The sequence below is a fragment of the Mus musculus genome, chromosome 7 (genome assembly GCF_000001635.26).
Source record: "Mus musculus strain C57BL/6J chromosome 7, GRCm38.p6 C57BL/6J".
NCBI lineage: Eukaryota > Metazoa > Chordata > Mammalia > Rodentia > Muridae > Mus > Mus musculus.
Genome location: NC_000073.6, coordinates 16,842,199 through 16,910,222, shown reverse-complemented (window position 1 = coordinate 16,910,222; position 68,024 = coordinate 16,842,199). Strand labels below are relative to the sequence as shown.

The window sequence follows — 68,024 nt, the reverse complement described above, 5'->3', positions numbered from 1 at the left end:
GCCCTGGTTCCACTTTCTCTGGAGAGGCTTTGCTAATATGCTGCCGAGCAGATGGAGTGGGAGGACGAATGACCGGAGTGGCTGAGAAACAGGAACCAGGAGAAACATCAGCAGGAGCACTGGCTTGCCCTCCCGCATGCAGCCCGGCCCTCCAGCTGACTCACTTCCCCTCATGCCAGGCAGCTCATTTCCACGCACCCAGGATTCTTTGCTTGGAGGCCTGGGACTTTTCTGCGACCCTGATCCGAGGGAGGAAGAGTGAGTGCCTGCTGACTTCAGGGTCCCCCGGGAGTTTGTTGAATGAATGAGGGAAACTTTTGTGGAGATTCCAAAGATGGTGAGTTGTGGTCCAGTTCTGAAAGGTGGCAGTAAGTTGTTCCAGGATGGGGGCACAGGCTTGGGACATGCATCCTAGGAAGCATGCCTGTGAAGTCCTTTGGAGCCTCTGCATGCTACATCACCACCATCTCCGCCTTGTCCCTGTGCCCTCCTCCAAAGTTCACACAGCGCAGTTCCCCAAGATAGCTGTGGCATTTCTCAGACCATTTCTGTGCCAGGCATGTGTCCAGCAATGTCACCTGCAGTGCAGTGGCCCTCCTTTCTTCTCACTTCCTCTTAGGGGTTCAAGATTTCCAAGTCAGATAGGGGATGGGAAATGGGGGAGGCAGACACATTTCTGCAGAAGTTGCTGGAATGCCTTGTGTCCCCTGGGGACCTGGGGTGGGCAGCCAGGGGCCCCCTCAGTGGAAGAGGAGAGCAGACACTCTAACCCCAGTAGACTCGAGTCCACAGAAGCCTCTGGGAATTTTTCTGCTCCCTAAATATTTAGACAGAGAGATGGATGGAGGAGCCCAGGGGCCAGAGCAGCCTGCCCAGGCCCTGGTTATTTTGAGAGAATCCTTCTTGAGAGCCATAGAACCTTCGGCATCCCTCACCCTCTTTCCAAGGCCTCTAGCCACCATACCGAAGGAGGAGAAGCAGCAGCAGACACCCCCAGACTCTGGGGATCAAATATGTGGTTTCTGCTACCGTCAGTTGAGTCCCTGATCTTCTGGCTTCTGGTCCTGTGACAGCGGGCTTAGGATGACATGCAGGACCAGCTCAGATATCAGCAGAGGGAGCAGGCAGCGATGGCCTCTGACTTGGATGGCATTCCCACAGAGCAGCCGTCACCACCAGTCAGAGGCACAGCAGTCAATGGTGCCACCTGTCCCGTGCCCCAGGACGACAGGGGCACCCAGCTCCCTTCCTTAGCCTGGAGAGAAGTAGGAGCCGGTGGGTCTCTTCTCCCCGATGCAGGTCTGGAAAGGGGCGCCTGCAAATCCCCATGGACAGAACGGGCACACAGGCAACACAACCAGAACTTGAGGCGTTGGAAGACAGCCTTTCGGAAAAGGATGAAGACCCAGGGGTCCAGGATGGGGTTGAAGGCGTTGAAGCGGAAGGCGAGGAGGTCCCCCATCTCTCTGCTGTCTGGGGCGATGGCCTGAGTGAAGCCTCGGATCTGAGGGGCAGAACAGGTGACAGATGCATCATGGGTGGTCCTCCCCCATCCTTTCACCCCACCTCCCACTTATTACCCACAGGGATGGGGACTTATGCAGCCGGAGGGGAAGGAAATGAGATAAGATGAAGAAAGATGCAGGCTGAGTTGCTAACGTGTGCAGGCATCCGGGGAGCAGAAGACAGGAAAGCCCCAGGACATAGCAAACACCGGGCAGAGGAAAGACAGGGTGGGGCAGTGGGTACTGACCTACCAGACCCACCGTTTGCGCTGAGGCGACTCCCCACCCCACCCCACCCCCAGCCCACAGAGAAGCCTGAGCCCGCTGAGGCTCCCAAAGCCTCGTGTGGAGCCACCCTTGGAGATGAGTTTGTCAGACATTGTTAATCCTCAAAGGGCTCCAGCACCCCAAATACACTCCAAACCGTGTTCCAACCCCCAGCATAAAAACGTGGCTAGCCCCACTGGCTGCTATAGTGGGAGGGGACAGCACAAGGTCCCTGTGAGGCTGAAAGAAGGGTGTGGGGGACAAGGGCAGGGCCCAGGCTCAGGGAGTGTGTGGGGTGCTCATGGTTATATGGCCAGGCTCCGGGAGGAGAGAGCCAGGATGGAGGAGACTCAGCCAGCCTGTGTGATCTCGGGCAGCAAGCACTATCATCTTTCTATAAAGAGGTTGACAGGATGGGACTTCAGTGTCATTTCCTGCCCAGTGCTTCTGAAATGATTGTGTAAGGTCAATTTGAAATTCATCTGAAGAGGCATTTGGAATGCCATTAAGCGTTGTGTCGGCAGAAAGCAAGTGCCCGTGAGTTGTGGATCCTGTTATCACAACGGTGTGTTGGATAGGGGAGCCGGCTGAGAGGTGTTGACAGGACAGCTAAGGGCTAGAGATTGTCTAGTGGAGGAAAAGAAAGCAGAGAGACTTCTTGGAGTACTCAGGAGTACATGGAACACAAAGTCACCATCTGACCCTTTCTGAGCCTCGGTTTTCACATCTGTCAAATAGACACGACAAGTGGAGAGCACAGATGGATGCTGCCCTCCACTCCTCCCCCTGCACCCCAGCTCCGAGGGACACTCACCATGAGAGGCAGGGAGCACACGGCCATGATGACGGTCATGAGGGCCAGCAGAATCAGGTGGTAAACTTCATCCTCTCGTGCCCGAGAGGTCGGTACAAACGAGCCATGGTGGCGTCTCTGTTGGCGGTACATGTGATAGAGGCTGAGAGTGACGGAGCCGTTGCAGAAGAAGATGGAGGTCACCAACAGGGCCATGAGACTGGCGTAGGCCAGGGAGAAGGCACAGCCGCCAGGCTGGGCGGAACGCATGCGGATGAAGCACCAGCTCCCTGGGCAATACTGCTGATGCTCGCCCAGGCCCAGCAGGGGCAGTGAGCAGAAGAGGCAGCAGAAAGCGTAGATGGAAGGCAAGGCAAAGCGGGCGCAGCGCGGCCCGTCCAGCTGGGCGTACAGGTAGGGGTGACTGAGTGCCAGGCACCGCTCCACAGCCATGGCAAAGAGGATGAGCGTGGAGGCCAGGCCGAAGAACGTCATGGCGAAGGCGAAAGTGTCACACAGCATCGTCCCACCGTGGGCCAGGCCCAGCAGAGAGCTGTTTCGAGCATAGGCCACAAACACTGCAGGGCTCAAGAAGCACGTGCCCAGCAGATCCGTCACCGCCAGCCCAGTGACCAACACCGCAAAGGCCGATGGGTGTGACCTCCGTCGGGCACCCAGGATGCCCAATGCCAGCCCGTTGCCCACTACACCAGCCACGAACATCAGCGTGCTGGTGGCAGGTCCTACCGAGTCTTGAACGTAGGTGATATTCCAGCAGGAGCCTGCCATGCCCTGCCACTCTCTGCCACCTGCACTGAGAGGGCTCCCAGGAGTGACAGAAGGGGGTCCAGGATGTCCATCGCTGGCCATCATCTTCATAGGATCTGGGATCTGCCAGTCAATTCCCAGTTGCCCGTGTGTTTCTGTCTTTTGTTTCTGTCTTCTCCTGTGTCTGTCCCTCTCCTGTTTCTTTCCTTCTCTGTCAGGTCCTTGTCCCTTTGTGCCTCAGTGTTCCCTGTCCCCTACCCCCTGTTCTTTCCTCTACACTTCTCTGTCACCTCCTTGACATTTCTGCTTTCTAGACCCTCCAGCACCTCTGCCTTCTGAAGTCCCTCAGTCTCTCCTGTCTGTGTGCGAGTCTGTGTAGATCTCTGTCAGCTTCTCCCTCCTAGGGCCCGCCCTCCCCCTCCCTCCTCATCTTGCCTCCTCGCCCCAGCTTTTTTCATTTCCTCTCTGCCCCGCCCTCCTCCCCCTGTGCTGGTCTCCAGAGGCCCCCTCGGGCTCCCTGCCTGCTTTCCCTGGCTTGTACCCCATCTCCTGCTCTGAGTATCCGTCTCTTGCCTCTGCCTCTCCTCCTGCCTCTTCCTCATACAGTCCACAGCACAGTCACCTGCTGCCACCTCCACCCCCACTCAACCTTTTCTGTTTTTCATACGTGCCCCCTCCCCAGCATCTCATCTCTATGTCTGTCTGTCTGTCTCTACCTCTGTGTCTGTCTGCCCCACCCCTCTCCAAATGCATTCATATCTAAGTCCCTCTTCGTGTTACCTAGTATCAGAACCTCACCACCACCACCACCACCACCACCAACCCAAGGAAGCCAGACAGGTCCTAGTGCTGAGTGGTTCTCCAGCTTAGCCATGGCCTGAACTGTGTGTGAACAGCCTCTGAGAGCTATTCTGGGCTTCAGGCCCTGGGGTTAGGCCCTGGCCCTGGGATTGAGAAATGACCAGGAAATTCCCCCATGATGTAGTGTTTTCCAGACACCATGGAGAGTCCTGGTCCCTGGACACAATTCACTCCTTCCAGGAGTTGAAGAAGGAGGCCGCCTGACCAGACCTCATCCATGGGCTCCTAGCTCAGGACGCACAGTCCATGCATGGTCTGCAGTTCACAGGGCTTTGGTGACCCACCATTAAAGGTTGACCTTTACTTCGCACCATAGCACTTCCAGGCCCCAGTCACCGCTCACGACACTGACTTCCGATACTAACACTTTGGCGATGGATAGCCATCTCAGGCTCCAGCTCTGCTCCCACACACAAGGCTCCACCCATCCTCCCTCAGCAACACCCTCCCCCGACCATGCCGCCTCCCTCAGATCAGTGTCAGCCCAGCTGTCAGTACAGAGGTGATGGGACCTTCACTGACTCCACAGTTCCTGCTGGAGGGTCAGAGGGGACCTTAGAGACCCCAGTCACCTTGTGTGGCTTCCTTTCCTTTCTTTTCTTTTCCTTTCTTTTCTTTTCTTTTCTTTTTTTAAAAAATCTGTTCTTGCTGCTGCTGCTGCTGCTCTGCTGTTTTTTTAAACAGATTTCACGTGGCCAAGGCTGGCCTCAAACTTTCTATGTAACCAAAAAATGACCTTAACCTTAAAAAAGCAAAAAGATTGTGTGTGTGTGTGTGTGTGTGTGTGTGTGTGTGTGTGTGCTTGTGCGTGTGTGTATGGGTGCACCCATTTCATGGTGTAGAGGACAACTTGCAGGAGTCTCAGTTCTCTCTCTCTTCCCCCACCCCGAGTCTGTCTGTCTGTCTGTCTGTCTCTCTCTGTCTCTGTCTCTCCACCCTGTGGGTTCCTGGGATAAACTCAAGTGTCTGCTTGGCATCAAGGCCTGCAAGCTTTGTTTTCTTTTTTCTTTTTTTTTTTTTCCTCCTCTTTTCTTTTTTTGAGACAGGGGTTCTCTGTGTAGCCCTGGCTGTCCTGGAACTCACTCTGTAGACCAGGCTGGTCTCGAACTCAGAAATCCACCTGCCTCTGCCTCCCAAGTGCTGGGATTAAAGGCATGTGCTACCACTGCCTGGCAACACCCTTGTTTTTCAGGGAAACTGTTTTAGTAAAAAGGTTACACATCCATTTGACTTTCATTTCTGTAGCAATGTGACCCATCACCTTCTGATGCATTATGGCCCTGGGCAAGGGGTGGCTCACCCTAGTCTCCTCCTCCATGATATGGGTCCCAGGCATGTGACTGAGTGTATCCAGCATCCCACCTGCCGAGGAGCAGGGAAAAGGCCAGTACAGAGATGTTCCAAGGGCAGGGGAGTTCCTGATGCAGGGCTGGACTGCAGGCAGCTGCTGCCTTTCCCTCTCTGTGTCCACCCGCCCCCCCCCCCCCCCGTGGTGACCACATCTTCCTATCACCCATGCCCAGCTGCCACCCAGCTGGCGTTCCTGGTTTCCGACAGGATGGATCCCCAGTACCAGCTGCCCTGGGGATCCCCAAAGGACCATCCAGGCCTGCCCTGGGAAGTGAGGAACCTCGTGGGGTGAGGGGTCTGGGGTGGGAGACTGTGAGGGGCAGGCCTGCAGGCCATGTGGTCCCTGTCACGGGCTCTGATTCCCAGGCAGAGCAGAGGGACTCAGGAAGTCATATCATATTAATGAAGGATGATGCCTGGCAGGCTTGGCGTCCTGTCTCAGTATCAGGGGAGTTTGGAGGAGGTGGGACCTCTGCTCCCGGAGCTTTCTCCTGCTGACTTCCTGTCCCTATCACCATCACTTACTATTTGGGAAGTCCCCTGGCTCTTATGCCCGGGGACCTTGGACAAGCCCTCACATTCTCCTAGGCCTCAGTTTCCCCTCTTAGACCTCTAGGAGCCATTACCCTGTGGGTGCCAGCCTCTGTTCCAGGTGCCTCTCCCTGCTCCTAGGTCAGAAGTGGATAGCTTGGGGTGTGGAGCTGTGCGCTCCAGAAGTGTAGTTAAGAGGATCAGAAGTTCAAGGTCTTCCTCAACTACACAGTGAGTCCCAGGTCAGCCTGGGCTGTACAAGACTTTCCCCCTCAAAGGGCAGAGTCCAAACAGAAGCAGGTAGAGAAGCCATAGCTCTCTCCTGAGGAGGGGGCAAAGGGACCCTGGGATCTATGCCAGGGTTACCCATGGCTCTATGTGTCCCCTTGTCTGGTGCCAGGTGCCTTCGTGTGAGGGGTGTGCCATCTGCACCCCTCACCATGGTTTCTGGGAGCGGAGCACTGCCCTGTAAGGGTGACTCAGCAAGTTGCCTTCTACCCACCACAGACAGCAGGACTCAGCCTCCCCAAGGGACCCTAGGGCTCTTCAGAAGAGGAAGGACAGGCCAGACACTACAGAGAGTAGATGGGGACTTACTCAGAGACACAGCTCTGAGAGGTGTGGGGGGGACAGGGAACAGAGAAAGGATGATGGGAACTGGGAACTTAGCATGTGAGACTACAAGTTAAAGTGTGAGTCTGTGTGTGTGTGTGTGTGTGTGTGTGAGAGAGAGAGAGAGAGAGAGAGAGAGACTACACAGCTTCTGTGGGTATCTTCATTAGCTCTTCATTGGCTAGGTCTTTAGCTGGCTGCTTTCTGTGAGGTGAGGATAGAGTATACACACAGGAGTCACAGGTAGGGGTGTGCACAGATAGTGGCCAGATGGGTGTGCAAAGGTATGACCAGGTATACAGATATGTAATTGCAAAAAACAAACAAACAACACCAAACTATTCATTTTATATGTATAAGTATTTTTGTTTCCATGTATGTGTGCGCAACCACATGCATGCCTGATGCCCACGGAGGTCAGAGGCAGATGCCGGATCACCTAGAAGTGGAGTTATAGACAGCTTTGAGGCACCATGTGAGTGCCTGCAAACAAGCCCAGGTCCTCTGCAGCAGCAAGTGCCCTTGTCCACTGAGCCATCCCTCCTCCACGGATACATTTTTGCTGCTGTGTGTTACACACAGATAGGCACATGTCTGTGAAGTGTGTGAGGACATGTGTACTGCCAGCTCACAGGTATCTTTGCAGACATGCTCACAATAATTTTATATCTTATTCATTGAGTTTATGTATGTTTTGCTCACGTGCCAAGGCATACCGAGGTCAGAGGACAGCTTGTGGGTATCAGTTCTTTTCTTCCACCATGTGAGTGAGTCCTGGGGGTTGAACTCAGGCCCTCAGACTTGGTGGCAGGTGCCTTTACAAGAAGAGCCATCTTCCCAGCCCCATCTCTACCGCTCACTGTGAAGTATTGGTGTGTTCTTTAACAAATGTCCACGCGTGGGGTACTGTGTAAAAATAAGAGGCTCTTCTTCCTCTCTCGGATGGGTGTTGAAGCTATCATTCTAACAATCACTGTGTAGTAAGGCTGGAGGGACAGAGAGGGGCTCAGAACACAAGACACCATGCAATGAGGATGTGTACTGCTGAGCCTGGGTAAGAGGCCCAGTGCAGTCAGTTCCTGCTGCAGACCTCACTTGCCCTGACACCATGGTCCCTTCCTTCCTGGGACCATGTCTGTGCCTCACTCCACCCATGTGTTCCATACGTGTGCTACCCACTGCCCACACCTGCTGTCAGACCTGTCATGTCCCACTTTGCCCTCACATTGCTTCAAGAAGTTTCTAGACCCTTCCAGGCTGTTCTGCTCTTTAGGGCTTTGGGCTTTCTCTTTTCTCCCAGGTCTCCAGAGCCAGGCAAACGCTGCTCCAGAGCTCCTGGAGTGAAGAGCAGGCAATAGGGAACTTATTCATGAGAATGGACAACCCAGTGCGGGTGGGGTGGGGGTTGGGGGCCTGGGAGGGGCACTTCCTTAGGCGTGCACACACTCTGCCTCCACCTCTCAGCCTGTGTCTGACTCCTGCTAAATCCTAGTCCCTGAAGCTGACATCAGAGCTGGGGGGTGACAGGAAATAGCTGGGGTGACCAGAGACAGCGCTATTAGGAGTTGTGAAGTTAATGAGATTAATTAATCAAGTGCTTCTGGCGTCTGGTGACGCTAGGACTAGCCTTGTCTCACTGCCCCCACTTTAGGTTTAGCTTCCTCCCAATTTTTGTCATTCCCCCCCCGCCCCCGCCCCATCTCCTGACTTCCCTGCTGCCAACTAGCCCCCAGAGCTTTCCCAACAGCCTCCCCCAAACCCTCAAGGTGCAGGAGGAAGCCAAGACCACACAGAGTCCAGTCTGGAAGGGCACTAAATTTCAACAGTCTAGGCCAATGGTTCTCAGCCTTCCTAATGCTACAACCGTTTAATACGGTTCCCAAGGTTGTGGTGAGCCCAACCATAAAGTTATTCTCATTACTACTTCATACGTGTAATTTTGCTTCTGTTATGAACAGTAATTTAAGTAGCTTCTGTGTTTCCCAGTGGTCCCAAGGGGGTCAGGTGAGAACCACTGTTCTAGGCTCTCCGGGTTCCTTCCTCACAAGGCTGTAAGACTCTGGGAAGGGAGAGCCTGGTGGAGTTTATATGGCTAACCCCAGCACCCCTGAGGCTGAGGAGGCAGAAAGATTGCTCTGAATTCAAGGCCAGCTTAGGCTAGAGAGTGACAGACAGACAGATAGACTGACAGACAGACAGACAAACAAAACAGGTATAACAGTTTGTCTGTAATCACAGCACCAGAGAAGCTAAGGAGGCAGGAGGATTGCTAGGAGCTTGAGGCAAACCAAAGCTACAAAGCTAGATCCCAATTTAGGAAAAAAAAAAAAAAAAAAAAAAAATCCCAAGGTGTAATCCCAGCATTCAGGAACAGAAACAAAAGGATCATCATTTGTCCTATATTAGCCAGGGCTACATTGTAAACGTAAGACCTTGGAGAGACAGAGAGAGACAGAGACAGAAACAGGGAGAGATGGAGAGAGAGAAGAAATTGGAGGGCTAGTGAAATGGTTCAGCAGAGAAAGGCACCTGCCACCAACAGTTTCATCCTCAGGCCCCATGTGGCAGAAGGGGCTCAGCAATTCTGGGAGTCCAGATTCCCTCAGGTTCTGAGCTGTGAGGGGCTGGGTTTATGGCAACCCAGCAGCCTTGGAACCTGCGCCCACCAGGTGTCCTCCCCGACTCCTTCCTCCCCCGCCAACCCCCAGCTCATCCTTGGCTCTCTCTGTCCCCCTTTTCCCTTGGGGCTCCCACAGACATGATGCAACCAGACTGGAGAGGGCTGAGAGGTGGGAGCAGGACCAAGATGTAATTACAGCTGCTCCTGCCTCCGTTCTACAGGAAGCTCAGAGTTGGGGCCCAGGGGACCCTAATCCAATGCAAATGTAGAGCACTTAGCAGGCTCGTGCAAGGCCTCCTGGGGAGGAAAGCCCAGTGAGCCACTTCAGGAGACAGAGAGTCCAGTCTCCATCAGCAAAAATAACAGACTCTGAAGTGGGGTAGTGTCTAAGGAAGACCAAGGAGGGAATGGGTAGTTTTGAATTCAGTGAATGTACAGATAACTAGATAAATCTGACCCCCGCCCCCGGGTTTTGTTTGTTTGTTTGAGATGGTGTCCTTTCCTGGGACCTAGGGTTTACAGATTTAGCTAGATTGCCTAACCAGTGAGTGTCAGCCGCCTGATCTCTGCCTCCCCAGCAGTGAGATTACAACTGAGTTTCACCATTCCCAGCTTGTTACATTGTTGCTAGGGTTTTAACTGAGGCTCCTATGACAAGCACCTGACTGCCAGAGCCACCACACTAGCCCCTCCCTAGTTTCAATGGAAACAACATTTCCCTTTTCATTCCACTGTCAGAAGTCCCTAAGCAGCCCCCAGGGTGAATGGCAACTCTGATTCCTTAGCCTACTGTTTTGTAGCTGTTCCTCCAACCAAAAATTTTCTCCTCTGGAGGGAAAAGGGAGGCACCTAAGACAGAAAAAACAAAGGAACTGTCAAGGCCTAGGAAGCTTAGAAAGTCAGAGTCCATATGCACACACACATGTGTATATGTGCACTGGCACTGACACAAGCATTGTGTACACAAGGACATGCAAAAACATCTTTGCATACCTGTACTCATACATGCACGTACAATGTGCAAACAAGTAACTATGTGCACATGATCATTCATACACACTCAACCCAGGCACAACACACAGAACCCAGACACCACACACACGTGTGCAGGCACACACACACACACAAACTAGGGGAAAATAATTTATCTATTTGGCCATACGCTCACTGAATTTAAAACCACCCATTCTGTCCTCAGACTCCCGTAGCCCCTTTCGAAGCAGTAAACAGTAGCTGTGGAAGAAGACACTCTTCTGTAGATCTAGAAGCTCCAGGGATACTGTTTTCCTGCAGCATTAACTATGCCATGGTGGGCTTTGCAGTGACGTGGCTGCCTTTGAGTCACCAATGTTCCTGTAAGTGACCTCAGTAAACTAATTGGGTCCCGAGCTAGATCCGGGTAGAATCATTTCTTATGTCTGTCACCTGATAAACAAATAATTGCTCATGTGTGCCTCCTAAGAAAGTTACACAACAGGGATGTAACAGGGCACGGTGGGGACATTGCCCATCTGGAAAGCCCAGAAGCCTTATAAAATCGCAGGGAAGGCCAGGCGTGTTGGCATATCCCAGCATTCAGAGGGCTGAAGCAAGAAGACAGTGGGTCTGAAGCCAGCCTGGCTGCAGAGCAAAACCCGACATTAAAAATAAATCCATTCGGGTCGGTGAGATGGCTCAGGGGTTAGCGGCAGTCCTAAATCCAGCCCCCAGCAACCACATGGTGGCACACAACCATCTTTATGGCTCCCGTGCCCTCTTCTGGAATGTCTGATGACAGCTACAGTGTATTCATATACACAAATAAATCTTTTTAAAAATTGCCTCTATAAATAAATAAATAAATAAATATGAAATAAAATTTACCCTCAGGGAAGCCGGAAGTAAGGACTTTGATGAGAAATCCTCTCTGCGTCACGACCAAATTAAGAACATGTTTAAGCATCATCTAGGCCAAAAATAGCCTCCAAACCACAATTGCAAGCTACATATACACTGTTCTAGAGTGTGTACAGGAAATAGAACAGGGTCCTCTGTCCTCACAGTTAAGAAAAGCATGGCTGATTTGGAGCCCACAGAACCCCAAATTAAGAAAGTAGCAGGAGGGATGCAGAGGGAGGGATGCAGAGGGAGGGATGCAGAGGGAGGGATGCAGAGGGGGAAATGCAGAGGGAGGGATGGAGAGGGGGAAATGCAGAGGGAGGGATGCAGAGGGGGAAATGCAGAGGGAGGGATGGAGAGGGGGAAATGCAGAGGGAGGGATGCAGAGGGGGAAATGCAGAGGGAGGGATGCAGAGGGAGGGATGCAGAGGGGGGGATGCAGAGGGAGGGATGCAGAGGGAGGGATGCAGAGGGGGGGATGCAGAGGGAGGGATGCAGAGGGAGGGATGCAGAGGGGGAAATGCAGAGGGAGGGATGGAGAGGGGGAAATGCAGAGGGGGGGATGCAGAGGGAGGGATGCAGAGGGAGGGATGCAGAGGGGGAAATGCAGAGGGGGGGGATGCAGAGGGGGAAATGCAGTGGGGGGGATGCAGAGGGGGCTCCCACGTGGTTAACTCCTTAATTCATTTCTTCTTGTGTCAGCTGATGACAGGACTTTCTCTTTTGTGTGTGTGTTTGTTTGTTTGTTTGTTGTTTGTTTTTTAAAGACAAGGTTTTTCTTTCTGTGTAGCCCTGGATGCCCTGGAACTCACTCAGTAGACCAGGCCGAACTTGAACTCAGAGATCTGCCTGCCTCTGCCTCCCATCGGATTAAAGTCAGGAGCACTGCCTCCACTAATCACATGATTTTCTTTTCTTTTCCTTTTTAAATTTTTTTATTAGATATTTTCTTCATTTACATTTCAAATGCTATCCTGAAAGTCCCCTATACCCTCCCCCCAAATGATTTTCTTAATCAGGTCCCCAAGTCTTTTTTTTTTTTAAGATTTATTTATTTATAATATGTAAGAACACTGTGGCTGTCTTCAGACACTGCAGAAGAGAGTGTCAGATTTTGTTACGGATGGTTGTGAGCCACCATGTGGTTGCTGGGATTTGAACTCAGGACCTTTGGAAGAGCAGTCAATGTTCTTAACTGCTGAGCCATCTCTTCAGCCCTCAGGTCCCCAAATCTTATCAACCCTCCATATTAGCCCGGATGTCCTTTCTGCAAGGAACCCCTCTTTGACCTCTCAGCTGGGCCAGAAGTCAGTCTCTCTCTCTCTCTCTCTCTCTCTCTCTCTCTCTCTCTCTCTCTCTCTCCCTCCCTCCCTCCCTCCCTCCCTCCCTCCCTCCCTCCCTCCCTCTCTGAACTGTCTAATCTCAGCTCTGCCCAGTGGAGGCAGCACCAAGGCTGTCTCTGCCACGGTCATATCCCCAGCATTGCCTAAGTCAGGACTGTTCCGGGAATGGTTTGGAAGATAAATGGATGGATGGATGAAGAACAAGGTTAGTGTTTGAAGACAGAAGTAAGTAGGAGAGGACCAGACCTGGTGGCACAGGCCTGAAACCCCAGAAACTCAGTGAAACCCTGTCTTTAAACAGCAACTTAAGAGGGGAGCCAGATGTGGTGACACACGCCTTTAATTCCAGCACTTAGGAAGCAGAGGCAGGCAGATCTCTGAGTTTGAGGACAGCATGGTTTACAGAGCAAGTTTTAGGATAGCCAAGGTTATCAGAGAAACCCTGTCTTGAAAAAACAAAAAGAAAAAAAATTAAAGAAAGAAAAAGAAAAACGTACAGTAAAATGAGGACTGGTGAAATGGTTTAACAGGAAGCATCTGCCTAGCATCCTCCAGTGAGGGGCTGGGGGCGTGGCTCAGTGGTAGAGCCCCTGCCTAGAATCTCCCAGTGAGGGGCTGAGGGCGTGGCTCAGTGGTAGAGCCCCTGCCTAGAATCCCCCAGTGAGGGGCTGGGGGCGTGGCTCAGTGGTAGAGCCCCTGCCTAGAATCCCCCAGTGAGGGGTTGGGGGTGTGGTTCTGTAGTAAATTGCTTGTTTGTCCTGGGTTCTAATCCCCAGTACCTAAAGGGGGGCCGGGAAGCCAGGCATGTTTATGTATTCCTTTCATCGCAGCTCTCAGGAAGCAGAGACAGCAGATTTCTGTGAGTTTGAGGCCAGCCTGGATTACAAAGCAATCCAGGGACAGCTCGGGCTAGGAAATGAGAGCCTGTCAGGGAGGAACATGAGGGCTTCGTGTGGGTGTGGGTGTTTCTGGAGAGTTTGCTCAGTAGTTAAGAACCCACACTGCCCTTCCAGAGGACCAGAGTCTGGTTGCTAGTACCCACGTAAGAGGTCGGAGTCTCTCTAACAATGGCTCCAGGGGAATCTGACACCCCTCCTCTGCCCACGCCAAACATCTGCACTCATGTGCACACATGCACAAACATATACATATTCATAATTTAAAGTAAAATGAATCAGGGGGCTGACAAGATGGCTCAGCAGTTAAGAGCACTGACTACTCTTCCAAAGGTCCTGAGTTCAAATCCCAGCTACCACATGGTGGCTCACAACCGGCCGTCACGAAATCTGACACCTTCTTCTGGAGTGTCTGAAGACAGCCACAATGTACTTACATATTATAAATAAATAAATAAATCTTTAAAAACAAAAACAAATAAATCAGGGCTGGAGAGATGGCTCAGAGGTTAAGAGCACTGGCTGTTCTCCCAGAGGACCCTAGTTCAATTCCTAGCACTCCAGTTCTGGGGATCTGACACCCTCACATAGACATACATGCAAGCAAAACACCAATACAGTGGAACAACATTATGAGCTAACCAGTACCCCGGAGCTCTTGACTCTAGCTGCATATATATCAAAAGATGGCCTAGTCGGCCATCACTGGAAAGAGAGGCCCATTGGACTTGCAAACTTTATATGCCCCAGTACAGGGGAATTCCAGGGCCAAAAAGGGGGAGTGGGTGGGCAGGGGAGTGGGGGTGGGTGGATATGGGGGACTTTTGGTATAGCATTGGAAATGTAAATGAGTTAAATACCTAATAAAAAATGGAAAAAAAAAAACAAAAAAAAAAAAACACCAATACACATAAAAAAATAAAAAGAAATCATCAAAAAATTTTGTTTTCAAAATAAGCTAGTGGTATGGGCAACACCATGTGAAACCTGGATGCGTTCTTCGGGGGATGAGCAGAGAGGCCCATAAGTCCCGCCCAGGAGGGAATAGAGGACATGAGGCAGCTGGGGCAGGGAGCTAGTACTTGGCGCCTCAGTCAGGACCTCTCGGTTGTATAACTGAGAAGGAGGCCTTCAATTCCAACAGATGTGAAATAGTTATCCTGCAACTAGTGTCTCGAGTTCATGGGGAAAATGAAAAAAATAGAAACATACTCATCTCGTGCCGGGCTGCAGTGCTTCACCATCCACAAAGCTCTCCACACACGCTCAGAAAGAAAGAGAAGAGACGGACGCAGACCCCCCCACCCCCAGCACCAAAAGTGGCCCCCACGTTCTGCCCTTGACTCGTTTTTTCCCCTAAAGTGCAGGCACCACCAGGTCACCAAGTTTATTGGATTCATACTTCTGCGGGGGAGGATAAAGCTGTCTTGAGGGCTCAGAGCAGGGTGCAAAAGAGTCGCTTGTCGCGGAAGGGATTCTCGGCGGCAGGGACAGGAGTCACCAGTGGGTCATCCTTAGCGTGCGTTTCGCAGAAAGCCAAAAGCTCGGCTGCTGCCTGCGACACCTGCAGGTGAGGGATAGAGATGCAGTTGACCCGCCCTAGCTTGGTTCCCGGGGAGTGTCCAAATTCCCGCCCTGTTTCCTGACCACGCCTCGACTGGCCACGCCCCCGGCCCACGCCCCACCTTCCCATCCCACCTCAGCTCTAGGCTCCGCCCTCAACGGAGCCTAATGCAGACCCTCAACCTATTTCCCCATCGGTTTAATGCACCTTCATGCGATCGATGTTCACTTCCAGCTTCAGCTGCTCCACGGTCTTGCGGGCCTCAGCAATCTTGGCCATGTTGTTGGACATGGCTGCAGCAGGAAAGGGGTTAAATGTCTGGCAGGAGTGTGGACTGGGGGCTGGAACACTCTTGGATCCCCCGGGGAGTAGCGAGAAGAGGTGGCGTGACCCAGTCAGTAACAGGAGACGTGGTTGGGACTATGAGTGAATGGGATCCCAGAGACAGGTAGAGGAAAGGATGACGACTCAAGAAGACAGGATGGAGGGGTGCACGGATGGAGGTATCAAGAGGCTGCTGGAGGAAGAGCAGAGGGGCTGGGAAAGGAAGGAGGGATGGATACACAGGATGGGAGGCTGAGAGGCAGGTGGAGGAGGGAGGGCCAGAAGGACAGGGCCACAGGTGCTTGATCAGAATCTTCTCATCCAGGTGCCCTCACCCCCTGGGGGATAGAGCCTGAGCCAGGAAGGGGGGCCCCTCCCCAGGCCAATTAGCAGCGACTCCAGGGAGAACTGAGAATTAAGATCTCGGCGGGAGGGGCACAGAGGAGGCCTCATTAGGGCCTCAGCAGCAGCTGCCCCCTCTGCCACCCTCAGGGACCCACCCCCTCTCCAGCCCTGACTGCCTCAAAGGCTCCTCTGCTCATTAGCAGGCAGGGGAGAGGGTTGGGGCAAGCCAACCCAGCCAGCCATTCGGAGTGGTAGAGAGGGTGACAAGTGAAAAAGCCAAGGGAGGGACAGAGTGACAGAAATGACAGGCATGAAGAAGGAAAATAGACTGAGGATGGAGATAGAGGTACTGGGGGAGAGATGATGAGGAAGAGGACGGGGGGGGAGGGGGGAGGAACAAAAGGAGGAGTAGAAGCAGCTACAGACGGACCAGAAACGGAGGAGATAGGAAGACGGAGACAGGAGAGGAGAAACCCAGACAGAGAGGGACATGGCAGGGTTAGAAGAGAAATGAAGCAAGGAAAAAGGAGAGAGATTGGGAGGCACAGGCAGAAGGAGAGGACAGAGGAGAAGACGGAGACACACGGAAGTATAAAGTCATTGATTCTCTCAGTCACCCATTCACTCATTCAGTCCCACAGGGACAGATAGTGGCCATCTAAGCAGCTACCAGGACCCGGACAGGAGCTTCCTACCTACCTGTTGCAGCTCAGGGCTGGGATGGCTGATGGGTGACAGAGGCTGACAGAGGCAGTGGCTGGTCCTCTTCCCAGCCCCGCCCCCTCCCCCGGGGTGCAGCCCCTCAGGACCGCCTTCTCCTCCTAAGCACCACCTGTCTCCATGCCCTGGGTCTGTCTCTGAGTCCTCTCCTTGCACTGATGAATCTTCCTCCTCCTCCTCCTCCTCCCCCTCCTCCTCCTCCTCCTTCTCTCTCTCTCTCTTTCAGCCATTCCTGTTTAGAGCCTGTCTTTCTCTGGAGTCCCTCTGTCACACTTGCACTAAAAGACGGGCCCTCCAGGTGTATACGCTCATGCACACAAGCCTCTCCTCTTCCCACTCAGCCTCCCACTCTTTCACAGGCCATCAGAGTAGCAGCCTCACCCCATCACAGCACATCACAGCACACAGACTCAAAAGTCGCTCACACAGGGATGCATCCTATTTTGCTGGGTCACTGAGTAACCCAGTCCCGCCCCACCCCCCACCCCCCCACTTAACCCAACACACAATGACAAAGGTCCTTAATATACCTGCCCACTGCTGACACTCATGATTTCTCACAGCAGAGGTCACTGCACAGTCAGGCACAGTATCTTAGAGAGTCAAATGTATACATTGTTACCTACCAGTGCAGCTTTAACTTCTCCTGAAGTTCGCATTCACACTGTCTTGGAGTCTCACACAACCACATACTGGTTCAGCCTCACTGCCAAGCGCTCCATTGCCTAGTGTGACAGAGAACCACGTGCTTTTCTTTCCAGGAGCGCCTTTGTGTGGTCACATTTACTCCTGGTCAATTTCCTGATACACAGTGGCCCACATTCTCCCTCCCCATACTGTGTCACATGTTATTACTATCATAGCGGCACAGTGTCTTTTGGTATCATACATTGTTGACATTTGATAACATGGTCTTTTACACACACACACACACACACACACACCATTGTGGGCACAGCCTTTGCTGGGCCTTGAAGTCTATACTACAAACACTTGTCACACTCACTCACTCACTGTTTCTCTCTTCTACATTCAACATTCCCTGTCTCGCAGACCCTGTAAACTCACCTCTGCCACCCAGAACAATCACACACCTTTGCACAGGCAGTCACAAACACAAGCCAACCTCTCAGCGTCACACGTGGTCACCCAGTTTCTCAGGACTCACCAGTGTGGCAGACATACTGTCTCACATCCACACAGTTGGCCACACTAGGTCCCTCTCCCGAGCCTCCCTCTTGCATTCGATCATTTGATCACTTGGGCATTCCAGCTCCCCTGACTCTCTACGCTCTGTAACACGCGTGGTCACCCTTACATGTGGTCAGACTTACGAACAGTCTCCAGGCAGGTCCTCTCTCAGGTCCAATGCCATACACAGTGGCCCACAGTCTCGCTGATAAAGTGTAACAAGTATAACATGGTCAGCCACACATCACACCTACTCTAACAGTCCCACTGAACCCCTTCTTGTCATTCCTAATCTCACCTTGTCACACAGTCACACATCATCTGCTGGCGTCCCACACCACCTCTGAGGCGTGCCCTTACACTGGCGTGGGTCGCACCACCTCTGGACGTCGCATCCAGACCACAGCATCGCTTGCTTGCCTCGCCGCCATCAAGGACTCCCTATTGGCCACACGGTGGCGCCCGCGAACCAAAGTCGCTGCAGGAGCTCAAGCAGAAGAAGAGGCGAAGACTAGGCGTCCCCGTCCGCCCAGCAGAAGATAGAAACGGGAGATCTGGGGGACCCAAGAAGGATAAGAGAGGGAGATGGCTCCCTAGGAAGGTGAAAGTAGTGAGGGATCAGAGTGAGAGGACGGAAAATGGGACAGAGAACTTCAGAGGGCGGTGAGAACTGCAAAGAGAAACAGAACTAAGTTCACAGAGAGACAGACGAAGGATAGATGATGGATGCACAGGGAGAGGCCACAGGAGACAGATACACAGACTGAGCCTTGGAGACAGACACTCAGAGACCGAGTCAAGCCTGCCAAGAGACAAGAGAGACAGAGGGAGCCTTCCCCGCTGGACCACACGGCGGAGGCCGTGCCTATAGGGAGAGAGCATGCTGTGGGTGTGATCAAGGGAGGGGCTTTGTGGGGTGTGTTGAATGGGGCGTGGCCTGGAGGGATGTGAGGGCGGGGTTTAACGTTCCTTTTCATTCTGGCTCTCTGGGATGCTGGAACCCTGGGCAGGGGTGGAGTAAGGAGAAGCGTTTCTTTTGCAGACAGCTCAACCCTATTTTCACAGCCTGCCCTGGGAAGCCAAACTGGTGGGGAAAGATACCAGCCTCTGATAGTTCCCACCTGGCAGTACCGGAGATAGACTCCAAAATCTCGTATGTGCTAAGCAACCACTGAGCTGTATCCCATGGCCCTTTTTAACTTTTTCATTTTGAGACAGTCTCCTATAGTTGCGCTAGACTGGCCTTGAACTTTCTCTGTGGCCAAGGCAGGCTTTGAACTTGCGACCTTCCTGCATTGGCCATTCCAAGGGAGCTGGGATGACAAGTCAGAGCCACCCTGATAGCTTTTTGGAGTTGGGAGTATGGAACCCTGGCTCCCTGCCCCCCCTCCCTCGTGGGTTCACAGGGCCAGGTTGGAAGGAGAACACGGCCCACATCTGGAAAGTATCAGGCGCGCCGGACGTGCCAGGGCCCGGGGCCGGGACTGCGGAAGGGGGAGGGGAGCCAAAGATTGGTGTCTGCCGGCGCCTAGGAGGGGCCTGGGCGCGCGCCGAGCCCGGCGCCTCCCGCAGCTGGTTTTCATCCCCAGATCTGGCCTCGGCCGCCACTGGGGAAGAAACCCAGCTTACTTAAAGCTGGAAAGGCAGGGTGACAGCCCCGTCTCCGGACCAAAGGCTAGAGGAAGGAGGATGGAGGACAAACAGACACGGTCTGGATAACCTCCAGCTCCCTCCTAATCTGCAGATTTACATTTTACGTATTTATTTTTTGTGTGTATGGGGAGGTGTGTGCCAGTGCCACAGCCTTGGTGTGGAACTGAGACCACCTTGGGAGCCTCGGTTTTCTCCTTCCATCATGCGGGTGCCAGGGTGGAACTCGGGCCCACAGGCTTGGTGCCAAAGGCCATCTTCCAGCTGAACCATCTCGAAGTCCTTAATCATTAAGCATCTTAAAGTAAGTCCAGAATCCAGTTTCTTCCCACAAACTCAATTCAGCTTCGCTATTTTCTTGGCTTCCTCAGCTGGCTTCTGCCTTCTGCCTCTGACCCTGTCAACATGTTCCTTGTAGAGAAGTTTTGAGGTGTTTGTCTAGAATCAAGTCCCAGGGTACCTGTAATCCAGGCACTGGGGATGATGAGCCTGGAGGACCAGAACTTCTGGAATAGCCTGGACTACACAGTAAGTTTCCATCTCAACTGGTGCTAGAAAGTGGACCAGCCTAAAAGGGGGGGTGGGGGAGGGGACTGGGGGTTGTATTTTAGCTGGTAAAGGGATTCCATTGTGCAGGAAACCACAGGTAAAACAGATACCAGTAATTCAAGGATTCAGCATGTGGCCAGCCTTGGCTACATAGCAAAATTTTTTTTCATTTTTTTCAAAGATGTGTTTTATGTGTACGAGTGTCTTGCTTCTATGTATGTATTATGTATGTGCACCATACAGGTACCTATGACTAGTTATGGACCACCATGTGGGTGCTGGGAACTGAACCCACGCCTTCTGCAAGAACAAAGTATTCTTAACCACTGAGCCATTTATCCTGCCCCCAAAACTTTTTATTATTTTTTTTAAAAAATAGTTATTTTATGAGTGTTTTGCTTGCATTGCATGTATGTCTGTGTACCACTTGTGTGTCCGGTGCCTGAAGAGGTCAGAAGAGGGTGTTGGGTCCCCTGAAAGTGGAGCTGCAAATGGTTGTGAGTCACCATGTGGTGCTGAGAATCAAATCCCAGTCCTCTGCAAGAACAGATACGCTTAACGGCTTAGCCACATTCCCAGCGACCACAGCAAGCTTAGAAGACGATCAGAAGAAGAGGTACCATGGGGCTAGTGAGGGGCAGGCCAGGAACTCACCATGTAGTCTAGCCTGGTGGAATTTAAAACAGTTCTTCTGCTTGTCTTTTGAGCACTGGCACTACAGGTATGTTAACCATGCCTAGCTGCTGTCCCCAAGTTCCCTCTCAAATTTTAAGTCACTCCCATCCATGCCCAAAGATCTCTTCCTGGGACCAAGGAAGAGATGAGTATAGCAGATATGTTGAGAAAGGCAGCATTAAGGATACAGCCAGAGACTGGAGAGATGGCTAAGTGGTTAAGAGCACTGACTGCTCTTCCAGAGGACCTGAGTTCAAATCCCAGCAAATTTCTTCATAACCATTTAACAACCATCTGTAATGGGATCCAATGCCCTCTTCTGGTGTGTCTGAAGACATTGACAGTGTACTCATATACATAAAATAAATAATAAATCTTAAAAGAATATGGCCATCAGTGTGAAATGGGCACATAGCTGTGATACCTCAAAAGGTTTAAATCAATACATATAAAGAGAGAGGTGGGAAGATATGCTTCGGGGTGCACACCCTCAATCCCAGATCCCATCACCTGGGAGACGGAGGTCAAGGGGACCAGGAGTTTGAGGTCATCCTCAATTACACAGAGTCCAGAGGGGCTGGGAAGGAGAAAAATAACCATTCCTATCTGTGTGGACCATCTCTAAGGGCCTGTGCAGCCCTAGCCAAATCCCTTCCCCCTTCTGACCGCAGCCGCCTCTGGGGAAGAACTTTTGAGAATAACATCATATCCACTCCCTAGTGCTGAGGATCAAACTCTTGGCCCGTGCCTCCTAAGCAGGAGTGTTCTACTTCAGAGCCGCACCTCCAGCTCCCAGCCTCTAAACACCCATCCATCCATCCATCCACTTTCCTAGTTACCTATGAGTTTCATGTAGCTCAGGCTAGCTTCAAACTCACTACGTTGTAACTGAGGGTGTCCCTCAATGTCAGCTCCCCTTGCCTCTACCTCATTACAGATGTGCACAGCCATGCCTGGCTTCTGGGCGCTGAGCTGGAGCTTAGGGCTTCATTTATGCTAGGCACATGCTCTACCCATTGGGCCCCACCCCACCCCATCATTTCCTGTTACTTGTCTCCTTTGTCCCCACTACAGTGGGGCAGGGCCTCTCTTTTGTTCCCTGCTGTGTCCCCCTGGAACATGGCTGTGTGAGAGATGAACACAGACCTGGACTCTTTCCTCTCAGTGTTGTAAGGGACATACCAGGACAGACACACACCCCATTCTTCTCACTGTGGAAGCAGGTAGAGGTTGGAACCAAGCTCTGACTGTCCTAACACCTTGTGACCAGGGCTAGTAATAGCCTCTCCAGGAGTCTCTTTACCCACCTATGAAATGGGCATAAACCAATAGCAAAAACTGTGGAAAGGCTACAAACAGGTAATTCACATTAAGAGGAAATGCAAGGATCAAATCCATACAGAAGGATGTGCCAAGGCAGAGAAATAGGGACTAGAGAGATGGCTTAGTGGTTAAGAGCACTGGCTGCTCTTTCAAAGGAAGACAACTTCTAGCCTTTGAGGGCAACAGGCATACATGCAGGCAAAACACCAGTATACATAATAAAAAGTAAAAATAAAAGCATACGGACAAACATGGTAACTAACACAGCCATCACCCCCCATCTCCTGCCATGAACATGACTGGAAGATATAGCGAGGCAGGCCTGTGTTTCCAAACCCCAGAGGCTGAGGCAGGAAGACGTCCAGCTTCAGGCCAATGTGGGCAATATAACAAGTTCATGGCCAGCTCAGGCTGCTCAGGGACACCCATCTCAATAAAACAGGGTGGTTGTTTATTCCTAGTAAGTGTTATTTTGAGACAGGATTATGTAGTCCAGGCTGGCCTGGAACTCACTATGTAGACCAGGCTGGAGATGTGCTCACCTCTACCTCCCTGGCTTTTCCCACCACCCAGGCTTCTACATGAGTATAAGTGATTCAAGTTCAGGTCTTCATGCTTGCACGTGATTTCTTCATAACCATTTAATGTGTGTGTGTGTGATGTATGAGGTACACACAAACAGTGCTTCATGTGTGGAGACCTGAGGACAAGCCAGGGTGCCGGCCCTTGCCTTCTACCTCGCCATAGTCTGCAGTTTAGCACTTCATATACCAGGGTGGCTGGCCCTTGAGCTCCCAGGAAGTCTCCTGTCTCCACAGGAGCACTGGGGTCGCATATGAACACTAGTGAGTCAGGCTTTCCAAGGCGTCTGAGGACCAGCACTCACATCCTCACGCCGGTACGGCAAGGGCTTGACCCACTGAGCCAACGCCCCAGCCCTGGTCTTCACTTGCCCTTCTTAGGAATACATAACAATGTCCAGATATAACTAGAAAGTCAGAGTCACTGGGAAAGAAAAATGGCCGTGAAGCGACATTCAAATTCAGCCTGGTGCCCACCACCTGGCTGGGCTCACTGCCGCTCCACAGCAAACTGAAGGCGCTCCATACATGCAGGTTGAAAGGGACGCAGCTCTCATTCAGTGCAGAACAAGAATCCAGGGGTATGTAACACTGTGCATTTATTTACAAAGAGGTTAGAGAAACACACAGAATCTGGCCCCCCATGCACCGGGGAGTCACCATTGTCATAATAAATACAGTAATTTCTTTAATAAAAAAAAAAAAACAAAAACAAACAAATCAAAAAAACCCACTGGATTGGAACAGCTGAGGGTCATTCAGCGTCCCCCACCCCCCGTGGGGAGAGGCACGAGATTGAAACCATCTTCCTTCCTCTCTCTAACCTCCCAATTCCCCATGACTGTCCAAGGATGGAGCAGAAAGAGTCCTTTCCAGGTGTTGGCAACTCCTACTTGACCCTCAAAGCCCCTAAGACAGTGCCACTTCCTCTTCCAGGGCATGGCACTCTGTAGGCATAACCTGAGTCAGACAGTCTCTGACTTGGGGGCCCCAGGGGGTATCCTAAGGGTCCAGGGACATGGAGGGGGCACTTTGTGAATGAGAAGGGGACCCTATCTGGGCAAGGAAAAGAGGAATGAGAAGGCTATGTCAGAGAAGTGGAGAACAGACTAAGCTTCTAAAATTAAAACGGGGGTGAAGGAGGAGAGACCCGAACAGAATTACTGCATTTGCGTACACCCATTGTACAGATGGGGAGAGTGTGGCCCACGGAGGGGTGCCTTCTGGTTCAAGGCTTTGAAAACCAGCTGTCGTGGGACAATCTGGGCGCCTCCCCGTGGGGGGAGAGGGGCGGCCTCTCCAGGACGGCTATGGACGGCGGGCAGTGAGTGAGGAGGGTCTTTGGAAGCAGAGAAAACTGGTGGTCTTTGGAAGGTGGGTGTGGAGAGGGTTGGAGGATGAGAAGTGTGGGGGTGCGGAGGCCATGGAGGTGAAGTGAAGTTCAAGCCCATCCCGCCCCAACTCACACAGTCGTCATGACCTTCAGAGAACCCGACCGAAAACGAAGGATCTTTTTCTTCAGCGCGTGCGATGCCTTGATCTTCACGAAGACCTTGGCGGGGCCCGCAGGCGTCCCTCCACCAGCAGCACCCCCGGGCCCCGACGGCGAGGCCCCGGCGGCCGCCACCAGTTGCTGCGGCCACACGAGGCCTCCGCTGCCGTCGGAGTCGCTAGAGGCAGAGCTGAAGGCGGGCGACTCGCCCTCGCTGGCGCTCGACTCGCTTTCGCCATAGCCTCCTGGAGCGCATCCAGACGGCATCCGACGGCCGAGCGGCACCGGCCGCCCTACCGCTGAGCACTCGGAGTCGCTGCCTGCGCAACCGTACAACAGCCGGCGCGGGGGCGCAGATGGCGAGGGTGCGGGGCCTCGTGGCGCGGGCACGCGGGCTCGGGGGCGGCGGCCATCCGGTGCGTCGATCTCAGCGGTGGAACGCCACCGACGGCAGGCCTGGACCGTCGGCGTGGGCGCTGGGCCACGACGGGGCCGGGGCGGTCGGGGTTCGTCTCGCTCGGCCGTGGGGTACTTGGGTGGCGGAGCGGCGTGCGCGCGGCCCAGTAGACTGGTCTCAGACTGCGAGCGCGCCGCTTTGCGCGCCCTCGGCGATCCCCGACGCCCCGACGGCTCTGCCAGGCGGCCCCGACGGCCCGCAGCGCGCGGCCGTTCCCTTGGCGGGGACTGCTCCACACTGCGACCTCGCGTAAGCGGCGGAGCCCGGCGGCGCGCGGCGCGGCCCGGGAGGCCCCTGGAGGCCGCGGGCGCGCCCGGGATGTACTGTGCCTTCACGAGGCGGCCCTCTGCCGGACTGGAGGGCGGCGACGCGGCGGCCGGAGGCGCGGGTTCGGGTGGAACCTCCGCCTCCCACGCCGCAGCCCAGGCGCGCTCTGTCGACGGTTCCCGCGCGGGTCGCGCGCCTCCGGGGGGCGGGGACGCTTCAGGCGGCCGCGGGCGCGCGCCGTTCTGGCGCCGCGCGCCCCCGTCCGCGCCCCCGGGACTTGTGCGCGGTTGGCCCGCCCCCCGGCGGCGGCGCCTGCGCAGGAGCGCCGAGATGTAGCCGTCAAGGGGCCGGCTGGCCGCCCCGTCCGGCGAGCCGCACGGTACGCGTCCACTTGGCCTTGGGCTGCGCAGAGCCACCGCGTGCAGTGGGCTAGGTGTCAGGAAGGGCCCGGCACGAGCCCGCCGTTCCGCGGATGAGCAGGTCTCAGCTCCGGCTGCTGCCGTCGGATAGGGAGCTGAGAAGGATCGAGGCACTGCAACCCGGGCACCCACCGACTCTGGGGCGCTGGGACTGGCGTCGCCTGCAGGAGAGAGGCAGAAGCAAAAAAGGAGGGATTCTCAAAGGCCTTTTTAAGCCTGGAATTGAAGCAGCTGAGGCAAGAGGATCACCTCCAGTCCTGGGCCAACCTGAGCTATGTAGCAAGTTAATAGTGTAAAATAAATACGTAACCGACTTCGTGGTGAACGTGATCTGTCACAAAACTGAGGAAGTGGAGGCCATGCTCAGTTACTGAGCATGTTGGGAGAACCCACCCCAGCCCCCACTTCTGTAAAAAATTAAAAATAAGTTGGGCATACTGGTGCAGTCTCAGCACAGGATAGATGGAGGTAGGAGGATCAGGAATTTAAGGTCGCCCTCAGCTACATAGCAAGTCTGTGGCCAGCCTGGGCTGTGTGAGAGCCTGCCTCAACCAACAATTAAGTTGGATGTGGTGGCCCACACCTGCCAACACTCCCAACACTGGAGAGGCTGAAACAGGAGAACTGCTGCAAGTCTGGGAGGGGAAGGGGCGGGTCAGCCTGATCTACATAAGGAGTTTCAGGTCAGCCAGGGTTACATAGAAACCAGAGTAAAATCAAGGCTTCTCTCCCAGGTCTGGATAGGGCAAGCCACGCCTCCCCCCCCAAGACCACGCCTCACTCATCCCCTCCTATATGGTTGATGGCAAGATCCCTTCAAGTCTCCATTTCTTGTCTTGCTCTGACCCTCACCCACTGCTTACACTGCCCATTCATATCCTTATATCTGCAGCCACGTTGACCTCCTAAATGCCCCAAATTGGCGGCCTCTGGCCTTTGAGCTTGTGGTTTCTGCTTCCTGGCCTGTTCTCCAGTGTCAGTTTGGCCTATTCCTCTCATTTCTCCCAAATGCCAGGGGTCAGGGGCTCAGTGAGGCTTTCTAAAGCTCCCTCCTGAGGCCAGGCTTGGTGGCAGGAACCTTTAATGCCAGCACTTGGAAGGCAGAGACAGCTGATCTCTGTGAATCTGAGGCCAGTGTGGTCTATATAGTGAGTTCCAAGATAGCAGGGCTATATAATAGAGACCCCTGTCAAGGAGGAGAGAGAGAGATGGAGAGAAGGGGCAAGTGTGTATTAGGGACAGTGACCTGGAACTTTAAATGTACTCTAGGCTGACCTCAAACTCAGAGATCTGCCTGCCTCTGCCTCCTGAGTGCTAGGAGTAAAGGTGCACCCCAGGGGCTGAAGAGATGGCTCAGCGGTTAAGAACACTGACTGCTCTTCCAAAGGACCTGAGTTCAAATCCCACCAACCACATGGTGGCTCACAACCATCCGTAATGAGATCTGATGCCCTCTTCTGGTGTGTCTGAAGACAGCTACAGTGTACTTACATATAATAATAAATAAATCTTTAACCCTGCCCCCCCCCCCAAGTAAGGTATACCTCCCAATGTCTGGTGATGTAGACACTCTTAGGATCGCATTAACTAAATGAAAGCTCAGAAGGAAGAGAGATGCTAAAACTGCACCAAGACTGACAATCCTAGCCAGGACTGGGAGTCCAAATTGGACCCAATTTTATGTTCAAAGCTATCTTCTGACTGTCAGAGGACCCCACCCACCTGCCATACCTAAGGACTTGGGTCTCTCACTGGCATAGATGCCCCGGGGGTCCGAGGGACCCAGGCGTCCATAGGAGCCAGATCCGGAGAAGCCACTGTCCCCGCAGAAGGTGGAGGGTGGTGAATCTGGGCCTCCAGTAGAACTGGGGTCTTCATAGAAGCCTGGATTCCAGGAAGAAGCTGAGACAATTAGGGGGCAGGGGTGGGGAAGGGAAGAGGTGGGTCTGGGAGAGAGGGACTGCAGAGATAGATACTGAGAAAGACTGAGGTGTCCTGGAGAAACCCCACCCCCTCACCTGAGCTGCGCCCACTCTCCTGGTCCAGGCCACCAGACTCCAGACTCAGGTCTCCCAGCTGCTGGCCCAGGTCCCAGATGAGCCCAGGCAGGGCCTCCTGAAGCACAAGAAAAACAAGGCCGTTAGAAGGCTCCAGAACCCACCTGCCTCCTGTTCATGAATTCCTGGCAGAGATCCATTTGGAAATGTCAGTCCCCTGTCCCTTATCTCCGTTAGGAAGATAAGGCTAACTTCCAGTCTTCATGCTGTAGCCCCATCTATGTGAGCTAAGACTCAGAAGGGCCCCTTGTTAGTTCATTCTCTATTAGCTATGCTTGCATCTGCTCCTGAAACCCTATTAGACTAGCTTTTCTCCTGTCTCTCTTCACATCTTTGTTTTGTCTTTTTGTGTTTTGAGATAGGATCTCTCTCTGTAGCCCTGGCTATCCTGGAACTCACTCTGTAGACCAGGCTGGCTTGGAACTCACAGAGATCTGCCTACTTCTGCCTCCTGAGCGCTGGAATTAAAGATGTGCACCACCACAACTGGCATCTTATCAATTGATTAATTAATTGGCTAATGAATTAACTATATGTAGATGGGTGTTTTGGCTGAATGTTTGTCTGAGCACCATGTGTGTCCAGTGCCCTAAGAGACAGGAAGAGGATGTACGAGCCCTTGGAACTGGAATTAGAGATGGTTGTGAGATGCCATGTGGGTGCTGAGAACTGAGCTCAGGTCCTCTGGAAGGGCAGCCAGTGCTCTTAACTGAGCCACCTCTCCAGCTCCTGCTATCTTCTTATTTGGGGGTGGGACAATGAAAGGATGATCAGGTGCCTTTCTCATTGACTTGCCACATTATTATTATTTTTTTACATTTGTGTGTGTGCGCACGTGTGTGAGCTCGCACACACGTGCACATGTGTGGAGGTCAGAGGACAGCTTGTAGGAAGGAGTCAGTTCTCAGATCCTTCTACTGTGTAGGTCTCAGGGACTGAATCACGTAATAAGGCTTGGCAATGAGTGCCCTTTACCCACAGAGCCATCTCATTGGCTACCCCCCCCCTTTAAAAGATTTATTCCATCACTCACACACAATTTTTTTAACACGCATGCACGTTTTGCCCACACCTATGCCTGTGACCACCTGGTGCCCATGGAGGACAGAATAAGGCATTGGATTCCATGGAATTGGAGTTACAGACACACGTGAGCCACACGGGTGCTAGGAACCACATTCATGTCCTCTTGAAGTGAGCCAGTGTCCTAGCCACTTCATCATCTCTCCAGCCCTGTTTGTGTGTTCATTTACTTATTGAGAGAGTGTCTCACTATTTAGCTCTAATAGCCTAGAACACCCTTTGTAGACCAGGCTGGCCTTAACTCAAAGAGATCCTCCTGCCTCTGCTTCCTGAGTGCTGAGATGAAAGTTGTGTGCCACCATACCCAGCTCCCTTATTTTTTTTTAGCTCCCTTATTTTTTTAAAAAATATTTACCTATGTCTGTAGGTGACTCTGTGTGTGTGTGTGTGTGTGTGTGTGTGCATGTGTGTACACCTGTACTTGAGTGCAGAGGTCAGAGGTCAGAGGTCAGAGGAGGGTGTCAAGTGCACTCTATCACTCTCTGTCTATTCCTGTGAGGCAGAATCTCCCCCTGAACCTGCGCCTCAGGTGCTCAGTGACTTTCCTGTCTCCACCCTCTTGAGAGCTGCAGTTAGAGACACATATAAGACATTCTGCTTCCCATGTGGTGATGGGATTCGAACTCATGATTGTGCAGCAAGAGCTCTTAACCACGGAACCATCTCTCTAGCTTCATTCGCCTAGTTTTTTGAGGCAGAGTCTCACTTTCTTAGGCTAGCCTTGTTCTGATGAGCTCCACAACCCTCCTGACTCTCCCAGGCTCACCCCAGCCTCTTGCCTGGCTTCTTAGGTGGGTCCCGGAGACTCAAAGTCAGCTCTTTCATGCTCAACTGGCAGGCACCTTATTGAGACAAAGTCCCTAGATGTACCCCAGCCCCTTTTTGAGCCAGAGTCTCACTCGCACAAAGCCCAGGCTGGCCTCAAACTTGCCCTGTATGGGGAGTATGACCTTGAACCCATAACCTTCTTGCCTGCACCTTCTAGTAGGATGTTGCTGGCACATGACACAGTACATGAGGGCTTTAAGTTCAGGTCTTCTTGCTGTGGGAGAATTCAGTGGTAAAGGTCGGGGTGCGAGGGTGCGGGAGCAGGCAGATCCAAGGGTGGTCTTGAGGCTGCCTCATCAGTTTTGACCCTCTTTTCGGGAGGTACTACACTTCCCTTTATCACCAATGGGAAGTTCTTACGGAAGTTCCCCCTTAGTGCTCCCTGCTGCTGCAGCAGACTGGCAACCTCATATAACAAACAAGCAGTGCAATTCAAACGCCTCACAATTCTTCCCTTCAGGAGGAGCCACACCCTTCGTGCCTCCTGTAAGTCCCTCTGTAAATCTAGCCTTCCTGGTGGCCTCAGCAGTGAGCACAGACCAAGGCACTCGGGACTGGGATGGGGGATGGAGCTAAGTTGGAAGAGTGACTGCCTAGCAGGAAACTCTGGGTTTAGTCCCCAGTATTGTATAAAAGACCTGTAGTCCTAGCACTGACCAGGGAGGTAGAGGCAGAGGATAAGGAGTTCAAAGCCATTCTTGTCTACCTACTGAGTCTGAGGGCAGCCCGGTCCACAAGACCCTGTCTCTACAATTTAAAAAAAAAATCTAGGATTTTATCTTATTTTGGAAGCCACAGAGGCAGGGCCAGGGAATGTCTCACAGGGGACTCAGTGAGACCAGAGGTAGCGGCTGCCAGGGGCAGACAGTTGACCCTCAGACAAAAGCGGCTTGTCTGGAAGCTGGCGGGAGGGCGGGGCCAGCACCCAGCCCTGCCTATTTAGGGCAGAAAGACTGGCCTGGCTCTAGGCAGCAGCCACAGTCCTCCCCCACCCCCCAGCCCTTGTCTCCTCCAGGCCTGGCCTCTTCCCCTCCCAGAACAGAAAGAAACCCCCATGTGGCCCTGTCTGTGCAATGAAGGTCAACAAATGTCCCCCACTCTGGGTGCACTTGGATGCCCGTGGCCTAATCAATCAACCTTAACTTAAAAAGAAAAAGAAAAAAGAAAAGTTTGTGCATATACTATCAGGAGGCATCTGAGGAAAAAAATATACAAAAACCCCACAGGCTGCCATCAACTGCCTGTGTCATGTTCCAAGTGGACCAGACTGGTCTGCTGCTTGGCCCTCTGGTTACCATGGCCCTCTGGTTACCACTGCATTCGGTGTGCAACATGACCCTCGCCCCCTACACACACACACACACACACACACACACACACACACACACACACACACACTGCTTGGGCTTTTCTGATGTGATCTCCCATCCTCTGCCTTTTAAAAATAGTCCCTTTGCCATTCTGCACCCTGTCGTTCTCCCTTTTCTCATGCTTCCTCACGCACATGCACAAAAAGTGTCACTGGTTTATCATGTCTCCCAATAAGAAGTGATTTCTCACTAGGACAGAGGTTTTATGTTCACAGTGGCACTCTTCTCCCTTGGGCTTAGAACTTAGGAAACGTCTGATGAATGAATACTAGAATGTTCGTGGTGGAATACTACACAGTTGTTAAGAGGGATGAAGGCAGATTTTTCTGTGATACAGTACTGAGCAGAGAAAGGACATGCAGGGGAGGGAGGAAGCCAGAATCACAGTCACAGGGACACATTCTTTAAAATGTGCCATCCTGTAACTTCATCATGATGGGAGCAGAGCAGACTTCACTTAAGCGAAGACAACTACAACGCCATCATCTTTTTTGGGTTTGGAGACAGTTTCAGGTAGCCAAGGCTGACCTTGCACTCTCTATGTAGCCAAGGATGACTCACTTTCAATCTTCCTGCCTTCATCTCCAGAGGGCCCGAGTGCTCAGATGAGAGCACTCCTGAGTGCAGACCCAGTGGTGATGATCTAATGGGGGGGCCACCATTCTATATGCTGCACTGCCGACAGGAGTTGGCAATGGTCCTAAGTCCGGCCAAACATGGGGGCTCTTCAAAACCCAAAGTTGGCAAGTCCCAGCTTGTGAGCTTCTGGACATACCTAGATTTGAACCCCCAAATTTGCATTATCTAACCATTTCCATACCTGGTGTCACTTCTGGCTGGACCCCATTTCGAGGACCATGGGCAAAGTCTTGGGACCTCACCCAAGAAACTGGACTTTTATAAAACAGCAAAACCTTCGAGACAAGCCAGGGGTGGGGTTTGACATTCTTCAGTGCTCTGGGAAGCAGACAGGAGCAAAGTTCAAAGCCTGTCTAGGAATCAGAGAATCCCAGCCTCAAAAAGAGGGCTAGGGCCAGACAAGATACAGAAGCAGGTGGATCCCTTTGAGTTCCAGGCCAGCCAGGGGTTACACACTGAGATCTTGTCTCAAAAACTGAACCAAACCAAAACTAAACTGAAAACAACAAAGGAGGAGAGGTAGAGCCCCTGTGAGGGGCTAGAGGTGTGGCTCAGTGGTGGAGCCCCTGCCTAGAATCCCCCAGTGAGGGGGCTGGGGGTGTGGCTCAGTGGTAGAGCCCCTGCCTAGAATCCCCCAGTGAGGGGCTGGGGGCGTGACTCAGTGGTAGAGACCCTGCCTAGAATCCCTCAGTGAGGGGGCTGGGGGCGTGGCTCAGTGGTACAGCCCCTGCCTAGAATCCCCCAGTGAGGGGCTGGGGGCGTGGCTGAATAGTACAGCACTTGCCTATCCTGTTCCTTACCCTTAGTTCCATCCCCTGGATTGGTAAATAAAAAACCAAAGCTTTGCCCGGTATTCTCCATCTCTTTCCTGGCATGCAAACTGTTTTTGAGAGTAGATACATTAGAAAAAAATCAGAACAGACTCAAGCCAATTCAAAAGGTAGTGGCCTTCTCAGCATAGGGAATCAAATGGAAGATGAGGGGAACTGTGCGGGCCAATGAATATTTAAGGTGAGACTTGGCCCTCAGTGTCCAAGATCCAATCATCTCTTCCACTGCCCAGCTGTAAGACCTTAGGTAGGTGTCTTGACCTCTCTGGGCTTTACTTTCCTTATCTGCAATGTGGCATCACATGACTTGGTCTTTAATAGCTCGAAGGAAAAGCTAAAAGGAATTGAAAAATCAGTTGTCTTTTTCAGCACTTCATCAAGGCCAGTTTACATTATTACAAGACAGTATCTTACAAGGAATAATTTCTAACACTGCTTGCATAATTAAAATTATATGTAAAATGATGGACTTTTGGGGGAGTGATGGATTCCATAACTGTCATCTCAGTTTTTCCACCAGGGGGAGGAGTCAAGAGTTGGGGAACAGACAGCCTGAGTTCATCTCTAAATGACCTGTTGTCCCCAGAGACTTCTTTGCCCAAATGTCCCCATATCTTTTTTCCTCTCTTTACATTCCGGTGCCCTTTCATCTATGTTAAGAAGTCCTGGGCTGGTGAGATGGCTCAGTGGGTAAGAGTACCCGACTGCTCTTCCAAAGATCCAGTGTTCAAGTCCCAGCAACCACATGGTGGCTCACAACCATCCGTAACAAGATCTGATGCCCTCTTCTGGTGTGTCTGAAGACAGCTACAGTGTACTTACATATAATAAATAAATAAATCTTAAAAAAAAAAAAAGTCCTTCTGCAAGTCTAACCCAAGTCCTTCTTGCTGGAAGGGATATTTTTCCTTCCTAGGAGCAACAGGACCCCTCTATACACAATATCCACTCCCCTCTCTCTGCAATACTTCCACTCTGAATGTGACATGCCCACATCATGTCTCACAGAGTCACCAAGTCTAACTTCGGGGTTTTCTGTTTTGTTTCATAGGGGGTGTTTCTGAGTGATGGATGGAGATGTAGGTTGTCTTATAAGACAGGGGGTTTCTGGAATCAGGAGTGACCCCACTTCCTCTTCTGAAAGACCCAGGAGCCCTCAACACCTGAGGTGTTTATATTTAGCGCTTTTCTACTCCTCCATCAGGCAGGCTCCTGTCCCAGCCTTCCACCTCCTCCTCTTTGAGGCCTGGCTGAGAGCCTCTACTGCCTACATTGGGGAAGGGGTGGAGTGTGAGGTACAGGTCTGCTCTCCCATCACCACTTCATGCTAACCAGGAGGACTCAGCACTGAGAAGAGGGGCAGAGAGTGAGGAGGGAGAGAGGCCAGACCACTACTGGTCTGCAGTGGTGCCTTCTCCCACCCTCTTAGTGGACTGGATGGAGGGGTCTGGCAAAGCGCAGGCAGCGGAGGGCAGGGGTAGCGGCTGAACACCTCCCCTCCTCGGTAACTTTTGGAGGGGGCGGGGCCTCCCACAGCTGTTTCTGCTTGGAGAAGAATGTGTAAGGTCTCACTCCCTGCACCGTCAGGCCGGTTGGGGGTGGGGCTGGGCGTCTGGCCTCAGCCCCTTTCCCCATTTCCCATCTGGGGAGGGGGCAGCCGAGGTCAGCAACAGCCAGATCCCCGTCTCCACCCCCACAGCCTCGGCTCAGGTTTCCCTAAACGGGAAGCTCTGACCACACACATGTACACACATAGAGGCTTAGGTACCGGGATGGGATGGGCCAGGGGAGTGGGCTGGGGGAAGGGAAGAGAGATGGAGACAGACATTAGGCAGAAAAACATTGAGGCCTAGAGACAGACCACGACCCCATTTCTAATCTCCTCTGTTTTTGGAAGCTTTACAGGTCTTGGAAGACCATAGAGACAGAGACTGTGTTAAGGAAATGAAACAGAGATGCTGGGGTATGGAAAGGTTGGAGCAACAACCGGAAAGGGTCTCCAGACTCAAGGAGTGATGTAGGGAGGGAGAAAGAGCTGGAGCCTTTTCAATTTGAAAGTCATCATTAGAGTTCCTCGGCGAATCATACTCTCTCTCCCCTCACTCCCTAGCTATCTTCACCTGGCCTCCCCGTGTTACTGAGCCATGGGACCAAGTAGAAGAAAGAAGTGTCATTGGGTTGATCAAAATGCCCCCGGGGGTCCTCAGGGACTGTTCGGGGGTTTCTCAGCAGCCGGTCTCTCTCTCCAGAGGCCTGAAGATTCCCCTTCCCCCACCCCGCCCCCTCCAGGGATCTCCAAGCACCCCGAGACTTAAGGAAAGATGAAGATGGATTCCGGGTAGCGGGGCCCAGAGGGAGGTTATGTTTGAATGCCGGCTGTGTGACCTTGGGTGAGTCTCTTCCTGTCTCTAAGCCTCAGTTTTTTTCTCTGTAAAATGGGGACTTTCAAACCCTCATGAAATAGGAAATCTGTAAGAAGACGAATGTTTGGTTTAACACACACTAGGCATCCAGGACGGTTAACAGGGTCCATGCTGAGTCCAACGGAGGCCGTGCATCCTCCCTATCAGCTCTATTTGGGGGTAGGAAAAGCCAGGTCTCCAGTCTTATCTCTTTCCCCCTGCCTGCTCCCCTACCCTAGGACCGGTGTGCTGAGCATACACTACCAAGACAGACAGACGGACACAGGAGCAGGGAGGTGGGGGAACGAATGGGGGAGGGAGGAATGCATGGATGGACGCACGGACAGGCGACCCCTCACCAGCTGCTCCTCCAGGGCTGCTGCGGCCCTGCGCGCCGCTGCCGCATCCTCGTCCTCCTCGGCGTCCTCCTCGTCCTCAGCCTCGGCGCCCCCCATCCCGGGCTGGGCCAGCCGCAGCGCCTGCTGCACGCGGTACTCCTGCCTCTCTCGGAGCCAATGCAACTCGCAGAGCCCGGCCAGGCTGCCTTCCAACCATCCCCGCAGCCGACCCCGCTCCGGGCTCACCGGGAACGAGAAGGCCCGGATCATGGCTGCGGCCCCCCGCCCCAGCCCGGCCGGGCCCCACGGCCGCCCCTCTCGCCGGTCCCACCTCCCCGCCCCAGCAGCCCGCCCGCCCGCTGGCCGGGCTGTCACCGTCTCATCTGCATAGGCGCCCGCCCATTGGGCCGCCCACCCGCGCCTCATCTACATGACCACGCCCCTGAAGGCACGACAACGACCTACTATTGGTTGTTGCCTTCCGTGACGCAGGGCTCCGCCCCGCCCCATTTTTCCTTAACAACGCATGCCCAGGACTACCTACGGGGGTATCAGACTCGCCACGCCCCTTTGTGCGGCGATCCTGGGGCTGTGGCCACGCCTTCTTTATAATCACAATGAAGCAAGCCCGCCCTTGCTCCAATTTCATTGGTGCCAGTCGCTTGGTTCTGGAGCTGGTTCCGCCCCCTTGCGGGCGAGCGCTGGCTGCCATTGGGCTCTCCAGGTCCAGGGAAGGGTGGTCTATAAATAGAGACTGGATCCACGTGACAGCTCCGCAGCTGCTCTTGCCGCCCCTCCCAAACTTTCAGCTTCTGAGTCTGCGCAGAAGGATCATCAGTGATGATTGAATCCGGATCACGCCTCCTCTTCCAGGCAGCTTTCCCAGACCCTCAGAAGTAAAGCGGATTGAACATCTTACGGTTTGATTATGCTTTTAAGCAGGACCTGTTCAAACCGGCTCTGTAATTCCATCATAGGGGAGGCTGAACCAGGAGGAGAATTGAGAGTTCAAGGCCAGCCTAAACTACATAGTGAATTTCAAGCTAGTTTGGATTACACAGCGAGTTTCTGTCTCATCAAAACAGCACATTTACGGAATTACAAGACCCTGGGTGAAATATTCTATGCTTTGACCAGAAGAGAATCTGAGGTCTTTTTTGTCTTCCAGGTGCGGTGGAGCTGAGTTCCACCAGTCTGAGCTCGCAGGGGCCTTTGTTCACGGTTCTAAGAGGCTTTGTTCTCAGTCTTCTGAGATGCTCTGTTCTCAACGTTCTGAAGTTCTAAATCTGAGCCTGCCTGCTTTCGAAGGCTGCATTCTGCCTCTTCTCACTGGGCAAGCCGGGCTAGCGCCCCCTCACGCGGCCAGCATGTGTCACTACACCCGGTGTGTCGGCAACGTTTGTGAAATAGCCCATTTCTCAGACGGACCTTTGACTCCTTAAAAGCTCAGATCTGGAAGGGAGGATGGGGCCGTAGAATCGCGGTGAGTTCGAGGCCAATCTGGGCTAACTATGACAGCCTGTCATTGAAAGAAAAATATAGTGTGAAACTGTCTTTTATAATGTTTTATGATCATCTGGCAATAACCAACTTTGATGTGGTGAGTCTATGCCACTTTAAGGCAGAGTAACACTAGGAAACGTATTTGGTCTCTCTGTGCTCTTCATCTACATCTAAAAAAAAGTTATTCTGAACGTTTAACAGCATAATTATGTTTTGTTTTGCTTTTTGAGGGTTTCACTAAGTAACCCTGGCTGAACTGTAACTATGTAGACCAGACTGGCTTGTTACTTTCAGACCACCTCTGGGTTGTATCTGACTCCCCCTACTCCAGTGCTCGTATTAAAGGAGTGGGTCACCACGTATAACCCTGTTATTTTTTATTATTTTTTTTTTGGAGTAACAGCTTCTACCACTCATAAAGAACTGAGTCTTGGGCATGGTGAGTCATATCTGTAATCCCAGCACTGGAGAAATGGCTCCGTGATTTAAGAGTGCTGTTGCTCTTCCAGAAGACCTGGGTTCGGTTTCTGGCACACAGAGAGAAAAAGAGGCTCACAGTCCTCTTTAACTCCAGCATCAGAGGATCCACTGTCCTCTTCTGGTCTCCTCAGGCAACTGCACTCTGTGCGTGAGTGCACACATACACCACACACTGAAATATTTAGTCTTGCTGGGCAGTGGTGGCGCACACCTTTACTCTCACAGCACTTGGGAGGCAGAAGTAGGCAGATTTCTGAGTTTGAAGCCAGCCTGGTCTACAGAGTGAGTTTCAGGACAGCCAGGGCTACACAGAGAAACCCTGTCTCAAAAATTTTTTTAAAATTTTTTTTTCATGGTGCCAAGAGTGGTGGCTCAGGTCTGCCACTCTCGTGCTCTAAGTGATTAGGCAGGAAGATCTGCAGGTCCAGACTAGCCTGGGCTACATGGCAAGACCAAACAAAAGACTGGAGATGAGGCGCAATAGTTGAGGCTTTGTCTAGAATCCTACTAGTTTCAGCCCCCAGTACATGAACAGTCATGGCAAATGAAGCCTCAGTTTACTCTCAGCTGTTGGAGGGTTGAGGGCTAAAAGTTGCGGTGACCAAGCAACTGGAGAACTGGGCAGGGATCCAGAGTTAGAAAGGACAGCATGATGGCAGGAACCCTCAGGAGACAAATGTAGGTGGGTAGTGAGTGCTAGGCTAGCCTGGTCTAGTGAGCTCCAGGACAGCCAGAGCTAGGTAGAGAGACTTGGTCTCTAAACAAATTAAAATAAAAAAAAAAATCCTTTCCCCACAGCCTCAGGGCCAAGAAGGAAAAGCTGGAAGCTTCGATGCTCTGATCCCCTAGCCACACCTGCCCATGCTCTCAGACTGCCCCAGGCTGCCCTATTTCCATCCCTTCCCTGCCTACTCAGGACTGTCTCCAGGACTCATCTGTATGTCCATGCAATGGTAGCAGGGCCCGAGGTGTCATGGTCACCACCGCATACCCCGAATCACTGAGCACACTGATAGAAATGGGCAGGGGTGAAGGAGCACCCAGTGTGTCAAGAAGTCATTGCAACAGAAAACACTCAGGTTGGGAAGGCAGCTCAACAGGCCCAGTGCTCGCCGTGAAAACATGAGTGAACTCAAGAGTCCCGGGCTCCATGCAACAGGCCAAATGCAATGGTTCCACGATTGTCTTTTTAGTGCTGGGGAATGGACGCAGGAGGAGCTTGATGTCCAGCCGGTTAGTGAGCTTGAGGGTCACCAAGAGACCCTGTTTCAAAAACGAAGTGGACAGATAGGCCGGCAAGATGGCTTTCAGTGGGAAGGCGATCATGCTGCTGATGCCAAGGACCTGAGTTCTGTTCCTGGTGCCCATGTCCACATGGCGGACAGAGATAACTGACCTCTGCAGGCATGACACCGAACACACCCTGCCCCAAAATTAAATACAATAAAGCAAGGTAGAGGGTAACAGAGGAACAATCATGATAGAGACATTTTCATTTTCTTCCAAGAGAGGGTTTTTTTCTGTGTAGCCCTGGCTGTCCTGGAACTCACTCTGTAGACCAGGCTGGCCTCGAACTCCCGAGATCCACCTGCCTCTGCCTCCTGAGTGCTGGGATTAAAGGTGTGTGCCACCACTGTCTGGCATGATATAGACTTTTTGTCTCCATGAGTGCACTCGCAGGCTGTACTAGGTGGCTCTCAGTGGTACAGGCCTTGCCTGGAATTTGTAAGGGCTCAGGCCTCATCCCCAGAACCGCAAATGGAAGGACGAAAAGGAGGAAGGGGAGTCTTTGACATCATCATGGTACAAAGACGAACTTGCTGCACAAACACAGGACTGGTACTTGGATCCCCACGTAATCGATGTGCACAGAAGCCTGCCCGTAACTTCAGCACCTTGGAAAGCAAAGACAGAGGATCCCTGGAGCAAGCTGGCTAGATAGGCCCTGGACGTCCTGCCTATGCCTCTGGGCTAGAGAGATGATTCATCGGGCAAAGGCATGTGCCACCAAGCACGCTGTGGAGCTCAGACGACTACCTTTGGGAGCCAGTTTTCTCCTTTCAGTGTGGGTTCTGGGGATAGAACTCAGGTTGTCAGGCTTGGTGGTAGGACCTTTCATTTTTGAGCTGTCTCTCCTTTCAGTATTGTGTTGAAAGGAGGGTGGTGGTGCACACCTTTAGTCCCAGCACTTGGAAGGCAGAGGCAGGCAGATCTCTGAACTGGAGACCAGCCTGGTCTACAGAGTGAGTTCCATCTAGGACCCTGAAAAACAGAGGTGGGGGGGGAGGGAGGACAAAAGCATGGCAGATATATCCCAGACTGGTCTTAAAATATAATTTAAAAATAATACATATAGTTAAAGATGGCATTGAATTTTTTTTTATTTTGCCTGTGTGTGTGTGTGTGTGTGTGTGTGTGTGTGTGTGTGTGTAGGAGTAGGGGGTGGCTGGCATGTGTGTGCTATACTGATCTGGAGGTCAGAGGACAACTTCCTGGAGTCCGTTCTCATCCCCGAGGTGTCTGGGTTGGGGCTTGAACTTGGCTCAGACTTCCTCTGCAAGCACAGAGCCGTCTCATCTGCCCGTGAATCTCAGTCTTCTAATCCTTCTCAGTCTTCTGCTTCTACAACTGCAGTGTTCTATGACTGCAGGTGTGCGACACCCCCAACTTGCTCTTCTTTTCATAGTATGAGATGTTGGGTCAGTGACCCTGGCATACTAGACAAATATCCCAGTAGCCAACCCCAGCTCCTCACTGGTGGGCTGTAGGTAAGGGCCATCCACTGCCCCTTAAATGCATTTAGGACTTAAGATTCTCCATCCTGAGAACTGTACCCACTCATCTGTCATGGTGCTTCTTCATTCCTCCTTCCTCCTTCCCCTCCCTTTCTCTTCTCCCTCCCCTCCCCTTTCCTTCCTTTCCCCTTCTCCCCCTCCCCCTCATCCTCCAGCACTCCAGTGATCCGGGCTGGGATTAAAGCTGTGCACTCTAGACTACAGGCACTTTATCCCTTTCTTATATTCTCCAGGAAATCCTCCATAAACTCTTCCCCTCCCACCCTCGCACCCTCCCCCATCTTCCCTGCCTTCTGCAGCCCCTACTTTGTTTTTGAGACGGTCTTAACAGCCCAGACTGGCCTGGAACTCACCACGTACCTAAGTACCTTGAACACCTGGCTCTTCTGTCTCCACCTCCCAAGCGCTGGAATTTCCCAGCACAGAAAAAGACCTGTCTTTTTTTTTTTTTTTGTAGCATCCTTGGCTGGCCTTGAACTTAAAGAGACCCTCCTTCCTCAGCCTCTCCAAGTGCTGGGATTATATTATCACCATGGCCAGTGGGTGCTTCATTTGTTATAAAAAGAAAAAATACATTTTATTGCCTGTGTTTATGTGGGCACTTATGGTGGTCAGGGGACAAACGGAAGGAGTCAATTCTCCAAACCGGTTCATCCCAGGAATCAAACTCAAGTTGTTAGGCTTGGTGGCAAGCGCCTTTACCCCCAGAGTCAACTCTCCAGCCTTATCGCTCCAAGGTTGAGGCATCAGGGACTAAGATCATGGCCCTGGGAAGAGTCTATTTCCCTGGCCCCTCCAGTCTGCGCAGGAAGCTGCTTCCTCTACAAGAGTTCATTTCTGGGATGATGTGCAGGACTCCAAAGAAAGCAAGCTGCCCAGGGGGAACACTGGCCTCAGAGGATGCTGATGCGCTCAGCCAGCCCCTGCATCTCGTGGTCCTGCGGCAGACAGGCGCCACCCAGGTCCCCTTCTGCAGGAGTCCCATGGCGCTCTGCCACAAACTGATCCCAGCGTGCGTCGTCGCTCTCGTGCGTGATATATCGCTCGCCCATCTTTCCCTCTAGCTCTCGGAGGTCAAGCCACGTCTGGTACTCCTGAGCCGGGAAAAACTGGGTTAGCTTTGGGACCACAAGCTGGGCAGAATACAGCAATCTCAGCAACAGCCTGGATTCTGCTGGGACCAATGATGGCAAAGCACCACAGCCCACAACCTGCTCAGCCAATAGCGGTGTAGCCCCATCCCCAACCACAGCACAGCAACAAGCGAGTCATAACGTTCCCACTCACCCAGCCAATTAGAGACCTAGCTCTGCCGCCTCCTCTAGGCCCCCTCCCTACGTCACCTGTAACCATGGGTGGCTGAGAGACTTGTCCACGCTGTAGCGCTTGCGCATCTTCACCTGCAACAGGTTGTTGATGAGGTCGATGGCTGTGGGGGAAGGAGACAGATGAAGCTCTGAAGGATAGGCGGTCTCTTCCAGAAGGTCATCCCATCCTGACTGCCACAAAGGCAAACCTCTAGCACTGGCCCAGGGTACCAAACTCTACGCTTGCTTTTCTCATTAAATTGCAAATCTTGCTACTCATGGTGGCAGCACTGGTAATTCCAGTACTTGGGAGGTGGAAGCTGGAAGATCAGGAGTTCAAAGCCAGCCTAGACTACGCCTGGCAATTACTGGGATTTTTAAGTATGTGGTGGTATGATCAGCTCTAATTTTTAAAAATATTATTTAATTTTGGATTGATTGTGGTAGAAGAAGCCTATATTTAATCCCAGCACTCAAGAAGCATATGGGTTTCTGAAAGTTCAAGGACAGTCAAGGTTACATAATAAGACACTGTATCAAAAAAAAACAAATAAAATATTTTTATTTGTGTGTGTGCGCGCCCACGCGTGGGCACGTGCATGCATGTGAATGAAGGTATCTTCTTAGGCTAGAAGCAAGTATTGGAATCCCTGGTGCTAAAGTTACAGATGCTAATGAGCTCCCAGACACACATGCTGGGAACCTATCCCTGGCCCTCGGAAAGAGCTGCAAGCAGTCTTAGCACCTGAGACATCTGTCCAGCCCTTCTACCTCCAGTTTTGAACAGTATACCTTTTGGGGTGAAAACACATTTATTTCAAATGGAATATGACATTACTCTGACCAGTAGGGCGCTAACAGTGATGTGCAGTATTGACAAAAGGCCACACTCTGAAGCCACTGCTGCCTGCAGGAGACCCAGAGAAGGAAGCCCGGCCTTTGTGAAAGGATGGTTACTTAGCACCAGGTGTTCAAGCCAAAGCCCCACTGAGGCTTTGTCAATGGCAGCACATGTTGAGGGACAAAGCGTCACTATGTGGGCCTGTGCTAGCCTAGGGGCAAGGTCTGCAGGGATTCCATGGATACCAAACTCCATAGATGCAAGTCCTGTATAGAAGACAGCAGAGTGTTTGCATATGGCCGCACATAGTCTCCCTGCTTGTTCTGAACCATTTCTAGATAGTTTATTATTTATTTATTTATTTATTTATTTATTTAGTTAGTTAGTTAGTTAGTTAGTTAGTTTTTCGAGACAGGGTTTCTCTGTGTAGCCCTGGCTGTCCTGGAACTCACTCTGTAGACCAGGCTGGCCTCAAACTCAGAAGTCCCACCTGCCTTTGCCTCTCAAGTGCTGGGATCAAAGGTGTGCGCCACCACTGTCCGGCTCTAGATAATTTATAATGGTGTTCTTGTTACATGGCTGTAGAGGGAACCTAGTACCCTGGTTCTGTACTCTCCAAGAGTCTCAAGCCACCATGACACCAAGACTACTACCATTGGCCAGGCCTCAGCTTCTCAGGATAGTTTTCTAGACATGTGCTCCAACACTGAGCCACCTTCCCCAACCCCTCACTGGAAGATCCTAAGACAAGAAGCTCTACCACTGAGCTACACCCCCAGCCCCTCACTGTGGGGTTCTAGACAGAGGCTCTTGCACTGAGCCATGCCTGCAGCCCCTTCTTGGAAACTCATGACAGAGGCTCTACCACTGCCCTGTACTCCCAAAATAGACTTCCTATACTAACACAGTGGAAATGTTAGTGAAAAGCTGTTACATTGTATTCAGGAACCAATGGAGACCAAAGCCTTACCAGGCTCTGCTTGTATCAGCCTGTAATCCCAGCGTTTGGGAAGTGAAGGCAGGAGATCAGAAGTACAAGTGTATCCTCAGCTACACAGTCCAAAGCCAAGCAAACAAAACAAATCAAACAAGACCGCCCCAGCTCAGCCTCTCACAGCTCTACCCCACACCCCAGTCTACCAGGACAAGTCACCAGGTGACATTCTTGTCTTAAGACCCAGGGTCACTGTTGAGCCTCTGATGAAAATATCAAACTGTCCGCCCAGCCCTGACTCTGTTTTCCTCCCATCTCCATCAGGTCCTGGATCCCCAGAAAGCACCTCTCTTCTGGACCACCCCATAGTTACACCCCTAGACTGAACTGCCTTCTCTCTGGACACATTTCCAAAGCTGCAGGCTCACCTCTGCTCCGTTCACAGAGTTGGGCTCCAGTTCCCTTCTAGAGAGGCTCTACCCCCATGCAAGCCACTCTGGCTTCCTCTGGTCCCATTCCTCTCTGGTCCTACACAAACAAGTTGCATCCCATCTCCAAGGCCCCATGCGCCTGTCTCAGGAATTCCAAACTACACACCGTGATTAAAACTTGAGTCTCAGCTAGGTCTGGTGGCTCCCAGGCCTGCCATCCCAGCTACTGTCCAATACCTAACTGAACAACAAGATGAGTTCAAAGCCAGCCTGGGCAATCTAGTGAGACCCTGCCTCAAACTACAACACAACAACGGGGCTGGGGATACAGCTTAGTCAAAGAGAACTTCATCATGCATGAGACCCTAGGCTCAAGCCTTACTGTTGCAAAAGAAAAACAATACCAAGGACCAGACTTGGGGCTGGAGAGATGGCTCAGCAGGTTAAGAGCACTGACTGCTCTTCCAGAGGTCCTGAGTTCAATTCCCAGCAACCACATGGTGGCTCACAACAATCTGTAATGGGCTCTGTCATGCTCTTCTGGTGTGTCTGAAGACAGCTACAGTGTACTTATAAATACCACTTTCTGCTCTTGCTGAGGATATGGGTTCAAGTCCCAGCACACACATGGTGGCTCACAACCATAACTAGTAAAAACCAGTTGTAAGGGATCTAATGCCCTTTTCTGACCTCCTCTGTCACCAGGCACACATGTATACAGGCAGGCAAAACACTGACACACATAAAATAAATTAAAGAAAGGAAGGAAGGAAGGAAGGAAGGAAGGAAGGAAGGAAGGAAGGAAGGAAGGAAGGAAGGAAGACAGATAGACAGACGGAGCAGCTGACCTGGAACTGGAGAGATGGCTCAGTGGTTAAGAGCACTGGCTGCTCTTCCAAAGGATTTGGGTTAAGTTCCCAGCACCTACACGGAGGCTCACAACTGCCTGTAATTTTAGTTCCAGGAGATCGGACACTTTTCTGGCCTTCAGGAGCACATGGTGCACATACATACATGCAGACAAAATACCCATACACACGAAATAAAGTAAGCACAAAACAAAATTAAAAAGAAAAAGAAAGAGTCTACCCTGGTTCTGTACGTGTCCTAGAGCATTCAGCCACCATGACACCCCTGGGTACCAGGGTCTACCTACAAGACCCTGTAGGGTTAACCTTCGGAGGTCTACCCACTCCCACAGCCCAGCCTCTTTGACTGCCCTTCTCTTTCAGCCCCACCCACTTTGACCCGGGTCCACACCCACCCTTCATAGTCCCGCCCACCCAGGCCCAGCTTTGCCCAATCCCTTACAGCCTCACCTACTAGGTGTGGCCTTGCCATGCTCTACTCTCATGCCCACTGTTCTGTCCCCACACTTACTAATCCATGAATCTGCGGCCTGGCTTCTTCCCCACCCTCTTGCCTCCTGGTCTGTCCACAGTAGCTCACCTCCAGATGAGATGTGGCTCCAGGGGCTGGCCGGGTACATAAAGGCCGCGTTCTGTATCTGGTCATTGATGTCCTCGTCCTCATTGAAGGGGAACGTGCCACTAAGGCTCACGTACATGATCACACCCACGGACCACATGTCCAGCGAGCGGTTGTAACCCTGGTTGAGCAGTACCTCGGGTGCCAGGTAGGCAGGCGTGCCCACCACTGAGCGCCGGAAGGACTTCTCGCCGATGATGCGAGCGAAGCCAAAGTCACAGAGCTTCACCTGCAACGGTGACACGGGAAGGTTGTGCGGGATGATGGCGCCACCTTCCCCTGCTCGCCACTGTGTGTCCACACCAACACCACCTCAGTATTCCAAACAATACTTGAATGATGGTTCAAATCCAGGATTTGTCACTCACTAGCGGTGTAGTCTCGGGTGAGTGGCTTCCCCTCTCTGTACCTCAGTTTCCCCATCTCTAACACCTGTCTCAAAGGGCTGTGATGAGGATGATATGAATTAATCCGCATGTAGTTCCTGGACTGGGCCCGGTATGAAGACGTCTCTATTAAATGCTCTCTAAAGCCAACTGTCTGCCTCCTGGGTTGGGTTACAGTCTGCACCTCACCCTTTGTTAATGGTCCCTACAGGGCAGGAGGATTATGGACTGGAAGGGGAACATAGTCAACATTCTAGAAGTCTGCCCAGTCAGAATGGGCCCAAGATTTTCAACAAGGACCTTGATTCCACCACACTGGGGATGGGTTAACGTCTAAGACTTTCTGGGGATTAAAGAGGACCAGGTATGCAGGGCTGGTGCAGGTATTTGATCTCAGTACTGGGGAGGCTGAGCTAGGATCACAAATACGAGGCTAGCCCAGACAATAGACAGTTCAAGGTTAGCCTGAGTGACTCTATCCATCTATCTATCTATCTATCTATCTATCTATCTATCTATCTATCTATCTATCTATCTATCTATCTGTTAGTTAGCTTTATTTTCTTTTGTTTTTGATACAGGGTTTCTCTGTGTAGCCCTGGTTGTCTTAGAACTCTCTCTGTAGACTGGGCTGGCCTCAAACTCACAGAGATTCGCCTGCCTCTGCCTCCCGAGTGCTGGGATTAAATGCATGTGCTTGGCAGATTTATTTAGTTTTTAATGCAGAACAAATACAGATTAAGAAAAGTAAAGAAAACTTGAGCATGAGATAGGTTCCAACAAAGAACTATTGCGACTTTGCCACAAATAAGAATTAAAAGCTTAATGGTAGAGTACGTGTGTAGAATCCCCCAGTGAGGGGCTGGGGGCGTGGCTCAGTAGTAGAGCCCTGCCTAGAATCCCCCAGTGAGGGGCTGGGGTATGGCTCAGTGATAGAGCCCCTGCCTAGAACCCCCCAGTGAGGGGCTGTGGTGTGGCTCAATGGTAGAGCCCCTGCCTAGAATCCCCCAGTGAGGGGCTGGGGGCGTGGCTCAATGGTAGAGCCCCTGCCTAGAATCCCCCAGTGAGGGGCTGGGGGCGTGGCTCAGTGGTAAAGTACATAAGCAGGGCCCTAGGTTCCATCCCTGGAAGGTGAGACAAACCAATGAGATGTGAGAGAAGTGATGTGGACCACTATCCCTACTACCTCAGCGAAGGAAAGGGATGCATATATTTCTTGTACCTCTTGTCTTTTTTCCTTTGTTTAGCTAGACTATGGACCACTAAAGCCAGTGACACAACAAAACTATCTTAAATGTAACAGCAGGGAAGAGGGTGCCCAGTATGTAGTAACTTTGTAGCCCCAGAATGTGTCTGGGTGAGAGATCAAGCCCTTGTCTTATGAAGCTGGGTCACCAAGGGTGTGAAGCTCACCTGCATCTAGACCATTAGTCACTCTCCACCCCCCTTCTGTTGGGACTTGTCCTTGTCTAGGAGGGGACATAACGAACCTGAGGAAACGGATCGGCTGATGCCAGTAACACATTCTCTGGTTTCAAGTCACAGTGGACGATGTTCTTGAAGTGCAGGTGTCTCAGCGCCACCAGGATCTGAGCAGAGGAGGCAGGGCCAAGTGAGAAAGGAAGGGGAGGATCAAGCTGATGTTCACGCCTCCAAGGCCCACCCAGGCCTTTCTCTGCATCCCTAAGGATGTTACCTAAGTGAGGCAGTCGTTAAGGAAGGGATCCCAAAGCAGAGCCACTTACTCTCAAGAGCTCGATATAGAACTCTAGAAAGACTGGGCTACAGTGGGGAGGGTGGGAAGACGGAGCGTGGAACCCTAATGAGCTATTAAAACAGCAGGGACTCCCAAGACACTTCCTTCATGTGGTACAATTAAAAACCATTTTTAGGTCTGATGTGATAGCACACGCCTTTAATCCCAGCACTTGAAAGGCAGAGGCAGGGGGACCTCGGTGGGTTTTTGTTTTCTGTTTTGTTTAGTTTTGTTTGAGACAGGGTTTCTCTGTGTAGCCCTGGCTGTCCTGGAGCTCACTCTGTAGACCAGGCTGGCCTCGAACTCAGAGATCTGCCTGCCTCTGCCTCCCGGGTGCTGGGATTAAAGGCGTGCACCAATCACCATTTCATTGATTCTGAGGCTAGTCTGTTCTACAGAGGAGTTCCATGAGTTCAGTGAATCTGAGGTTAGTCTGGTCTACAAAGCGAGTTCCATGACAGGCAGAGCTACATTTTAAGACCCCCACATCTCAAAATCAAAACAAAGCAATAACCAATAACAGCAAAATTTGTTTTGTTGGCAAGATGGCAGAACAGGTGGAGGAGTTGGCTGTCCTGGAACTCGCTCTATCATCTAGGCTGGCCTCAAACTTAAAGATCTGTCTGCCATTACCTCCCAAGTGCTGGGATCAAAGACATGTACCACCAACACCCAAGAGAGACAGTGTACACTGTCTTAGAAACCAAATAAATAAATCTTAAAATAGAAGACGATACCATCAATAAACAATGTAAGCAAGACATGGGCAATGCATCAAATGTATCCAGCTCTGTCTGGAGCAGCTGTGACCCTTTAATACAGTTCCTCGTGTTGTGGTGACTGCCCCCCCACCATAATATTATTTTTGTTCCTACTTCACAACTGTAATTATGCTACTGTATATCTGATATGCAGGATATCTGTTCATCTGTTATGTGACCCCTGGGAAAGGGTTGTCGGACCCTGGAAGGGGTTGCAATGCACAGGTTAAGAACCGCTGGTCGAGCTGGAGAGATGGCTCAGTGGTTAAGAGCACCGACTGCTCTTCCAAAGGAAGAGCTCAAATCCCAGCAACCACATGGTGGCTCACAACCATCCATAACAAGATCTGATGCCCTTGTGGAGTGTCTGAAGATAGTTACTTACATATAATAAATAAATCTTTTAAAAAAGAGCTGCTGGTCGAGAGGTCACACAGCAGCTACTCGCTCAAGCAGAAAACCTGACTCCATATTTACTAAAGTGGGTTTAGGCAAATTGTTGCATCTTTAAGTCTCAGTTTGTTAATCTGTAAAATGGGAGCGATAATGGTTCTATGATATTTATTTAGCTACCTATTTACATAAGGTTTCAAATTCAAAGACTGGGCTGACTTTGTGGTGCTCAAAATGACCTTGAACTCCTGGTTCCCTTGCCTCCACTTCCCCAGTACTGGCAGGCATGTGCCACGATTCCTGGTTTTTGTCGTGCCAGGGACTGAACCCAGGGCTTCGTGCATGTTAGGCAACCAACTGAGCTATATCCCAAGACCCTCCCTTGGTTTTATAAGACAGGGTTTTACCCTAGCTCATGCTATCTAGAAACTGTTTTAATTTTGTACATTTTTATTTCATCTTGTTTTTTTTTTTTTTTTTTGAGACTGTGTCTCTCTATGTAGTCCTGGTTGACCAGGAACTCACTATGTAGACCAGACTGGCCTCAAATTCACTGGGACCCATCTGCCTTTCTCCTGAGTTCTGGGGTCAAAAGCATATACTATAGCGCCATGCCTGCTTTCTGTTGTTTAATTTTTAAGATAGGGTCTTATGTATCCCAGGCTAGACCTAAAGTCATTATGAAGCTGAACTAGCCTTGAACCGACCCCTGTACATCTTCCTCCTGGGTGCTAGGGTTACACACCTGTGTCACCATGGCCTTTTGAGCACAGGACTTAATGGTACCTACCTGGAAGGGTAGTTGGTGAGGTCTAAAGTTCCTGAGGCAAAGAACTGGGTCCAGTACTTAGAGGTGGAGCAGGCAAGAGCCCAGAGGACAGAAAAAAATCTGTAGAGAGAGAAAAGAGAGGAGAGAGGAGAGAGGAGAGAGAGAAAGAGAGAGAGAGAGAGAGAGAGAGAGAGAGAGAGAGAGAGAGAGAGAGAGAGAGACCGGATGAAATGGAAGACCAGAGAAAGAAACTACTTTGGTTGCTAAAAGTACTCAGCTCCCTCTTCCATGCAGTCAGGATGTAGCTACCTCAGGGGACCTCTGTCCCATCTCCCAGCATGCTCGGCAAATCCAGGCATATTTGGATTGGGGATTGGAAGGGGTCAGAGCAGCTGCAGCAAAGTACAGCAGGCATGCCTTGCAGAAACACCCCAGAGTGAGCAGAGTCCCGGGTGTGTGTAGGGTGTGTGTGTGGGTGTGTGTGTGTGGGGGGGGGAAGGGACGGGAAGCCTTTCCAGGGAGGACTGAAACTCAGACCACACCAGGGAATGTCCAACACCGCAGAGGTTAAAATTCTACAGAGAATGAAAGCTGGGGTGGAGTGATGGCCTAGCTAGCATGCACAGAAATGTTCCATCTTAGCACTGGGGAAGTAGCGGGAGGTAGATCAGGGCATTCTAGTCCTCTTGACTAAATGGCAAGTTCAAGGCCAGCCTAGGCTATAGAAGACCAGGTCTCAAACAACAACAACAAAGATAAGAAGAACAAAAGAAAGTAAGGAAGGCAAGCTGAAAACAAATATTGGAATAAAAAAGGATGGAAGAAGCCTGCAGAGATGGCTCAGCGGGTAAAGACTCTGGCCAGCAAGCCTGACTTCAATTCCTGGGACCTACACGGTGAGAAGGAAGAACCAACTTCCACAAGTTGTCCTACGAGCTCCATACATGTGCTGTGGCACTCAGCATACACTTATATACAGAAATTCTCACTGTAAATATAATACAATACTAAATAGCATAAAGGACAGATGACCTCACATCTGTGATATATAAAGAGCACTTGTAATGCAATAAGCATGCTTGGTGACCCAGGTCTGCAAGCCCAGTTGTTTGAAGGTGTAGACAGAGGCATTGCTGTGTGAGGCCAGCTTTGTCTTAAGTAGAGAATTACAGGCCAGCCAGGGATACATAGTAAGACCTTGTGTCCAGAACCAAACCAAACCAAACCAAACCAAACCAAAACAACAAACACCAACCCCAAAACAAGGGCTGGAGAGACAGGTCAATAGTTAAGACTACTATCTGCTCTTCCGAAGATCCAGGGTTAAATTCCCAATACAATTACAATACAATACAAGGTGCTTCACAACTCCAGTTCCAAGGGGAAACTGATGCCCTCTTCTGGCGTCCACTGGTATTGCATATACCATACGCAGTTCATCTTCATGCATTAAGGTAAATACTCATACACATAGAAAATAATAAAGCTCACATGTCTTTAATCCCAAAACTTGGGAGGCTGAGGCAGACGGATCTCCATGAGTTCCAGGGAAGCCTGGTCTACATAGTGAGAACCAGTCTCAACATTAGTTTTTTTAAAAAGTACAAAATTTAACATAAAGTATAGACCAAAATAAATAACCTGAGTGTGTGGCACTTGTGACCCCAGCATTGGAAAGGATAATGCAGGAGAATCACATGAGGCCAGCATCGAGTGCATTGGATCCTGTGTCTCAAAAAGACAAAAGGCCATAAGTACAAAAGTTCATGGGGCTGGAGAGATGGCTCAGGGGGTAAGAGCACTGACTGCTCTTCAGGAGGTCCTGAGTTCAAATCCCAGCAACCACATGGTGGCTCACAACCATCTGTAATGGGATCTGATGCCCTCTTCTGGCCTGCAGGCATTCATGTAGGCAGAAAGCTGTATATTTAATAAATCTTTAAAAAAAATTGTTTTCTGAGCTGGTAATTATTTTTATCCAGCATTAGTAAGAAGTGTGAAAACACGCATCTTCCCACTCAGTTGGTGGAAAAAGACAGAAAAGGTTTTAGACAATAAAAGTTGTTTTTTAGTTTCTGAGACAGGGTCTCACGTAGCCCAGGCTGCCCTTACATTCACGATAAAGGCAAGGACGGCCTTGAAGTCCTGATCTTCCGGCCTCCCATAACAGGCTGTTCCCGTTTATTCAGTGCTGAAGCGCCTACCCAAGGCTAGATGCACCCTAGGCAGGCAAGGATTCTACCAACGGAGTCAAAGAGTCAGCTGCCTAAAGGTGTATTCAAACTGTCCCGCATCTCCCAGCCAGTAAGAAGCTGGGCTTGGTGGAGGGCACCCGTGCTTCCCAGCACTGCTTTAACTGGGCATGGTGGTACAAGTCCATAATCCTGGCACCCAGGAAATACAGTCATGAGAATCCCACGTTTAAGGGCATATTCGTCTACACAGTGAGTTGTTCCGGACTAGCCTGAGCTCCACAAGATCCTCAAAAAAGGAAAGGAAACCAGGAGTAGTGGTAGACACCTCTAATCCCAGCACTCGGGAAGACTATTAAAACAGGGCCAATAATAGCTATTACTATGAAAGGGGAAATGGGTTCCCCTTCCTCGGTCTTTCAGTCCTTCACTAGGTTATTTGATCAACGCTCCCCCAGATCTGCTCCATGCTTTTCCCAGGCTGGAGACAGGAGACACAGTGGTGACAAAGATAGCCATCTGCCTTGGATGGTGAGCAGGGCTAACACAGAGAGACTGTAATAATAATGTCATAGTATTTACTAAGCCCCAGTTGTCCTTTTCTTTTGTCTTTTCTTTTCTTTTTCCTCCTCCTTCTTTGAAATGGGCCTCATAATGTAGCCCTGTCTCTCCTGAAACTCACTACATACACCAGGCTGGCCTTGAACTCACAGAGATCCACTGCCTTTGCCTCCCAAAAGCTAGGCATGCACCACCACACCGGTTTCTTGTCCTGCTATTGTTTATTTTTATTTCTCTCTCTCTCTCTCTCTCTCTCTCTCTCTCTCTTTTTTTTTTTTTTTGATTTTTTGAGACAGGGTTTCTCTGTGTAGCCCTGGCTGTCCTGGAACTCACTTTGTACACCAGGCTGGCCTCGAACTCAGAAATCTGCCTGCCTCTGCCTCCCAAGTGCTGGGATTAAAGGCTGGCGCCTCCACGCTTGGCCTATTGTTTATTTTTTAATGTTATTAATGAGACTTCCATCTATTTCTCTAATTTGCCCTCTTGAGTGCCTAGGGCACCAGCCTTTTCTCCACGCCTCCGCCAGGGGGAGCCGGAAGTCACGGCGCACAGCGCACCTGCGTGATAAGGAACTTGGTGAGACGCTCAGGAAGCCGGCCCTTCTCACTGGAGAGGATCATCTCCAACATGTCCCCGTGCAGTTTCTCCATCACCACGAATACCTTCTCAGGAGTCTCAAACATGCACTCGAGGTTCACAATCCCGGGGTGCCGTAGACTCTGTCCGGGAATGGGGGAAGAGGGATCAGGACTGAGGATCAGTATGGCGAGAGGCGGCAAGCGCCTGGAGAGGTCTTTGCTGCGTTGTGAGTTGTGAACTAATGGGGAAGGCCGGGGTGGCAGAAAGAGATAGCAGGAAGCGTGGGATAACAGCAAGCTTGCACTGTATGTGTGTAGCTTTGGTTTCTATTTGATTGCTTTTCTTCTGGTGCTTGCGCGTGCTAGGCAAGCTGATGCCCTAGCCCACAAGATCTTCCTCTGGCACTCTAGATACCTTTAGAAGAAAGCCCACTGACTGTCTTGCCACCCTCCTCCCTGGCCTCGTTTCTTCCATGGCTCCGGGGTTCCCTGTCACCTGCACAGACTGGTCCTTGTCCCTCTCTGCTCAGAATACCCCTCAGTTCCAGTATGTGTATCTTCTCTTCCAGAAAGACTAACTTGATCACCCCTAGACTGTAGCCCAGGTTGTACTTAAAAGGAGTAAGCAGGGGTACGGCTGAGTCACGGTCCCTTCGGGTCACCTGGAGAATGGCCACTTCATTCCTGAGCTGGCTCTCCTGCTTGGTGGGGAAGCGCAGTTTGTCAATGACCTTTACTGCAACGTCTCTGCCAGTCTTCCTGTGTTTTCCTGAGGGCGGGCACAGGAAAGATAAAGGGTCAGCGATCAAGAAGACCTAGTTCCTTCTCCTCTATGGAGACCCACATGGAATTGAGCAAAAATATTGTAGGCCTTCAAGGTTTCTCTGAAGAGTTCTCAACATGAGGGGTGGGATAGGGAATAAAAGTGGAAGAGAAGCCAGAGGCATGGCTCAGTGGTAGAGCCCCTGCCTAGAATCCCCCAGTGAGGGGCTGGGGGCGTGGCTCAGTGGTACAGCCCCTGCCTAGACCCCCCAGTGAGGGGCTGGGGGCGTGGCTCAGTGGTAGAGCCCCTGCCTAGAATCCCCCAGTGAGGGGCTGGGGTGTGGCTCAGTGGTAGAGCCCCTGCCTAGAATCCCCCAGTGAAGGGCTGGGGGCGTGGCTCAGTGGGAGAGCCCCTGCCTAGAATCCCCCAGTGAGGGGTTGGAGGCGTGGCTCAGTGGTAGAGCCCCTGCCTAGCATGCAGACTGCCATTGCTTTCACCCCTAGAAAAAGAAAGAAGAAAACCAAACAAGCCTGGAATAGTGATGCAATCCCATTATCCCAGCATTTGGAAGGCCAGGGCATGAGGATCACAAGCTTGAGGGCACCTTGTGCCGCAAATTAAAGCTATAGAGAGAGCTTCAAGAAGGGCAATGGATAACATCGACAACTATACTCCTAACCAATCGGAAGCCAGAATGTACATCTCCTATTGATAACAGTCAAGAAGCCCACTGGTTTTCCTGATGGGAAAAGGAGCCTGCAAGTGTCTGCATCAAACAACCCAGGAGACGGGCAGCAAGGAGGGGATGATATCCCCTGACCTGGGGCAGCCTCTGAGTCAGGCCTGCGGCACCCTTACCTCCATAAACCACTCCAAACTGCCCAGAGCCCAGCACCTCATCTGGGAAGATCTGGTAGACAGTGGCGATATCCTGTGAAGCGGAGACAGCAAGGTCATGGTGCAAATTGGAAAAAAAAGAGGGTCAAGGAGACTGGAGACTGGGAGGTTCCACGCTGAATGGGAGACAGGTGTGATAGTTTTGTTGGCTGAGGGATGGTCCGGATCAGGCTGGCCTGGGAGAGGTTGTCTTGTAATGGATGTGGAAAGACCCAGGCTGCCAGTAAGTGGCACCATTCCCTGGCTCTGGGTCCTGGTCTGTACAGAAGAGGAGCAAGTGAGCTGAACAGACACACAAGCTTTCCTCTCTGCTATCGACTGCAGATGTGGCCAGCTGCTTCAAGGTCCTGCCACCCGAGTCACCTGCAGTGATTCACTGCAACCTGGGTGGGTTCCTCAGTCTGGAGTTACAGGGGGTTGAGAGCCACCTAATACGAGTGCTAGGAATTCAACTCAGATCTTCTTCAGGGCAAGTGCTCTTAACTGCCGAGCCATCTGTGCAGCCCACCAAGTCAGGAGGAAGGGGGTCCTGCGCCGACTGACTTACCACATTCTCTTGGATCTGACTGTTGGACACGGAGATACTCAGAGACGCTTGTCCTAGGAAGAGGGGAAGAGAGAAGTGAGCGAGCTCTGGGCTCAGCACAGGTGTCACCTGTGCCTCCAAAGGCTACACTTGGAACCTTAGTTTCGTCGTCTGGGAAATGGAATACAAGAACCACTACGGAGCTGACCAGTTGTACCAGAGGCTCCATATGGGACCTCACGATTCTATGCCTGGCATTTTACCCGCTATCCTCAGTGCCGTAGAAAGAAGGCAGCCTGCCTTCCTCCAGGCTTGTTCCTTATCCAGGATGTCTTTCAGCCTCTTTAGTACCACCTCTAGCAACCCAGGTAGGGACTTACTGTGCGGTGTGTGCCCCGGGGCACTGGGCGCATCTTGGAGGATAACGGGCATCAGTGCCTGGCGGATGGCTGTCTCCCAACCCCGAACGGCCTCTGTTCCCTGTCCACTTGGCCCTCCCGGGGCCCCGCCAGGGGTTTCGCCCACAAAGTAGGTGACATTGGCCGTGATGATCTCGAAGCAGTGTGGGTTGGTGCCCGGGGGTACGAGGCTGAAGTTCTGAGCCGGTTCCACCGCAAGGATTTCAGACAGCGGGATTTCCTGGCAAGGGGTGGAACTGTCAGTGTAGGCAAACCTATTGGGCCATCCCTGCAGCTCCCCTGTTCTCAGAGTCAATAAGGACAGACCTGGTCTACGTGGACAGGTGGGGAAAGGCCTCCCAGCCGTACCCATGCTAACCATGAGAGCAGTTAGCTAGCCAGGAGACTATGGAGCAGCACAGAAGAAGGCTGCTGTGCCCATCACATGGGACAGCGCCTGGCACACTGAAGGCACTTGATAAATGAAGGACATCAGGGGCCACACAAAAAAGGCTGGAATTTGTGTGCGGGCCCTAGGGAGCCATGGAAAGGCTTAGAACAAGGAGGTTCAAGTTCATGGCACTGTGTGGAAAGTCCACGAGACAGAATTAGATCAAAGCAGTAGACATAAAGGAGGCTGTGGAAGAGGAAGTTTGGGACTATGGGGCAGGCAAAGTACACAGGGAAAGCTGCAGCAGAAGGATCATAAGTTCAAGGCTGGCCTAAGCAACTTGGTGAGACAATCCTTCAAAAAAAAAAAAGTAGAAAGAGGGGTGGGATGGCTTTATAGCCTAGAATCCCCCAGGGAGGGGCTGGGGGCATGGCTCAGTGGTACAGCCCCTGCCTAGAATCCCCCAGTGAGGGGCTGGGGGTGTGGCTCAGTGGTACAGCCCCTGCCTAGAATCCCCCAGTGAGGGGCTGGGGGCGTGGCTCAGTGGTAGAGCCCCTGCCTAGAATCCCCCAGTGAGGGGCTGGGGGTGTGGCTCAGTGGTACAGCCCCTGCCTAGAATCCCCCAGTGAGGGGCTGGGGGCGTGGCTCAGTGGTAGAGTACTTTCCAGGCCTAAGTTGGCCCCAGGGTTTGAAAAAGTGACTTATGCAACAAGCTCTGTGGTGAGACAGATATGGAAAGGTAAGAAAGAAGCAGGCCCGGGCACGTCAAGGAAGACATGGTGGTGGCTGGGGAACCTGATCTCTATTTCCCAGATTAATGGAGTCACTGGAGCTCTGATGACTTTATGTATGTGTGTATTTTACTCTGGAGACAGGGCTCACGTAGCCCAGGCTGGCCTTGAACTATACCTCCCGGACTGCCGTGACAATAGATGCATGTAATCACATCTGGCTGACTTAGAGTTTTAAGTAAGGACTTCCGGGCTCCAGAGAGAAGCAAAGTCACACTTACATAGACTTCCGTAGAGAACCAGAAACAGTGAGGGTAAGACATTACCCCACGGGGAAGTCGCAGAAAAGACTAGCTATAGGCCACCTATTAATTTGAAAGTAATAACAGGCTTGCTGGGCATGGTGGCACGTGCCTTTAATCCCAGCACTCAAGAGTCAGAGGTCGGCAGATCTGTGAGCTCCAGGCCAGTGCAGTTACATCATTGGGAGCCTTGTACACATCAGGCCTTGAGCTCTTTGCTTTCTACGGATGATTTCTGAGCTCTCACACCGGCCTTAGGGCAGAGCTAGTATTTGAGGCCTTTTTTACAGGTGAGATAAAGGGACAGGGAGAGGCTACGGCACCTGCCTGCTCCCCTGACTGGAAAGCACGGAGGTTGACCAGTGGGCGGTACTGGCCTAATGGCTAGCAGCAGGGAGACAGCAGGGTGGGAGATTGAGGGAGCTGTAAGGATTTGGGGTGGCCATCGGAGAAGGGGGAAGAGGAGGAGAGAGGGAGGCCCACCTTGTAGTATCTGTTGGTCGTGTTGTTCTGGAAGAGGGTAATGCATTTACAGTCTAGACGCCAGTAGTGCCGTTTCCTCTGTTAGAAAGAGAGGGACAGGGTGAGGCTGACAGCCAGGTGGTTTGCAAAAGCAAAACCCAGCCTAGCTCCTTCCCTAGCTGGCTGTGGCACTTCTTGGCCTCACCCCGCAGCCGCCCCCCTAGCTCCTTCCCTAGCTGGCTGTGGCTCTTCTTGGCCTCACTCCGCAGCCGCCCCACCCTCAACCCGCCGGGCTGTACATCCTGCCCAGTCCCCTTCCACTTAACACACCCTCTATTCTATCACTGCCTACAGAACCCCAGCTCCTTAGACCTAAGATACCTGGACTTTCCCGGCCCTCCCTTCTCTATCCCCGCCTACCTAGACCTCGCCCATCTGGCCACTGAGCACTCCGTCTGCTCAAGTTTTTTAGGCAGACCTTTAAATCTAGTCACACCCAACTGGCCTCAGCTGCCCACTTTCCTGGGCCACCCATAACTCTGGCCCCGCCCACCCAGACTTATGGGTCCATGCCAACTCAAGTTCTTCCAGCCCACCCAGAGGTCTAACCCCGCCCACTTGTCACCACCCACCCGGAACTAGCCCTGTCCATCTACACAGGCATCCCTCAGACTCACCAGTGTGTCCTTGTTGCTGTAATGGACCACCCAGCCCTCCCGCAGGGTGGTGCTGGATTTCCGGGTCGTGTGTCGCACAGACTGTACCACGCGCATCAGGGGGATGTATCCCAGCGAGCTGCAGGGAATGGGTGAGATGTTACAGGTCACATGCAAAACTGATATCCTGCCTGGGGCCACAGGGACGGCTTTGAGCAGTCACGTGAGAACGCTGCTTCTTTTCCCACTGAGTTTACAGACTTTCGTAGCAAGGAAGATATTGTTTTGAGTGTTTGTGTGAATATGGAGCACACGCACATGCGTGTGGGCGTGTGTAGGGGGTGGTGGGTTCTGTGGGTTCTGTTCCACCTCTGGAATGTGGAGGACGGCAACTCTGCGAAGTCAGTTCTCTCCATCCACCTTTATGTGGCTATAGGGATCAAACTCAGGTCAGCTTTCTCGGGAAACATCTTTACCTTTGGAGCCATCTTGATAACCTGGCTCCACTTTTTTTTTTTCTTTTTTTTTTTTTTTAAAGATTTGTTTATGAGCTGGAGAGATGGCTCAATGGTTAAGAGCACTGACTTCTCTTCAGAGGTCTTGAGTTCAATTCCCAGCAACAACATGGTGGCTCACAACCATCTGTAATAATGAGATCTGACGCCCTCTTCTGGTGTGTCTGAAGACAGGGACGGTGTACATACATACATTAAATAAATAAATAAATCTTTAAAAAAATTATTTATTTTAGTTGGGCATAGGAGTTCATGCTTTTAGTCCCAATACTCAGAAAGTGAATCTCTGAGTTCGAGGCCAGCCTGGACTACAGAGCAAGTTCCAGGATAACCTGGGCTACATAGAAAAAGACTGTCTTAAAAACAAACAAACAAACAAACAAAACAAAAAAGACCTATTTATTTATATTACGTGTCTAAGTGTTTTGCTTGTATAGCATGGTACCTAAAAGAGTCAGAAGAGGATGTCAGATCCCTTGAAGTGGATGGTTGGGCCACGTGGGTACTGGGAACTGACCCAGGTTCTCTGCAAAAGCAGCCATCTCTCTAGCCCCTGGCTCTGCTTTCTGAGATAGTCTCATGTGTCCTAGGCTAGTACTGATTTCCCTGCCCAGCCTTCTGAGTACTTGACTTCAGGTGGGCTCTGCACCGCTCAGTTTATATGGTGCTAGAGGTTGCCCAGGACTTTCTGCCGGCTAGACAAACGCTGTACCAACTGAGCCACATCCCCAGCAGGAAGATGATTCTGGAAAGGGCCAGGGTGTGAAGCTATAGGCTTAGGCTTAGCTCTGGCCTGGAAGCAGAGCACATGGCTACCATACAAAAGGCCCTGGGTTCCAACCCCAATACTATATTATTAAGTCAGGCTGCCTAGCAAGTACCTAACCTCTTTGTGCCTCAGTCTCTAGCTCTCCAAGGACTGAGGCACAGAGCCTGGCTTACGGAGGACCTGTGGTCAGTGCTAAATGGCAGCTAATCTAGTGACTGTGGAACGCAGTGACTTAACAGCTCTGAAGGCCAAGCTCCCATTTGGCCACACAGTTGCACTTTCACCTCTATTGCAAAACCGGCCACCTTTCTTGGAGCCTAGCTCAAATTGGCATGGCACTGTATCTTCTCTACCCAACCCCTCACAGCAGCGGCTGAGATTCACAGTTTGTGTTGTTTTTCTTTCAAACACCAGTAAATTGCCCTTGAACTTTAAGAAGAAAGGAAACAAAACAAGACCTTTTTAATGACTGAGGAAGAATTCAATTTTAAGTTGGCAATTTACGGGCTATGGTGCCACACCAGTAATCAAAGCACTTGGGAGATAGAGGCAGAAGCATGAGTTCAAGGACAGCCCAGACAACTTGAAACATGGTCCTGAAAAAGTGGTGGCGCATGCCTTTAATCCTAGCACTTGGGAGGCAGAGGCGGGCGGATTTCTGAGTTTGAGGACAGCCTGGGCTACACAGAGAAACCCTGCCTCAAAACAAACAAACAAACAAAAGAAGGGGAGGGGAGGGGAGGGGAGGGGAGGGGAGGGGAGGGGAGAGGAGAGAGGAGAGAGGAGAGAGGAGAGAGGAGAGAGGAGAGAGGAGAGAGGAGAGAGGAGAGAGGAGAGAGGAGAGAGGAGAGAGGAGAGAGGAGAGAGGAGAGAGGAGAGAGGAGAGAGGAGGAGAGAGGAGGAGAGGAGAGAGGAGAGAGGAGAGAGGAAGAGAAGAGAAGAGAAGAGAAGAGAAGAGAAGAGAAGAGAAGAGAAGAGAAGAGAAGAAAAGAAAAGAAAAGAGAAAGCCCAAAAGAGGGTCAGGGAGAGGCTAGGGATGTAGCTCAGTGGTACAGTGCTTGCCTGGTACGAATGGAGTTTGACCCCAGCACCACATAAACTGGGCATGGCGGTTCAACCTTGCAATCTAAGTCACTGGGAGGAAGAGCCAAGAGGATCAGAAGTTCACACTCAGGTTGAGGCCAGTGTAGGTTATATGAAACTAAGCTTCAGAAAGAAAGAAAGCAACAACAACAAAAACAGCACTGGAGAGACTGCTCAGTTGTTAAAAGCACGGACGGCTCTTCCCGAGAACCTGGGTTTGGTTTCCTTCACCCACGTGAAGGCTCACAACTGTCTATGGCTCCAGTTCCAAGGTACCTGGCACCCTCTTATGGTCTCCATGGAAAGTGCACACATGCAGTACACAGCTGAATACACACACAAAAGCATCCATACATCACCCCTGCCCCACAAAGCCCATGGTCTTTCTGTGTAGCCCTGGCTGTCCTGGAACTCACTCTAAGACCAGGCTGGCTTTGAACTCAGAAACCTGCCTGCTTCTGCCTCCCAAGTGCTGGGACTAAAGGCCTGCTCAGCTCACATACACCTTTTTTTTTTTTTTGTTTTAAACAGAAGAGAAGCAAGAGAGAGAGGACCCAAAGATAAAAAAAGTTGGGGCTCAGGAATCTAGAACATTTACAATCATACACTGATATTAGCCCATCTTAAAGACAGGGAAGCCCAGGCTTGCAGCCTTCTGAAGGGCCCCTGGGCACAGTACCTCTGGGCCTTGTGTCCCTCGCCTTCCTCTTCCTCACTGGCATGGAGAGCACTCTCTGAGTGGGAGCCGGGGATGACACCAGAATCCTCCAACTCATCTGAGATGGAGCTCTTATCAGCCTCACTGTAATCAGCGGCTTCCTCCATCGGCACGTCTGCGGGAACAGGGCGTCAGAAGGGCCTCCATCCATCCCTCCCTGGTCCCATCCCCAGTCCCTCATCCCTCTTAGATGCTAATTACCTCACCTCCATTGATGAGCGCCTCCCCCAGGCAGTCGTTAGGGACGCGGGTAGCACAGCGTTTGTGACAGTTAAACTTGCAGTCTGAAGGGACAGGGGACAGAGGGATGGGCAGGACAGGAGAGTTACTATGTGCATCTAGGACTTGGCCTCACTATGGAGCCTAGATTGGCCAGCATCTAATTCCTGGCAATCCTCCTGCCTCAGCCTCAACAGTGCTAAGATTAAATGTGCACTCTAAAAGTTGAGGAGATGACCCCATGGGTAAGACAATAAAGGATGGCTTGTTCACTTGGTTTCTTTGTTGCTTCAGACAGGGTCGCAGGTAGTTCAGCCTGGCCCAGAACCTATGTAGCCAAGGATGATCCCTCCCCCTCCAACTCCCAGTGCCAGTTTTACAGGCATGGCCCACCAGGTCAAACTTTTTTTTTTTGTTTTTTGTTTTGTTTTGTTTTTTGTTTTGTTTTTTTGAGACAAGGTTTCTCTGTATAGCCCTGGCTGTCCTGGAACTCACTCTGTACACCAGGATGGCCACAAACTCAGAAATCCTCCTGCCTCTGCCTCCCAAGTGCCGGGATTGAAGGTGTGTGCCACCACTGCCCGGCGGAGGCTAGTCTTAAATTCCTGATCGCCCTGCCTTAGTATCTCAAATGAAGGGTGGGATTATTTGTGTGTAACTTCAGACAATTCCAGAAGTCTTGACTCTTACACTCCTAAGTCAGATTCTTGGTCTTTCTAGTGGGATTATATTGTGTTCTACAGATCTAGATTTCCAAGGGTATAGGGTTCCAGAACTCCAGAAACTTCCATAATGGCCGGGATTCAGGCCATGGATCGGAGATCCTGCGTTTTCCTCTGGGGGGAGTTTTAGACCCACAGTCTTCCCAGTGTGTTCCACTAACCTTTGCACTGCAGGCCCTGGCGGAATAGACCCTTGAGCAGTTTCTTGCAAGCCTGGCAAACGGTGGGCCGTGTGTAGCTATGTATAAGGAAGGTGTGTGGCACCTTGACCTTGGACATCAGCATCTTGTCCAACTCAATGGGTCGGCCTGTGTAGAAGGAAGAGGAAGAGGAGGAGGACGACGACGAGGGTGGTCGGCGAGGAAGGAGGTCGGTGGTGCTACGGCTCTACCCAGCAGGGAAGGCAGAAGGAACAGATCAGCGAATTAGCACCTGCCTGGTGCCATTAGCCCTCAGCCTCCACCCCTCCCCACTCTCCAGCCCCTCACCAGCTCTTCGGCGGTGCAGGGTAAGGACTCGGAGCTGCCAAGGCGCACAGAATGGCCACTGGCCAGAGACGTGGATGACAGGCGGCGCTTTCGAGCACCACTGCAGTTGTTCGGGATGCTGAAGGCGCAGCGTTTGTGGTAATTCAGCCCGCAGCCTATAGGGGGCGCAAGACCATCAGCGCCAAAGCCTGCAGCCACTATTAGGTGTTCCCCACCCCCCCACCCCCACTCCCGTCTTAAGAACACCCCCCCACCCCCCCACCCCCGCTTCAAGCATCCACATCAGCAAAAGTGGATGTAGCACCCCAAGATTCGGTGCTGCCGCTGAAGGAAATTTGTGCACTGGATTTGAGTCTGTATCTTGTGATTCTATCCTGAGTTTTCACTAAACCGGAAGCTTTAAAGAGCCGAGATTCCCAGATGATTCTCAGACGGTGGAATTCTGCCTGTGGTCAGGCAACTTGCACCTGAGATCCCCAACAGGCTGCCTGCCCTGAGGATTCTGGAGCTGCCTGGCCAACTCCTCCAGATAAACTGTTGCTATTTTTCTCCTTCTGTTCTGTTTCTTTGCTTCATCTCTGATTGACACGGAGCTCATTTCCATCACCACACCTCAAGATCTCCCTAGAGATGGCTCAGCAGTTAAAGCACTTGTCTTTTGTACAGGACAGGAGTTCGGTTCCTAACCCCCATGCAACATTTGTGGTCCAACAGACACATTCGGGCAAAACACCAATGCACAAAGCATAAAAATAAACAAAACTAAATAAATCTCCATCATAAGGGCCCTATCTTCCTATGCTCTATGTCCCATACCTGAACTCTGAAAAGGGCTCTGCTCTGTCCAGGAACCCTGAACCTCACTTATACCAAGAATCACCTCCTAGGCTCTGTATCCATTCCAGGGCCCCTCAAACTTTGCCTGCCTGGAGTCCTAACTTAGCCCACCAGCTCCATGCCCCCCCCCCCCGGGGGGGACTCTGCCCACAGACCTGAACCCCAACCGCCTCCCAAGTTCTCTTAGAGCTTCTGTCACTTACTTCTAAGCTCCATTCCTTGACCTTAACCCAGTCCCCGCATGCCTTTCCTAGCTTCGCCTACCATGTCGCACCTTCCCAGGCTCCGCCCAGTCCCCTTTGGCTCTCACCATCGCACTTGAGGCCCTGGCGCACGAGGCCGAAGAGCATCTCCCCGCAGTGGTCACAGAAGGCGGGAGCGCGGTACGAGTGCACAGTGAGAGCATGCGGTCGGATCTGGAAATCCTCGAAGGTGGCCGAGGCTGTGGGCAGCAAGGAGGGAGGATACACTTGAGCCAAGAGGATGGGTGCCTGGCTTATGGTAGCTGGGGCTCACAGAGAAACTCTGTCTCGAAAACACACACAAACACACACACACACACACACACACACACACACACACACACACACACCAGCTTCCCACTGAGCAAAGCACCTATGTGCCTCCTGATAAAGTGGGAGTTAGTGGGGAGTTTTTAAATGGGTAAAGAATGTGTTGTTGTTTTGTTGCAGTTGCAATATTAAGACAGCCCATAATGCCAGGCAGTGGTGGCACATGCCTTTAATCCTAGCACTAGGAGGCAGAGGCAGTAGCATCTCTGTGAGTTCAAGTCCAGCTTGGTCTACATATTGAGTTCCAGGACGGACAGGACTACATAGCGAGACCGTCTCAAAAATAAATAATCAATAAAATAAAATATTCCTGGGGCTAGTATGTCAGCTCAGCAGTTAAAAGGTTGCCACAATTGATGACCTGAGTTCAATACACAGGCTCGATTTAGTGGCTCAAGTCCCACAAGTTGTCTTTTAATATTTACATGCACGCATGCACACACATACACGCACACACTAAATGTTAAACAGTTGTGGTGGCTAAGGGTATAGTTCACCGGTAGGGACAGTGCTTGCCTAGCATGTGAAAAGTGCTACAGAGATGGCTCAGCGGTTAAGAGCACTGACTGCTCTTCCAGAGGTCCTGAGTTCAATTCCCAGCTACCACATGGTGGCTCACACCATCTGTAATGGGATCCAATGCCCTTTTCTAGTGTGTCTGAAGTCAGCTATAGTGTACTTGTATATAATAAATAAATCTTTTTTTTAAAAAATGTGCTGGGTATCACAAAGGGAGAGGGCTATCTAGCTGACTGTCAGGGTCCACATCTCTAATCTCAGTGTAAAGTCAGAGGCAGGAGGATCTCTGTGAGTTCCAGGCCATCCACAGCTACACAGTAAAATTTTTTTATATTTTATTTTATTTTATTTTATTTTATTTTATTTTATTTTATTTTATTTTATTTTATTTTATTTTTCCAAGACAGGGTTTCTCTGTGTAGCCCTAGCTGTCCTGGCACTCACTCTGTAGACCAGGCTGGCCTCGAACTCAGAAATCCGCCTGCCTCTGCCTCCCGAGTGCTGGGATTAAAGGCATGGATCTCCATGCCTGGCTCACAGTAAGATCTTATCTTAAACAAACAAACAAACAAATAAGCAAGCAAGCAAGCTACTTCCTCCCAAGGTTTCTATGAGGCACACCTTTTAAAGATGCATTGATTTTTCTTTTTTATGTGTATGGCCCTTTGCTGGCTCATATGCCTGTGCCTGTGGTGGTCAGAAGAGGGAGTCAGATCCCTTGGAACTGGAGTTACAGTTTGTGAGCTGCTGTGTGGGTGCTGAGAACTGAACCCCAGTGCCCTGAAACAGCAACAAGTGTTTTTAACCACTGAACCAGTTGTCCAGCGCAAATGTTTCACTTTTTAGCCCAAGCTAGTCTTAAACTTGCGGTACTTAAAAACTGTGCCTGGGATCACAGGCAAGTCCCATCAGACTGATCCTATGTCACCTCTCCCAGAGGCCCGCCCCCTCCCCCCAACAAGGCCCCGCCCCCGGGGTGCCGGCCACTTCTCACCCGACAGAACCACCTCCACCAGGTCACCCTCCTGGATATCTGCAGCTGATCGCACCAGCTGCAGGAGGTTGGCTGATGTTGGGTCATGTTTGAAGAGCAGGATCTTGTCGTACAGGCCGTAGAAGCCACACTCTGGGAACTGAGGGGCAAGAGAAGAGGGGTGGAGTGGCAACGGAAAAGCTAAATACAGGATGCGACAGCGGCAGCCTACTGGAACCCTCTCAGGGCAGGGCCGGTTGTTTCCCCCGGAAACTGAGACCCTACAGCCCACCGCTTCCTGCCTGTCCCCTCCCAACCCCAGTTTGAGCCAGCAGGATGCCTGAGCCCCAGGTGTGCTAAGGAGGGAGGCTCTGGCCAGAGTCTGGCGGGTGAGACTGGCAGGGGAGGGGCTGAGGGGCAAAGGAGGTTTAGAGGCTCCGGGAGCAGAGTGAACATTTCGAATTTTCCAGAGCTGGCGGGACACTGAGTGATCACCCCCTCCTCTTTCAGCCACATCTCCACCCCAGCTTCCTTCCTGAATCTATTGTTCCTGTTACCTGGCTCTTGGCCCAGCATTGGGGCAGAATGAAACAAGAAAAAAAGGGGGGGGGGGTGTTGGAGGGACTTTTGGGGGAGTGCTTAAGATAGCTAAGAGGTAAGGAGGCCTCCTCTCATCCAAGGCTCCAAAGACCCAGGTGTCCGGGTCCCAGCTTGGAAGTGGGCAGGAAATGACACAGCGTCGAACAGAAAGTGAAACTGCCCAGGTGGGGCACAGGGAAGGAAGGCAGGCAAGAAGGGGCCCAAAACAGCCCCTGAGCCCCTAGAAGAGCAGAAAACAAACTAGGTTGGGCCCGAGAAGGGGAGGCTGGGGATCTGAACCCTAATACAAAGAATTTCACTCCAGGGGCAATGTACAGGAGCCCCAGTCCTGCTTCCCACAGGCCGGCTAGGCTGATTTAGGAGTGGGAGGGGGCTGGGCTAAATAGACTTGGAGAGCTGGTGGGCTCAGCTTCCCTTGATGATCTGTAGAAAATCAGTATTGCCTTGCCCCGGATGGTGGCTTGATCTAGTAACACCCCCACCTCCCACCCACTTGGAACAGGGTTTGGATATGTAGCCTAGGCTGGCTTTTTTTCTAACTAGTTTTTTATCTGCTGGAAAAAATGGGAGGTGGCCCTGTTCCTGCTGTTTCTCTAGAGAGGAAGGATCTATTTCCAGGAGCCCGAGAAAAGCCTAAGTCTGGATGTTTGGGAATCCCAATGTGCTCCCATTATAAGATTATACATTCTGAGTTCCACCTGTAACTGTCATATTATTCAACCACTCAGGACTCAGAACTTCTCGTATATTCACCACCAGGCACTTGAACTACTGAAAAAGCATGCTCCTCTCTACCTCCTAGGGTTGGGGGATAGACCCGGGGGGGGGGGGTTGCTTGCTAGGCAAGTGCTCTACCAGCTGGGTTGTAAATTTTCCTAGGATTTGGGCATCTAGTCCCACTTGGTTCCTTCTGACCATGATACTCAAGGCGAGGAACCTGGATAGCCAAATCTAAGAGCAGCAGGAGGGGCATTGATTAGGCGGGGAGAGGGGTCTGCAGGGATTTTGGGGGGTGCCAAGGAGATACACAGGAGTGCCTTGCTCCTTCACACCCCATCTCAGGCCTGGGAAAGGATAGGGATTGTACCCCGAGACCTTGCTTGCCCCTGGCAGCTTGTCCACACACCCACTCACACATGTCACCCGATCACCATGGCCAGTATGGCTTCAATTTCTACTGTTTCCAAAGACCGGAGGCCCAGGATGGGCCCATCAGAAGAGCTCTTCCTGATCAGCTGCTCCCACTTGCCCCTTCCTCCCAACTCCACACCTGGTAGGCCCCTCCCTTCCTCCCTGCTCGCTGCAGAAAACAACAAGCAGCGACAGGCAATTTGGGGAGGCCTCTGGGCACCCCACCCCTATCCGGGCCTCTCTGAAACCGGTGGTGGAGTGAGGACACGACTAGGGTGTAGTGCCCCTCCTCGTCTGTCACCTAGGCCCCTCTCTGGCCTCCCAACAATCTCAGGCCACCTCCAAAGCCTCCTCCTTTATCATGAGAGCCCCCTATGCCCTCACCTTCTGGTCCACGATAGAACAGGCTAGTTGCTTCACATGAGCCAACTCTGAGGCAGCCGGCAACAGCACGAACTCTCGGGTCAATCCGATCTGGATATGGAAGGAGACCCCCGAACCCGGAGCCGGGATCTGAGGCAGCAGAGGTGGCGGCGACTGGAGATCCAAGCCACCGGGGGGCGGAGGAGACCCGGGCCCCGGAGAGCCGGGGAGTCCTGCGGGATGGGAGGGGGCGGCGGCCATGGGGGCCAGATCCAGATCTGCCGCCCAAAGCTCACCAAGGACCCTGGGACCTAGATCCGAGAGCTCTCTTGCGGTGGTGGTAAGAACGCAGGCATTTGAGAGAGAAATCTGTCAGGTTGAGAGACGCGAGGATGGCGGGATCCTGGGCAATGAGAGAAAAGGCATCTAGTGGGTCACACGCCGGGAGTCAAGAGAGCAGAGTTCAGAAAGAAAAACAGTGGTTTGGGGAAGGGTACCCAGAGATTGGAAGGTTGGAAGAAACCAGGAAAGAAAGTCGGGTAGGGCAGGGTCCCTGGAATCAAAAGACACTGCGATCCAAGGCCCCTGGAGAAAGAAGGCTGAGAGCAAAGCAGAGGGAATGCCAGGATCCGGTGGGTTTGACGGCAGGACCAAAGTCAGGGCAGGCCTGAAGATGCTCTGCCTTGGGGGTAGAAAACGGGAGTCTGACCAGGGATCTAGTGGATCGTAGGAACCCGACTGGCTCGGGGATGAGGAGGGGTTGCCAGGGCCAGGGCTGAAAGAAGAGACTCTCACAGGTCGTGAAAGTCGGAGGAAAGTTGGATCAGGGGCGGCGGAGGAGGGAGCGTTACCGAAGGCGGGGCGGGTCGGGGACAAGGGAGGGTCGCACAGCGCGGGTAGCTCTATTTTTCCCCCTTCAAAGTTTAAGTCGGCAGCGGCGGCCCAGAAGGAAGTCTCAGGAGCGATGGCACAGCTGGCCAATCAAAGCAGGGCACCGTGACATCACAGGGCGGGCCTTACTGGGACGGAAGGGGAAGGCGGGACCCCGCACCAGGGAGTTGGGGGGAATTTGGTGGCTGGGGGTAGGAGGGCGGAAGGGTCAGCGTTTCCTCTGCACAGTCCAGCCTGGAAAGTTGACTTTTCGCCGCAGTTCACCGCGGCACGCGAGAGGGGCAGGCGCTTTGTCATTGAAGGAGTGAGCTGTCAGACTGGCACGCATCCGGCGCCCACCGCAGGGAAAGGGTCGGAAATCGTTGTCAAGTCCGGTGGCTTTACAGTTTCTGCTACTCAACCTGCCCCCAACACACACACACACACACACACACACACACACACACACACACACACACACACACACACACACACAAAAGCGCGCGTCCCCAGCTCAAAAGCCCAGTATATAAGGTGGGAAGTCGAGGAGGCCTTAGGATGCACAAGAGAGCTTAATTTCAGGTTTCTCTCCAGAGAGTTGAGGGTACAAAGCCTGTCCCTCCAACCAAGGTGGCATGACAAAGGACACCACCACTTGATAGACCTCCTGTGAGACCAAGTGCCGACATCTTTCTGGCTGTGTGACTTCTCCACTGTGAGCCTTAGTTTTTCTGTCATGAGGCCGAAATACAGGTGGTGCCTGGACACTGCTAAAGTTGAGTTGATGTGGCTGCCTTTGATTTTGCAGAGGAAAGG

At 51.8% G+C, this 68,024-nt stretch overlaps 4 protein-coding genes and 1 long non-coding RNA gene across 13 annotated transcripts in view; 1 reads left to right on the top strand and 4 right to left on the bottom strand.

Annotated features, from left to right (window-relative positions):
• Ptgir (prostaglandin I receptor (IP)) overlaps positions 1–3,733 on the bottom strand; it is a 4,416-nt gene extending 683 nt beyond the window's left edge. Inside the window, exons 1-3 of one of the 2 annotated variants that reach the window (XM_006539670.3) lie at positions 3,313–3,733; positions 2,587–2,703; positions 1–1,504 (exon numbers count right to left, since the gene is read on the bottom strand). The exon at positions 1–1,504 is cut by the window's left edge and continues 683 nt beyond it. In XM_006539670.3, coding sequence (XP_006539733.1) covers positions 1,109–1,504; positions 2,587–2,703; positions 3,313–3,444 — 645 coding nt within the window. In that variant the 5' untranslated portion in view covers positions 3,445–3,733 and the 3' untranslated portion in view covers positions 1–1,108. Of the gene's footprint in view, positions 1,505–2,586 lie in introns of both variants that reach the window. The other variant, NM_008967.3, reaches the window with a different exon arrangement.
• An 11,038-nt stretch (positions 3,734–14,771) lies between these two features.
• Positions 14,772–18,486, bottom strand: Gng8 (guanine nucleotide binding protein (G protein), gamma 8). 5 transcript variants are annotated; one of them, XM_011250436.3, is made up of 5 exons: positions 17,867–18,485; positions 17,712–17,773; positions 17,004–17,102; positions 15,196–15,564; positions 14,772–14,988 (listed from the first exon to the last, which is right to left on the bottom strand). In XM_011250436.3, the coding sequence occupies exons 4-5, from the start codon at positions 15,277–15,279 to the stop codon at positions 14,860–14,862; spliced, it is 213 nt and encodes a 70-aa protein (XP_011248738.1). In that variant the 5' UTR covers positions 15,280–15,564; positions 17,004–17,102; positions 17,712–17,773; positions 17,867–18,485; the 3' UTR covers positions 14,772–14,859. The 5 variants fall into 5 exon arrangements, with proteins under 5 accessions (XP_011248738.1, XP_006539610.1, XP_006539612.1 ...); XM_006539547.4 differs by having other exon boundaries at positions 15,196–15,281; NM_010320.3 differs by lacking the exon at positions 17,004–17,102 and having other exon boundaries at positions 14,788–14,988; positions 15,196–15,281; positions 17,867–18,437.
• A 4,435-nt stretch (positions 18,487–22,921) lies between these two features.
• On the bottom strand, positions 22,922–34,906 carry Dact3 (dishevelled-binding antagonist of beta-catenin 3). The gene is made up of 4 exons (NM_001081655.1): positions 34,550–34,906; positions 27,000–27,096; positions 26,713–26,865; positions 22,922–25,142 (listed from the first exon to the last, which is right to left on the bottom strand). The coding sequence occupies exons 1-4, from the start codon at positions 34,796–34,798 to the stop codon at positions 23,809–23,811; spliced, it is 1,833 nt and encodes a 610-aa protein (NP_001075124.1). The 5' UTR covers positions 34,799–34,906; the 3' UTR covers positions 22,922–23,808.
• A 430-nt stretch (positions 34,907–35,336) lies between these two features.
• 9330104G04Rik (RIKEN cDNA 9330104G04 gene) lies at positions 35,337–38,869 on the top strand. Its single transcript, NR_152128.1, has 2 exons — positions 35,337–36,011; positions 37,310–38,869. It is a non-coding gene; the product is annotated as an RIKEN cDNA 9330104G04 gene (long non-coding RNA).
• An 892-nt stretch (positions 38,870–39,761) lies between these two features.
• Prkd2 (protein kinase D2) lies at positions 39,762–67,321 on the bottom strand. 4 transcript variants are annotated; one of them, XR_003946369.1, is made up of 20 exons: positions 67,190–67,316; positions 66,360–66,741; positions 64,266–64,404; positions 62,491–62,622; positions 61,344–61,498; positions 61,017–61,242; positions 60,121–60,198; positions 59,876–60,029; positions 56,851–56,968; positions 56,195–56,272; positions 54,270–54,528; positions 53,911–53,963; positions 53,325–53,397; positions 52,366–52,472; positions 51,683–51,844; positions 48,394–48,492; positions 46,184–46,282; positions 44,269–44,536; positions 40,650–40,735; positions 39,862–40,400 (listed from the first exon to the last, which is right to left on the bottom strand). XR_003946369.1 is itself a non-coding variant. In NM_001252458.1 (19 exons), exons 2-19 carry the CDS (start codon positions 66,597–66,599, stop codon positions 40,200–40,202), a joined length of 2,628 nt encoding a protein of 875 aa, NP_001239387.1. In that variant the 5' UTR covers positions 66,600–66,741; positions 67,190–67,321; the 3' UTR covers positions 39,762–40,199. The 4 variants fall into 4 exon arrangements, 3 of the variants coding, with proteins under 3 accessions (NP_001239387.1, NP_849231.1, XP_006539507.1); NM_001252458.1 differs by lacking the exon at positions 48,394–48,492 and having other exon boundaries at positions 39,762–40,400; positions 67,190–67,321; XM_006539444.2 differs by lacking the exon at positions 48,394–48,492 and having other exon boundaries at positions 39,854–40,400; positions 60,116–60,198; positions 67,190–67,307.
• Between the last annotated feature and the right edge of the window lie 703 nt (positions 67,322–68,024).

Excerpts from the sequence above, each read along its gene's own strand:
- Gng8 (XM_006539549.4), bottom strand. The coding sequence starts at position 15,279 with ATGTCCAACAACATGGCCAAGATTGCTGAGGCCCGCAAGACCGTGGAG. Across the intron at positions 14,989-15,195 it reads TGAACATCGATCGCATGAAG|GTGTCGCAGGCAGCAGCCGA; the intron begins GTGCATTAAACC and ends CCTCACCTGCAG.
- Prkd2 (NM_001252458.1), bottom strand. The coding sequence starts at position 66,599 with ATGGCCGCCGCCCCCTCCCATCCCGCAGGACTCCCCGGCTCTCCGGGG. Across the intron at positions 60,030-60,120 it reads GGAGGCGCTCATCAATGGAG|ACGTGCCGATGGAGGAAGCC; the intron begins GTGAGGTAATTA and ends CTGTTCCCGCAG. Across the intron at positions 46,283-51,682 it reads CCAAGTTCCTTATCACGCAG|ATCCTGGTGGCGCTGAGACA; the intron begins GTGCGCTGTGCG and ends TCCTCTGCTCAG.
- Dact3 (NM_001081655.1), bottom strand. The coding sequence starts at position 34,798 with ATGATCCGGGCCTTCTCGTTCCCGGTGAGCCCGGAGCGGGGTCGGCTG. Across the intron at positions 27,097-34,549 it reads CAGCCCTGGAGGAGCAGCTG|GAGGCCCTGCCTGGGCTCAT; the intron begins GTGAGGGGTCGC and ends CTTGTGCTTCAG. Across the intron at positions 25,143-26,712 it reads TGAGAGACCCAAGTCCTTAG|GCGACGCCAGTCCCAGCGCC; the intron begins GTATGGCAGGTG and ends TCTCTCCTGCAG.